Consider the following 72,089-nt stretch of genomic DNA (forward strand, 5'->3'; position numbering starts at 1 on the left):
GGAGGGTCGTCAGCTACATGGGAAACACTTGGGCCCAGTGTGTCCCAGGATAAATACACCACTTCCCCATTCATGGAAGAGACTCTCTCCATGCAGACACCTTTACAGATTGTGTTGTGTATCTTGGTGGTTTTTGGTTGTTTGCTTTAGCACCTTTCAACACACCGCATTATCACATTCATGCATGCTAAACACTCACTTACACTACTGATTACTGATTACACACACCATTGTATATTGTACTTAGTTAAAACTTCTTCTCAATAGGGGGTGCTGTTTGGACTTTGTAATAATTTCGTTCCCAAATTAAACTGCCTCGTACTCTATTCTTGCTCGTACAATATGCATATTATTATTACTATTGGATAGAAAACACTCTCTAGTTTCTAAAACCGTTTGAATTATATCTGTGAGTGAAACAGAACTGGAGTTGGAGGATTTTTCCTATGAGGATGTGAGAATGCTGAATTCTGCAAGCTGTTCCCAGGTCAGTTTATTAATTTGCCTGTCTTCTATTGGTTGAGATGCACTGCATACGTCTTCCCCTGGGTGTCAGCGAATAGTGAGAGTTGAAATGGGGTTGCTAGGCAGAACTGAGAGGTTATAAATAGCCTGGGAACGTAGGGTCCGGTCTTTGTTCACTTCGCTCTGACGCAGGAAGGACATCTGGCTGTGGCTCTAGAACGCTCCGGTTATAGGCCTTAGATATATCCGGTCATGTTTTTATTCGTTATAGGTGTTAAAGACATCATAATGTTGTTATATTAAACCGAGTTATATCAGTTTATATCGGTATATTGCGATTTTCGGATATTTAATCGTCCTGCGTTTTAGTGAGTCGGACACGTCTTTGCCACATGGCTAATGTTTACTGCTAAATCGAACGTTGAAGAGGACAATCTACAACCAAGCAACGATTCTTTTGGACTAAGGACACCTTGCCCAAGATTCTGATGGAAGCTCATCAAAAGGTAAGAACTATTTAAGATGTTAATTCGTTGTTCTGTTGAAAAAAGTAAAATGCATATTCCGCCATTCATTTCGGTGCGGTCTCGCTTTAACGCACGCTGTATGCCGTAGTAACGTTAATTTTAAAAATCTAACACAGCGATTGCATTAAGAACTAATGTATCTTTCATTTGCTGTCCAACCTGTATTTTTTAGTCAAGTTTATGATTAGTTATCGATTAGATTAGGTGCCTCTCCCAAGATTTCTCCCGACATATTGTTGGCAGCCTGGCTACTTTTCTCATTGTATAACCACGATTTGTGCCGCTAAATATGCACATTTTCGAACAAACTCTATATGTATTGTGTAATATGATGTTATAGGACTGTCATCTGATGAAGTTTTGAGAAGGTTAGTCAAAAATGTAATATCTTTTGCTGGTTTATTCGCTATCGCTAATGTGCATGAATCAATGCTGCTGTGTGGTTGCCTATTGTAGTAAGCTAATATAATGCTATATTGTGTTTTCGCTGTAAAACACTTAAAAAATCAGAAATATTGGCTGGATTCACAAGATCTTTGTCTTTCATTTGCTGTACGCTGTGTATTTTTCAGAAATGTTTTATGATGAGTATTTAGGTAATTCACGTTGCTCTCTGTAGTTATTCTAGTCGCTTTGGTGAGAGTTGTGATGGTGGCTGCAATGGTAAACTATGATTTATACCTGAAATATGCACATTTTTCTAACAAAACATATGCTATACAATAAATATGTTATCAGACTGTCATCTGATGAAGTTGTTTCTTGGTTAGTGGCTATTTATATCTTTATTTGGTCGAATTTGTGATAGCTACCTATGCAGGAAAAAAATGGTGGAGTAAAAAAAGTGGTGTCTTTTGCTAACGTGGTTAGCTAATAGATTTACATATTGTGTCTTCCCTGTAAAACATTTTAAAAATCAGAAATGATGGCTGGATTCACAAGATGTGTATCTTTCATCTGGTGTCTTGGACTTGTGATTTAATGATATTTAGATGCTAGTATTTACTTGTGACGCTATGCTAGGCTATGCTAGTCAGCTTTTTTACTGATGGGGGTGCTCCCGGATCCGGGATTGTGTGGAAGTAGAAGTTAATAAATATATTTTGTTATTCCTTATCTCCACGTTGTCTCCCTTTTGTTACGGGCTTTGAGCCGGTTCGTGACATTTGGCAAATGCCAAACGTCCTGCACAGTGTTGGGCTGTAAGCACAACCCCCACCTGTGGACGTCAGGCCCTCATACCACCCTCATGGAGTCTGTTTCTGACCATTTGAGCAGACACATGCACATTTGTGGCCTGCTGGAGGTCATTTTGCAGGGCTCTGGCAGTGCTCCTCCTTGCACAAAGGCGGAGGTAGCGGTCCTGCTGCTGGGTTGTTGTCCTCCTACGGCCTCCTCCATGTCTCCTGATGTACTGGCCTGTCTCCTGGTAGCGCCTCCATGCTCTGGACACTACGCTGACAGACACAGCAAACCTTCTTGCCACAGCTCGCATTGATGTGCCATCCTGGATGAGCTGCACTACCTGAGCCACTTGTGTGAGTTGTAGACTCCGTCTCATGCTACCACTAGAGTGAAAGCACCGCCAGCATTCAAAAGTGACCAAAACATCAGCCAGGAAGCATAGGAACTGAGAAGTGGTCTGTGGTCACCACCTGCAGAACCACTCCTTTATTGGGGGTGTCTTGCTAATTGCCTATAATTTCCACCTGTTGTCTATTCCATTTGCACAACAGCATGTGAAATTTATTGTCAATCAGTGTTGCTTCCTAAGTGGACAGTTTGATTTCACAGAAGTGTGATTGACTTGGAGTTACATTGTGTTGTTTAAGTGTTCCCTTTAATTTTTTGAGCAGTGTATTGTTTTCCCCATTTTTTCCCCCCCATTTTTCCCCTCCATTTTTTTGGGGGGGGTGTTAGAATACCATTTTGGTATTTTGTATATAGTTATTTGTTTCAAAATGTATACCTTCACCAATTTGGCCACTTAGGTACATTTGGGCTACTTGTGTGGGACACCTGGGTGACTTCATGATAAATGTCATGTAGCACACTCATTTTGGAAGTTATCATTCTGAAACTTTGCACAAGTACTGTTGCCCTCTTATGTTGTTCACTGAAATTGTCACCATATTCATATCTGAATGTTTGTTTTATCTTGTTCATTTTAAAGATGATGATACAACAATTAAAAAGAAAAAAACGTATGGTTTTTTCATTGTATTATCTAAACCAGATCTATTGTGTTACATTCTCCTACATTCAATTCACATTTACACAAACTTCAGAGTGTTTTCTTTCAAATGGTACCAAGAATATGCATATCCTTGCTCCTGGGCCTGAGCTAGAGGCAGTTAGATTTGGGTATGTCTTCGGGCGGAAATTGAAAGAAGGTAAGCTGTAAGAGGTTTAACCTCATGCTAATCACATTAGCCTACGTTAGCTCAACCGTCCCGTGGAAGGGACACCAATCCCGAAGAAGTTTTAAAGACTGGTGTCGCTTGCATTCCAATGTGTACACTTCAGATGATTTACACTCCTTGGTCCTCATATTTGAGGCATCTTTTGGTGACACGGGCTGCAGAGGGATTTCAGCATTAATATTTTGTAGATATACCTATTTCAGTGTGTGTTTGTGGGTGCGTTTATACATGTGTATGTGTATTGTCCATGTATTTGTAAGTATTCAATTAAAAAACCCAAAAAATGTATTGAAGATAATTATCATTATTTTTTGACTGCTTATTGCCATGTGGCTTTTTTCCATGCAACTTCCCAACATTTGCTGACTGACTGAAGAAATGGTCAAGCTGAGAAATTATTATTTCCCTCCATTCTGTCATGTTCCCCCTAGTCTATTCCCACAGCCTCTGCATCTCCGCCACAACTCTGGGGGTGGAGCGTCATGAGTCTTGCAAGTGAAACAATGTTCTCCCCCAACTTGTTGTGAGCTTCTAAAGACACACAGCTTCACACTGTAGTTTCCTTTCTTGTTAGTTAAACCACTGACTGGCCTTCTTCTCACTGTTTAACATTTCCACAAAGGAGGGTGTTGGGTGGGCTTCAAGATACTGTGGGAAAGTTCCTAGTCACACATCAGTGTTGTCACCTCAGTGTATCACTATCACTCAGAGATTGGGCCAAGACAATTCTGGTTAGGATAACTAATTTCATCACCTGTTATTGTAATTTCCCATTCATAAAAAGCAATTACTAAATGGTTTCTGTTAGTTCAACTTGTTGATGGTGCTACTGCCATCTTGTTATTAACTATTTAAGAATACCCATTTGTGTACAGTGCTGCTAACCACACTATTATGGTCGGGGACATTTTTGAAAACATGCACAAACCTTTTCACAGTTTGAAAGATGTAGTATGCATTCATACTGACATACTTTATAGAGAGTGCAGCAAGTGCAAATCAGTGGACACGTAGCCTCTTGCCACAGCTGCTGTGTCTAACCTATTAGTTTGAGGCGAGCCAGAGTAAGACATACATGCAGTTATGCTCTAGTCTAGCTAGAATCCTCGCAGAAGAAGATATATAAACATTACACTACATAAACCAAAGTTGTTTGTATTTGAGTCTCCCCCAAACCTCAACCCTTCCCAGTTGGCTTTACATCATTTTATTTTACCAGTAGAGCTATTTATTTTTTTAGGAACTCAGTCAGGTCTTACTGTTGAGAGTTATAAAAGTAGAATACACAAGGTCTATCTTTTATTGACACAGCATGCAGCGGGATCTCAGGCATTAATATTTTGTATTCATTAAGTAGACATACCCCTTGACTTTTTACACATTTTGTTACTTTACAGCCTTATTCTAAAATGGATTAAATAGTTTTCCCCCCTCTTCAATCTACACACAATACCCCATAACGACAAAGCAAAAACAGGTTTTTAGAAATTATTGCAAATGTTTTGAAAGTAAAAAACAGAAATAACTTATTGACCCTTTGCTATGGGACTCAAAATTGAGCTCAGGTGCATCCCGTTTCCATTGATCATCCTTGAGATGTTTCTACAACTTAATTGGAGTCCTCCTGTTGTAAATTCAATTGATTGGGCATGATTTGGAAAGGCATACACCTGTCTATATCAGGTCCCACAGTTGACAGTGCATATAACACTGCGGGAGCTTTGCCGAAGCTGGAATAACTTCCGGGCAACCTCTCTCCTGGACAATGGAGAATTGAAAACCTTCTTTACCTCTGCCACGAACTCCTCCAGACTGAAGCATAAAGCCGACTGTTGTTCCCATTCTGCCGGAGCCCAGGCATTATCCTTCCCGGACATCAGCATGATGAGGTACACTATCTTAGAGCGGTCCGAGGAGGGCTGCAGCACGATGATGAGTGAACACTGAGCGAGAAATGCCCGACAGGTGCCCTGGCAACAGACAAACAGAGAACACAGGTATAAATACACAGGTGATAATGGGGAAAATGGAAGGGGGTGGAGACAAGCACAAAGACAGTTGAGACAGATCAGGGTGTGACAGGTTTAGTGTTTATTGGATGAATGTACTGCCATATCTTAGCTTTACATTACATTCCTATCCAACTGGTTTAGGACTAGGAATCACATTGTAAATGTTTTGAAGCATTGCATTATTTAAAATTTTCTGGTCTTGTTCATTTCTCAATAAAACCCTTGTGTTAATTCATACAATCATCCTCAGTGGTGTTTGACTTATTGTCAGTATCATTGGAATGGCTTGCAACAAGAGGATGGAATGTGGTGTGATTTATTAGATAAACCCCATAGAGTCAATGTCCGGAAAACAGCAATTTGAATTGGGTTTCCATGGCCAGCAGCCGCACACAAGCATAAGATCACAATGCACAATGCCAAGCGTCGGCTGCAGTGGTGTGAAGCTCGCCACCATTGGACTCTGAATCAGTGTAAACGCGTTCTCTGGAGTTAACCACAAACACATGTATAACATTTGTTTTGAAATAACATTTGATTAGATTTACCCTGAGCTTTCCAATAGCTTAGATACATTTCAGACACTTTTGATTTATTTTTGTGTTATACAATGGTTTTCTATAGCAGTAAAGGCAAATGTAATGCTTCATCATATATTATTTGGAATTTTTTTCAAATACCTACAGGTGTCACGTTCCTGACCTGTTTTCTGTTGTTTTGTATGTGTTTAGTTGGTCAGGACGTGAGCTGGGTGGGAATTCTATGTTGTGTGTCTAGTTTGTCTGTTTCTATGTCCAGCCTAATATGGTTCTCAATCAGAGGCAGATGGTAATCGTTGTCCCTGATTGAGAATCATATATAGGAGGCTTGTTTTGTGTTGGGATTTTGTGGGTGTTTGTTTCCTGTCTCTGTGATTGTCTGCACCAGATAGGTCTGTGTCGGTTTTTGCACATTTGTTATTTTGTATTGCTGTTTGTAGTGTTTTACTTGTTCTTTATTAAACATGTTTAACACTAGCCGCGCTGCACTTTGGTCCTCTCCTTCACCCCTGGAAGAAAACCGTTACAGAAACACCCACCAAACCCGGACCAAGCAGCGTGGCAACGGGCAGCAGCAACAGCAGCAGCAGTACAAGGAGGAATGGACATGGGAGGAGATTCTGGACGGAGAAGGACCCTGGGCAGAGCCAGAGGAGTGTCGCCGTCCCAAAGCGGAGCTGGAGGCATCAAAAGCGGAGAGGCGGCATTATGAGGCGCTTGCAAGGCAGAGTGGCTGGAAACCCGAGAGGCTCACCCAAAAATTTCTTGGGGGGGGGGGGGGGGGAGTGTGCCCCCTTTAGCCCCCCGCTAAAGGGGAGTGTGGCGAAGCCGGGTTGGATACCTGAGCCAACTCCCCGGGCTTACCGTGGAGTGAGAGGGCGTCGTACTGGTCAGACACCGTGTTATGCGGTAAAGCGCACGGTGTCCCCAGTACGCGTGCTTAGCCCAGTGCGGGCTATTCCACCTTGCCGCACTGAGAGGGCTAGGTTGGGCATCGAGCCGGATGTCATGAAGCCGGCCCAACGTATCTGGCCTCCAGTACGTCTCCTCGGGCCGGCGTACATGGCACCAGCCTTACAGGTGGTGTCCCCGGTTCGCCTGCATAGCCCAGTGCGGGTTATTCCACCTCGCCGCACTGGCAGGGCTACGGGGACCATTCAACCTGGTAGGGTTGGAGAGGCTCGGTGCTCAAGAGCGCGTGTCCTCCTTCACGGTCCGGTATATCCGGCGCCACCTTCCCGCCCCAGACCAGTACCACCAGTGCCTACACCACGCACCAGGCTTCCAGTGCATCTCCAGAGCCCTGTTCCTCCTCCCCGCACTCGCCCTGAGGTGCGTGCCCTCAGCCCGGTACCTCCAGTTCCGGCACCACGCACCAGGCCTACTGTGCGCCTCAGCAGGTCAGAGTCGGCCGTCTGCTCAACGCCGCCTGCACTGCCTGTCTGCCCAGCGCCGTCTGAGCCATCCGTCTGCCCAGCGCCGTCTGAGCTGCCTGCCTGCCCAGCGCCGTCTGAGCCATCCGTCTGCCCAGCGCCGTCTGAGCCATCCGTCTGCCCAGCGCCGTCTGAGCCATCCGTCTGCCCAGCGCCGTCTGAGCCATCCGTCTGCCCAGCGCCGTCTCAGCCATCCGTCTGCCCAGCGCCGTCTGAGCCATCCGTCTGCCCAGCGCCGTCTGAGCCATCCGTCTGCCCAGCGCCATCTGAGTCATCCGTCTGCCACGAGCCATTAGAGCCGCCCGTCTGTCCCGAGCCATTAGAGCCGTCCGTCAGTCAGGAGCCGCTAGAGCCGCCAGCCAGTCAGGAGCCGCTAGAGCCGCCAGCCAGTCAGGAGCCGCCAGAGCCGCCAGCCAGTCAGGAGCCGCCAGAGCCGCCAGCCACTCAGGAGCTGCCAGAGACGCCAGCCACTCAGGAGCTGCCAGAGACGCCAGCCAGTCAGGAGCTGCCAGAGACGCCAGCCAGTCAGGAGCTGCCAGAGACGCCAGCCAGTCAGGAGCTGCCAGAGACGCCAGCCAGTCAGGAGCTGCCAGAGACGCCAGCCAGTCATGAGCTTCCCTCCAGTCATGAGCTGCCCTCCAGTCATGAGCTGCCCTCCAGTCAGGAGCTGCCCTCCAGTCAGGAGCTGCCCTCCAGTCAGGAGCTGCCCCTCTGTCAGGAGCTGCCCCTCTGTCCGGAGCTGCCCCTCTGTCCGGAGCTGCCCCTCTGTCCGGAGCTGCCCCTCTGTCCAGAGCTGCCCCTCTGTCCGGAGCTGCCCCTCTGTCCTGAGCTACCTCTCTGTCCTGAGCTACCTCTCTGTCCTGAGCTACCTCTCTGTCCTGAGCTACCTCCTAAATCATGTGGGGGCCTTGGGGAGGATTCTTAGGCCAAGGTCGTGGGCGAGGGTCGCCACTCAAAGGACGCTAAGGAGGGGGACAAAGACAGTGGTGGAGTGGTGTCCTCGTCCTGCGCCGGAGCCGCCACCGCGGACAGATGCCCACCCAGACCCTCCCCTTGAGTTTTAGGGGTGCGCCCGGAGTTCGCACCTTGAGGGGGGGGTTCTGTCACGTTCCTGACCTGTTTTCTGTTGTTTTGTATGTGTTTAGTTGGTCAGGACGTGAGCTGGCTGGGAATTCTATGTTGTGTGTCTAGTTTGTCTGTTTCTATGTCCAGCCTAATATGGTTCTCAATCAGAGGCAGATGGTAATCGTTGTCCCTGATTGAGAATCATATATAGGAGGCTTGTTTTGTGTTGGGATTTTGTGGGTGTTTGTTTCCTGTCTCTGTGATTGTCTGCACCAGATAGGTCTGTGTCGGTTTTTGCACATTTGTTATTTTGTATTGTTGTTTGTAGTGTTTTACTTGTTCTTTATTAAACATGTTTAACACTAGCCGCGCTGCACTTTGGTCCTCTCCTTCACCCCTGGAAGAAAACCGTTACAACAGGTTTCCTAAAATACAAATTAAAATAGCTAAATGGTCCATGTTATTACTATCTTAAAACAACTCCATATGTTATTTTAGTAGATCTAGCCCTAAATGTATCACTTCTAAGCTAACTGAACAAGTTTTGATCAATATGTTAATGTGGTGTATTCTGCTGGAAACACACTGAGTGTACAAAACATTATTGAGAACACCTGCTCTTTCCATGACATACAGTACATGGCTTAATCTGTAACTGATTAATTAAAATGATCAGACAGTGGAGAGATAGAAAAAGGTGATTATGAAGATTGCTCCTCATCAGTAACTATTGTAGGTCAAAAAGATGGCATCCTTCCAATTAACATCCTGTTGACTTGTAAGGTTTGTGTGTTGTGGTTTATGTAAGTTGTACTATCAATATGTTGTAGGTGTGGTTTGTACAGGGGGCTGTGGATAGAGGGGCCTCTATATATATATAAAGGGGCTTGTCTGATTCCTAAGTCACTTTACCAAACCCCAACACGACTTTTACTCTTCACATCTCCACCACCGCAAATCATGAAGACATCTCTGGTCCTCCTTGCCCTCAGTCTGCTGGCTTGTTCAGGTGAGATTTTATTTATTAACTCAAGTAGTAACTACTGTATATGCAGCACATACATTGGGTCAGGGTTCAAGGGGAACTGTGGGTAGGGGGCCTAAATCAACTCCAAGTTCACCTTTGGTTTCAGTAAAAATACAAGTGAAGTACCCAGCACTTGAGTGTCTTTAGTGTCATTTTTTTCTTCGCAGTTTGGGAAATCCATGGGCGAATACCAAGAGGTTTTAACCCTGATGACCAGGAAGTAGTAGAAGCACAGCCGGAAAAGCGCATGGTAACAGTATGCTATGGTCCAAATGTTATGAACTCGCAGAAAGTTGCAGACATTTCTGCAACTTCCTATTGGAATACTCAACCTGATACTGTGTAACAGAACTTAACCATAGACATAAATATAACTAAAGACATACAGTGACTGGAGAAACTATTGTCCCACCTGACATTCACTCTCACGTTACATATTCAAATGTCCTTAAACCATAACACTGAATACATCACACCATAATTTAATTTATTTGGGCTGGTGGTGCTTATATTTGTCTTAAGGCAGCCCATCAGAGGGGTTGGGTTAAATGCAGAAGACACATTTCGGTTGAACGCATTTGGTTGTGCAACAGCCTAGGTATTCCCTACTTGCGTGCTTGCAATGCAATAACCTTCAACAACCAACTTGCGGGATGCTAAGCACATTTTTACGACAAGTTCAGTTTTGTATGAATGCCAAATTTTGCGTGAAAATTAGAGCACAAATGTTTTGGGGTATATTTTGATGCATACGCAACGTTTATAAATGAGGCCCTAGACTTTCATAACTTCACTTGCTATCCAGCTGAAAGTATTTCCCCAGCAAATAAGATCAACTACTCAAAAAATTACACAAAGTTTATACAAACTATCAATTAAGTTATCGGGAAAGCAGGTTGAGGTTGCCCTTCCAAGGTGTTTGCTGTCTTCTTTAAGACCCTCCTACATGATGTGGTTCGAGGACACTTCCAGGAGCCGGGGCATAGCTCCAGCTGAGTGAGTCTGATGTGCAGTTTGAGGGAGTGGGGGAGAGGGAGGAGGGGGTCAGGCTGAGACCACACACTGACACGAAGTGTCTGCCTTCCTGCACCTCAAACAGACGAAACACATGCTTGTTCTCCTCTGGACACACAACACACATCACACCCAGAAACACACATACAAGTACTGTGTTCTCCTGGGGACTTTTGGTTCTGGACTGGCCATTGATGGATGAATAGCACCCTCCGGTGGGGATCAGAGGCTCTGAGTTCTCTGTGTAGAGCCCCACAGTGGAGGTGTCATAATACCCATAAAGCGGTCAAACTGAAATGGTTCCAATAGTTTTTCCACCATTCATTTTTTTCCGTAGGGGATTTTAGAAAGAATAAAAATAAGGGCTGTGTTTTATGTAAGCTTACCCTGGCGTGACGTTTTGATAAAAATGTATATCTCTCTCAGACAAGGTAACATTCATTAATATATTAAGCTCCATTTACACTCAGATGCAAAAATGCAAATTTGCATCAAAGTAGACATCATGTAAAACTACAAATCCCTACAAGCTCCTGCACATCATCTCTAGCTGACACCTTTGCTAACAGGTATTGTATCAATTTAAAATTGTGTTAATTTAAAACTTGCCCAAGACAGTTCACAGAATTGTCCAATTAAAGAACTGTTTCCAATTGCTTAATTACTACATTTCACTAACATTAGCTAGTCAATCCAGAGATCCATACCTTTGCCTCATTTTGGCAGTCTCATCCAGATCATCATGGCATGTATTGTTCTTTATGACAGCCACATTAACATCTAAATAGTATTTCATTTTTGGGGGGTAAATACAGGGGCTAAATACAGGAGAATATATTGATAAGTCACCTTGTCCTAGTGATATTTACACGGATATGAAAATGTCAAGCCAGGGTAAGCCTACATAAAACACACAGCCCTTTTTTTAGGTGTTTCTCCAATTCCCTGTAGGAAAAATGAATGGTGGAAAAACGATTGGAACAAATACCCTGTTTGACCACTAGATTTTATAGGTATTATAACTCTGTGGTTGTCACGTTCTGACCATAGTTCTTTTGTGTTTTCTTTGTTTTAGTGTTCAGTCATGAGCTGCCCTTCAGTCCGGAGCTGCCCTTCAGTCCGGAGCTGCCCTTCAGTCCGGAGCTGCCCTTCAGTCCGGAGCTGCCCTTCAGTCCGGAGCTGCCCTTCAGTCCGGAGCTACCTCTCAGCCATGAGCTACCCCTCAGTCATGAGCTACCCCTCAGTCATGAGCTACCCCTCAGTCCGGAGCTACCCCTCAGTCCGGAGCTACCCCTCAGTCCGGAGCTACCCCTCAGTCCGGAGCTGCCCCTCAGTCCGGAGCTGCCCCTCAGTCCGGAGCTACCCCTCAGTCCGGAGCTACCCCTCAGTCCGGAGCTACCCCTCAGTCCGGAGCTGCCCCTCAGTCCGGAGCTACCCCTCAGTCCTGAGCTGCCCCTCAGTCCGGAGCTGCTTCTCAGTCCAGTGGGGCCCTTTGTTAAGGTTCCCAGGCCAAGTACTGTCACGTTCTGACCATAGTTCTTTTGTGTTTTCTTTGTTTTAGTGTTGGTCAGGACGTGAGCTGAGTGGGCATTCTATGTTGTGTGTCTAGTTTTCCTGTTTCTGTGTTTGGCCTGATATGGTTCCCAATCAGAGGCAGGTGTTAGTCGTTTGTCTCTGATTGGGAGCCATATTTAGGTAGCCTGTTTTGTGTTGGGTTTTGTGGGTGGTTGTTTCCTGTCTTTGTGTCTATGCACCAGATAGGACTGTTTCGGTTTTCACGTTTGTTGTTTTGTATTTGTAGTGTTCAGTTTTGTGTGTTATTAAATCATGATGAACACTAACCACGCTGCGCTTTGGTCCTCTCCTTCGTCCACAGAAGAAAGCCGTTACGGTGGTACTCTATCAAACAGCTGTCTGTCCTGCAGAGCTTCAAAGGGCGCATGAGGGCGGGAGCAGCAGGGACTGTGGAACAGAAAGAGTAGAAACATTTAAAGAAATGTAGAACAGTTAATGTTGTTACAGTAACAGACATTTATATGGAAATTAAGCTGATTTTAACCTCAAAAACAGTGTGTGAGTGAGATGATGTATCCACAGGTACTAGGTATAAACATCAGTGAAACTAAATTTGACATTGAATATACAGCCGGGTTGGGATCAATTCCATTTTAATTCCAGTCAATTCAGGAAGTACACTGAAATTCCAATTCCAAAAACCCTGCTACACAGGCCAAATATATTTGCTCTGGGATTTGCTCTTTGCTTTCTATAGTTCTGTGGGGAAAGAGAGGGAAATAAGTTGTGTATGATACAAGTGTGTGTACAAATGCCAATATGCTGAATGCCTTGCTATGATATTGTTTGGTCAAGAACAACAGCAACCAGACAATCATAATAAAGAATGTTCTGGGGAGTATTCATTAGTCGGTTTCTGTTGCATAACCTTTGGTCTGTTGCAAAACGTCCAACTCATTCATTAAAGGAGTGATAACAGAGGTGGGATTAAGTGTTGAGGCGGATCAGATGAAATGGAAGATTCGCCAGCCGTTTGGTGTGACACAGACCAGGTGAAGAGTGTGGTGAAACAGAGAAGGCATTGTCTGTCCTACTGAGTTTTGATGCAGAGTCTTTGCCCAACAAGGTGAAGTTAGGATGTGTTAGTTATCCTGTGAGAGCTTTTGTTCCTAAAATACTACTGTGTTTTAGGTGCCAAGCTTATGCTCATGTTGCAGCAGTGTGTAGGAAGGAGATTCCAAGATGGAATGTGTAGTATCGGTGGAGAACGTTGTGTGTGTAAACTGTGGGGGTGCCCATGGGGCTGGAGATCGTAGGTGTCCGGTGAGAGAAAGGCAGGTTGAGGTTGCCAAGGTCAGAGGATTCCTGTGAGTAGCCAGAGACCAATAAAGAGGGCTGGGAATAATATGTGCTTCAGTAAGGTGGGTTTCTTAGCATTCATAGCCGTGGTTGACAACTGTACTGCAGAAATGGAACGCAAGTCACAGATTAAAAGAGGTTGTGGTGGCAGCTGCAGAGAAGTACTTGGGATTGCGAGCTTTTACTGCAGAAGATTTGCAGGGGGTGTTGAGTAGTAGTGTTCTGTCCTGCCAGACATTTGGCCTGGAGTAGGATTAGAAAGGGTTAAATAGTGGAATGGTGTTTTTTTGTGAGGGCTACTAGTCAGCAGGGTAATGTTCCTTTTTCCCAATTCTGTATTATCGGAAGTTAATGTAGTGTCATGACGTTGCCCTCTTTGGGTACAGCAAGCCCCATCCCCCTCTCTCTGTCTCCCACACTCAGGCTGCTGCGACCTCAGGTCGTAAATTCCTGGAGGAGATTATCTCCTCATGGCCACAGTATAGAGACAGAGTGAAGTTTTCATAGAGAGTACAAAGGAATTTCTTCCACCTCACAGAACTTGAGGTCCAAACAACATTTATGTTCTGGAGAATGTATAAAAGATCGGTGAAGAATCCAGCTAGGAACTGGTCCGTTTGGTACAATTTTGTGAAACTCATGGGAGACAATACGGCCACATTACCATAACGCTGTATATACAATAGCATCCGATATGAGGCTTACATCTAATTGTTGTACAGGATGAATGAGGAAAGATTAAACTATTTGTGAAATTATGGGATGCTATGTAATGATGTAATGTGAGACAATTGTATTTCTGTGTAAAGTTTCACTTAAGTCACTGGCACGCCCCCATGAACACAGTTAGGACCTGGCGTCATGAGACAGCTTTTTTCTGCTCTTCCAAATAAAACCCCACCTTGAGAATTTCTCAACAGACCATGTTTCTCTCAATTACGAGAGGACAAATGTTGCAGACCAGTTTACCTCGATAACGAGAGGGCCAAGGTTTGAGACGATTGCTGAATCTTTTAACCATCCCACAAGGTTAAACTGTTAGACTATCGATACCGACAGAATAAGAACAAGTCTTTAATATTAATTACTAGTCTGCAGCTAGGAATTCGGTATCATTGAACGCGAAGACCGACAACCGCCGAAACATCTACTCTATAACAACATGAATGAATGTCACCCTGAACTATCCATTCTAACCACGACAGAGAGAGAGAGAGGGCGGACAGACTCTCCAACAGAAACAAACTTTTCAACAGAGATCCCGACGACACACAATATATTGATTGCAATTGTTCCCGAATGAGTGAGCGTTCATGTACAAAGGATTAGCATTTCAATTGTTATAATTATCAACTGTGTGTTGTCTTATCTGTCGACCCCCACTTCCCTTTTGTACACCAAGCCGCGATGCCGGTTTAGCCCACTAGGGCACATTCCCCTATCATTTCTTGTAACCATATTTACTTTGTTTGTTTGTGTGTGCACTTCTGTGATTGTTTAGTTATTTAATAAATAAATGATTGAGACAATTGATGTATGGATGACTCATAGTAAAGGCTGGATTCGTGCAGATCAACAATTTACGACGTTCGGAATGAGACTAACGTGAGGTAAAATAAATAATTCATTAATTAAGAAGACTAATTGATCAGATATTAAAATATCTGAAAAGTTGTATTAGGAAAATTATAACTTTTTCCTTGGTGCCCCGACTTCCTAGTTAATTACAGTTACATGATTAATCAGTTTAATTGCGTAATAATAATTACAGAGAGTTATTTGATAAATAAGTCTTCAGTTTAATGATGCCAAAGACACCACAGTAGGTAGGCCGTGACTGGCCTCACTCTCCAGTACAGTAGGTGGGGATGTATGCACCTAAATTGTGGACATGATCCGCCAACCCAATCCCAAAGAAGAAGAAGAACTCATTCATTGCGAGATCCAAGTAAGTGAACAAATTACGTTTTATCTCCCGGGCAGCGTTCATCTTGTCCCGTCAAAGTGTAGGCAGACCTGACAACCAAAAATAAATTGAAGATCTGCAAGCTAGCTATCTTTGACTGTAGCCTGGCTAACGATGAAGTGATTGTGAAGACACTAGTTAGCCAGCCAACGTTTTTCTAGTCTGTCTGCTGTTAGACATTACTGCCTAGCTACCTCATTATACTGTTTCTACACTTCATCTTATTCTTGGTCGTGATCCATAGTTCCCATATAATCCGATTATTAAAATTGAACCAGTTCTGTAGCTAAAATAATTTGTTATCCTCTCCATAACTTTCCATAAAGCCCAGCCAATGTTTACACCAATGACTGCTTTGGAGGTTGTTTATTTGCTGATGACCTGGCGCTTGAACGTGACGTAAAGTCCAAGCACATTGAGGAGTCCTTCTTGGTAAGGGAAAATATGAACACCCAATGTAAAGTGTCGGTCCCGTGTTTCATGAGCTGAAATAAAATACTCACAAAATCGTATTTCTCTCAAAATATGTGGACAAATGTGTTTACATCCCTGTTAGTGACCATTTATCCTTTGCCAAGATAATACATCCAACTGGTGTGGCATATCAAGAAGCTGATTAAACAGAATGGTCATTACACAGGTGCACCTTGTGCTGGGGACAAAACAATTGCCACTCTAACATGTGCAGTTTTGTCACAACACAATGCCACAGTAGTCTCAAGTTTTGAGGGTGCATGCAATTTCTGACTGCAGGAATATCCACCTAAGCTGTTGCCAGAGCATTGAATGTTAATGTATCTACCATAAGCCACCTCCAAAGTTGTTTTAGAGAATTTGGCACCACGTCTTACTGGCCTCACAACCACAGACCACATGTAACCACGCCAGCCCAGGACCTCCACACCCGGCTTCTTCACCTGCGGGATAGTCTGAGACCAGCCACCGACAGCTGATGAAATTGTGGGGTTTGCACAACCAAATCATTTCTGCACAAACTGTCAGAAACCGTCTCAGGGAAGCTCATCTGCATGCTTGTCGTCCTCTCCAGGGTCTCGAACTGACTGCAGTTCGGCGTCGTAACTGACTTTAGTGGGCAAATGCTCACCTTCGATGGCCACTGGCACGCTGGAGAAGTGTGCTCTTCAGGGATGAATCCCGGTTCCAACTATACCGGGCAGATAGCGTTTTGCTGATGTCAACATTGTGAACAGAGTGCCCCATGGTGGCGGTGTGATTATGGTATTAGCAGGCATAAGCTACGGACAACAAATACGTTTGCATTTTCTCGACTGCAATTTCAAAGCACAGAGATACCGTGACGAGATCTTGAGGCCCATGGTCGTGCCATTCAAACGCTTCCATCACCTCATGTTTCAGCATGATAATGCATGGCGCCATGTCGCAAGGATCTGTCAACAATTCCTGGAAGCTGACATGTCACCCATTGAGCATGTTTGGGATGCTCTGGATCGCCGTTTACTACAGCGTGTTTCAGTTCCCGCCAGTATCCAGCAACTTTGCACAGCCATTGAAGAGGAGTGGGACAACATTCCACAGGCCGCAATCAACAGCCTGATCAACTCTATGCAAAGGAGATGTGTCGTGCTGCATGAGGCAAATGGTGATCACACCAGATATTGACTGGTTTTCTGATCCAAGTGCCTATCTTTTTTTTTTTACAGTGTTTGTGACCAACAGGTGCATATCTGTATTCCCAGTCTTGTGAAATCCATAGATTAGGGCCTAATGAATTTACTTAAATTGACTGATTTCCTTATATGAACAATAACTCAGTAAAATTGTTGAAATTGGTCTGATTATTTTCATTCTTCAGATAACATTATAATGTTATACTGATCATGTACAGTAGCAGTGAAGGCTGGTGGGATGAACTATAGGATGACAGGCTCATTGTAATGGCTGGAATAGAGTAAATGCAACAATATCATACACATCAAAGACATGGAAACCACATTTTTGACTCTGTTCCATTAATTATATTCCAGCCATTACAATGACCCGTCCTCCTATAGATCCTCCCGCCAGCCTCCACTGTACAGTAGGCATTCATCATATGTTGGGATCAGTCAGAGTAATGAGCTATGTGATTGTTTAGCTATTGCTGTCTGTTCTCTTCAAATAGGTCGCCAAGAATACAACAAAATATCAAACATAAAAGATGCCTAACATTACTTACACCAATGCTCAAATTGACGTCCCATGGAACTTTCCCAATTTCATGATCTTTCAAACATTCAAGATTACTTTATTTACAAGGCTGGATTGATGTGCTGCTGATTATCAACAACAACACAGAAAGAACGCGGTCTTTATAAAAGAATGGATGACATCAGCGTAGGCTAGTATACTCTTCACTGATGAATATGATTCATTCATATTATCAAGGCTACTATTTGTTGAAATAGGTTAATCCTATCTAATAGAGACCAATCTCTTTGTGTATGTAGGCTAATCCCACATATCTATGTTTGCGAATCTCAGGCTGAAGCCGTATTTTAGCAGCCCTTGAAGATGTCTCAGTAAAAAAGCACTGATAGGCACACAGCTGAGGGACTTAATAGTATTCCACATCAGGGACTGTGTCTGACTGTGTGAACCAGGTCCTGTATCTATCTCCCACCATTGACCTCCCAAACGATCACGCTGCATCATTATGAGAATTGGTCTGGGCGGTACAGAGCAGAGTAGAGCAACAGGGCAGAGCGAATGAGCCACATCCGCCACTGGAGGGATCAAATCTGTGCCATCTGATGCTCAAGGATTTATAGGTTTAGTCAAAATTGCTTTTTCCCACTGTGGAGATTAAGCACCGTGGGATGTTTGTTGGTCAGGCCAAAGCTGCTGCTTCTTCCCCGGCCCCGATGCTGTTCTGCTGAAGACAATGTCTCAGGACCCACGAGGTGTTAGCCCTGGTAGGGTGTGGAATTTGACTGGAGTTTGAGTGGTCTACAGGGGTATGTGCACCATGCAGGTGGATACTGTGTTGGTGCTGTTCTGCGTCTGCCTCATGGGGGTTGCTGGGAGATCAGCTCATCAAAGAGGTGACAAGCTGGAGACCTACAAACAAAGCAGGTAAATGCAAATTCCATCCCAGGATCTATACATAACACAGACTGGATGTATGGCATTGAATTTATCCTTTGATTGACATTTTATATCTAGACATGGGTTAAAATGTGAATCTGTATTTTTAATAGATGTCCACTTGGTGATGGTAATGTTCTGTTGTCCTCACCTGTTCTGCTCCCCCACCAGGTGATTTTAGACTTATTCAGAAAGGGGATTTAGAGAGGGGACCTATATTCCAGTATCTAATAATGTTCTATTGTTGGATGTTGTGGCTGTTGCTCCATGGGTGGCTGGACTGGATGTGGCGCTATTGGATGGAATGAATATCATTCTGATCAGTTTATGATACATATTTATGGAGCCCTAACTCAACCTAGCCTGGTCCTATCTGTTTTTGACATGTCAGCAACCACAGGAGGTGGCAAGACCGCACAAACAGACCTGGGACCAGGCTAGGGTCAACCAATACTTTGAAGTGCATACAGTTAACAACATATAGAACCAATTATCTGGAACTGATGGATTAAGTGGCAATGAGGCATACCGTATATTACATACAGTACAGTATGTTACAGCTGAATGGCAAATTTACTACAATTGTTGCTTTTAACCTCTACAGGATCATTGTCTCTATACCGGGACGGTTGAGCTAATGTGCGCTAATGTGATTAGAATGACAGTTGTAAATAACAGCAAACTTTCCAGGACATAGACATGTCTTATATGGGAAAGCTTAAATTCTTGTTAATTTAACTGCACTGTCCAATTTACAGTAGCAATTACAGTGGAAAAATACCATGCTATTGTTTGAGGAGATTGCATAACAACAAAAAACTTTTATCACGGCAACTGGTTTGATACATTCACCTCTGAAGGTAAATAATGTACTTACACTCAGTAATCTTGCTCTGATTTGTCATCCTGAGGGTCCAAGAGATAAAATGTAGCATAGTTTTGTTTGATAAAATCTATCTTTATATTCAAATGTAGGAACTGGGTTCTCCAGTTTGAACCTCTGCTGTCTCTGGCTCCACACCCACCCCGCCCAGCCATCTAGATGTGTGATAGTTAGTGTATAAGCTAATGATCCATCATGTATGACATTCCAGGGAAAGTGTAAACTTAAATGTTGTATTACCATATCATTTTTGTATGTTCTCTATAGTTATGTACTTGAACATGTATAAATTGACCAATTCGACACATTTGGGCAGACTTGGTACAAAATATTGATTGTCCAGTATTGCCATGCTTCACTGGATCAATCTGAAACTTTGCACACACACTGTTTCCATCTAGTGGCCAAAATCTAAATTGCGCCTAAACTGCAATAATACATTATGGCCTTTCTCTTGCATTTCAAAGATGAAAATACAAAAAGATGCATGTTTTTTTCTTTGTGTTATCTTTTACCAGATCTTATGTGTTATATTCTCCTTCATTCATTTAACATTTCCACAAACTTCAAAGTGTTTCCTCTCAAATGGTATTAATAATATGCATATCCTTGCTTCAGGCCCTGAGCTACAGGCAGTTAGATTTGGGTATGTCATTTTAAGCAAAAATTGAAAAAAAGAGTACGATCCTTAAGAGCGATGATGTTGTTGCAATGTTATAGCTTTAGGACAGTACATTTTCTAGCCCAGATATAATTAACCGCAAATACATGTTGTCTAGGCATATTGCCTACAGATTCATAATTTTTTTAAATATTATTTTAGATAAACTTTATTTTGACAGGGAGTCAATGCTGAGACCAAGGTCTCTTTTTCAGATGAGCCCTCTATAGCACCACATTACACATACAATAAATACATCAAACTACACATTCATATAGGCCTACACATTAAAATGCACGTTATTATAAACAACAATAATAACCTGCAAAATATGAAATATTCCTAAAATGTAAGAGCTCTCGAGTCCTACAGTACAATGCTAAAAACAGAACTGTGCACCTGTTAATCTCTAGTGAAGATGATAATGATTTTTCCCATCCAAACTGCAGGGTGCCTTTGGACTCACTATCAGCTTTGAGTGATTTATATCCACTTAGTGCATTCCAAAGGCCCTTTAATTTCCTAATCCCACAAACCATGTCTCCTTTAGACACAATTTCACTCTCATGTGATCATGGCTCTTTGAGCTATTTTTACAGTCGATAGTGAAAGTCTACACACCCATTGCACAGTCTTAAAATGTATTCTAATAAGGAATTAAAATTGGATGTTCCTCTACCAATCTACACAACCTACTCCAGATGTTCAAAGTGAAAGAAAAATTATAGAACATTTAAAAAATTTATTAAAAATAAAAAACAAAGAGGTCTTGAATGATTGCATACGTCTTCAAACCTGAGTTCATATTTGGTGGAAGCACCTTTGGCAGCCATTATTGCTGTGAATAATTTCGAATAAGATTCTACCAACTTTGCACAACTCTTAGGGCAACATACATGTATATCCATAATTTTTGTCAAAATTGCTTAGGCTCACTGAATTTGGTTGGGAGTCATTAACGGACACCAATATAAATAAACCTTGTCTCTGATTTTCAAGCAAATTTAAGTCTGGACTGAGACTTGAACACTCAACAACTCTTGGAAAGCTATTCTGGTGTCTTTGGCATAAACATTTGTTGCATTGTGTTGCTGAAAAATGCACCTCTATCCAATGGGTTAGGTTTTGAGAAGAATGAGGTGGGTTTTCATTTAACTAAAAAATGTAATAAAAATAAAATATTGTGTTAAGATATTCAATCACAATTATATTTTCAAGGAAAATTAAAAGTCTTTATTTCAAAGTTACACAGATATTGTTGTAGATAACCACTTTTTCTCTCATGTAGTTTGGAAATGTTATGGTCGTGAACAGATGCCACACATTTTGTAACATTGGAACACAGTATATTGCTGTGAGTGAAACCAAAATGTTAGCAACACATAACTTGAAACAGGCACCATAAACATATATGGCGACGGACTTGAACATGTGTTAATTTTCTCTCTTCAAAAAACAACAGAAGAACACAGTACATCAAAGCAGTATCAGACAGTCTTAGCTTAGCTTAACAGACACTGATGGTATACTAAACCCGACCTCTCACCCCAAAGCTGTTTCTCTAAAGTTCATATGAAAAGCATTCTCTGTCCTCTTGAATGGCATGAAATTAACAACAACAGTCAATTGTACAATCAGCTTCTGAGAAATGCAACGTTTTGTTATGACTGGACTGCTGTGAATCCAATCACGGAACTGGAGCAAACCGATATCCGGACAGAGCAATTAAAAAAATAACTGAGTTTAAATTGGCACCAGTGAACTGCGATGCACTTTCAACTGAGCTCTTCCTTGTTATGTGCACTTAACAGGAGTTGATTAATGACCCTGGTGTTGACTCTGTCAGGCCAGAAAAGGCAGGCAACTGTATAGCAACAGCAGAGCTATAGGAAGCCCCAAGGCAGTGTTCTGCAGACAGACACACACACACACACACACACACACACACACACACACACACACACACACACACACACACACACACACACACACACACACACACACACACACACACACACACACACACACACACACACACACACACACACACACATGCATACGCACACACACAGAGAGACTTTTCTAGACTCTGGCCCTTGGAGGGGATTGGAGATACATTTGTGCCAAGCGGATTATCAACCAGCTGCTGGGGAGGACAGAGAGGAATATCACCCATTACCCATCAGCCCACACCGGTTAGCGCCCAGCAGCGCACTCTCTTGCTCTCTGTCTGATTGTCACGGTAGATAATATCGCTGTCTGCTGTTCTCCTCTCACCATGCACGCCTGTGGGGCACTGTCACAGCATGCACTCGCCCGTAGGCCACCCATTAATCCAGTTGAGGGTTTTTAGGGGAAAATCTATTTTTTTAATTATTTTTTTATGTTTCTGCCGTGACCTGGATAACGCTATCAGAGCGACAAGCGTTCAGAAGTAGGATCCCTTTGAGCGTTGACGAGACGTTCTCTTGAAATAGTGTTTTTCTGAATGCCCTCATGCCCTTGTGTTTTGGGGATGTCACGTTCCTGACCGGTTTTCTGTTATTTTGTATGTGTTTGACGGTCAGGGCGTGAGTTTGGGTGGGTAGTCTATGTTATGTGTTTCTATGTTTGTTTAGGGTGACCTGATATGGCTCTCAATTAGAGGCAGGTGGTTTTCATTTCCTCTGATTGAGAGTCATATTAAGGTAGGTGTTTTCACACTGTTTGTTTGTGGGTGATTGTCGCTGTGTCTGTGTTTATTGCACCACACGGTACTGTCTCGTCTCGTTCGTTCGTTCTTTCCTGTTCATGCGTGCTTCGTTATATGTAGTTTGCATGTTCAGGTCAGTCTACGTTGTTTTGTTATTTTGTAATCCTTCCAAGTGTTTGTTTTCGTGTTTCGTCGTTTGCTTTAATAAATCATTATGTATTCACAACCCGCTGCGTGTTGGTCTGATCCATGCTCCTCCTCATCCGAGGAGGAGGAATATGACGACGATCGTTACAGGGGATGAAAATGGCAACGATTCAGCCTGATTTGGCTCCTTGAGTCAAGTTGAGAGTAAAAGACAAATTTCTGCTTAGCTTTATAAAAAACATGATAATGATAACAACAATATAATATATTGTTAATATATAATATAATGATAACAACAATTTCTACTGTGTCTTACACTGGTTGTTGCTTCTTTGAATTATTTATTTGTTGTTGTTGCTAAACTGCACAAAACTTGCTTTGTAGTTCAGCCTCACAACGGTCTCAGTTTGATTAAAGGTTATCATTACAAGGTTACTATATACTTACGTTGACGCTCTTATGCAGAGCAATTTACAGTAGTGAGTGCATGCATTTTAATTCATACTGGTCCCCTGTGGGATTCAAACCCTCAACTCTGGCGTTGAAAGTGCCATGTGCTACCAACTGTGCCACTCCTGTGTCATTTATTGAATATCTATCACCTATACTGGACTTCATCTTGCCATTTTGACCAGAAGCTGTTTGAAATCATTTTGTGATCTTTTCATTATGCCCAGGTGAATGTCACTATTCCTTTCCCAAAAACAATTAACAATGTTAGAGGGCCATTTTACTGAAGAATGTGTTTGTTTCATATGATTGTGTTTTTCTTTTCATGTTTTATCTTTTCTTTTGATGTATAGTGTAATAATGTGTACTGTATATAGCTATGTATTGTGTAATTGATGTGTATATAGATATGTATAGTTTACTAATTGTTGATTGATGTGTTCAAATATTTTTCATCAACAGATCCAGGAGAGAAACATCAAGAATGGATGATGGAGGAGCTCACAGCAAGACCGCAAGGTTAGAGTTCAATGTCATTGTACAAAACACTGATCAGCAAAAGTGGTTTGCCAACTTGAAGCATGACAGGAAAGGTTTTATCAATACATTTGATATTGTAAATACAGCAAACCTGATATTGTAAAATGCTATCATACTTGACAGTGTACAACATGCATTTGCCCATTGAAAAAAGAGATCCTCAACTTATAGCCTAACTCTAAAAAGACAACCTCTTTTCCTCACTACAGCCCAATCCTGAAACGAGGTCCAGACATGACAAAATCTCCCATGACAAAATCTGAGCAGCTCTTAAGAATAGATGACCATGACTTTACCATGAGACCAGCATTTGGAGGTAAGACTTTACAGGAGTCATATAATGTGTATATTTCTACCTAGTAAAATCATCAGGTTTAGTATGTGAAAAACATGCTCCACTTAAGCTTTGTACCTACCCTGCATCAACAGTAATTACTTTGATGGTAATGCACAAATGGTTTACTGACTCCCTTTAGTTGTGTTTGCTGTTTTGATGTTGCTTAGAGCACCAACGCAAACTCCTTTTTTCCTTTAAACAGGGTCAGACAATCTATCCAATGGTCTTATCAGCTCAGCCCTCTAGAAGCCCTAATGACACCAACAACATGGCAAGATGTATATTGTCATGCTAGTACAGATGTAGGATCTTAATTTGATCACTCTTTTGTTGCTGAGAATTTTCATGAACCCCTACAAAAAATGTCCATTCATTATAATCCACATAATATTTCACATTTCCTGTTGCTGCAGGACTATTTTCCTGCTGTAGCAAACTGTCTCAAATTAAGATCCTATATCTGTACTCTCTCTTTTAACACGGATGTTGACAGAGTGTTTGTGGTTTCATGGTCATCGTACAGGGGATTTGCTGTTGTGGGATTACAGGACATATCCCACTGGGGATATACATTGATTTACATAAATCTTCTGTAATTTCAACATAATAATTGGATCTATGCATTTGTTGAAATTCCACATGGAAACGTTCAAAATCTTTTCATCCTATATTCAATATACACTGAGTATACAAAACATGCTCTTTCCATGACATAGACTGACCAGTTGAATCCAGGTGAAAGCTATGATCCCTTATTGACGTCAATTGTTAAATCCACTTCAATCAGTGTAGATGAAAGGGAGGAGACAGTTAAAGAATAATTTTTAAGCCTTGAGACAGTTGAGACATGGATTGTGTATGTGTGCCATTCAGAGGGTGAATGGGCGAGACAAACAAATGTAAGTGCCTTCAAACAGGGTATGGTAGTAGTTGCCAGATGCACCGGTTTGTGTCAAGAACTGCAACGCTGCTGGGTTTTTCATGGGAGGTATACTCTATGTATATTGCGGGGTTGAACGTATGTAACATTTTATATTTGATTAGACATAGTTTATTTTACCTTGTTTCAATGTTGATAATAAAATAATATGTTTGAATCAATGTAATTGTTTCAACGTAATGCCATCAACCTAAATAAAGAGGTATATCGAAAGGTTGCTGGATCGCATCCCCGAGCTGACAAGGTAAAAATCAGTTTTTCTGCCCCCAGAAAAGGAAGTTAACCCACTGTTCCCTCGGCGCCGAAGACGTGGATGTCGATTAAGGTAGCCCCCCGTACCTCTCTGATTCAGAGGGGTTGGGTTAAATGCGGAAGACACATTTCAGTTGAATGCATTCAGTTGTACAACTGACTAGGTATCCCCCTTTTGAAATAAAATATGAAGCCAAAATTACTGCCTGAACAGTGACTCCTACTGGTATAAGAGGGGTAATGCCCTTCAGTGAGAACAAATCACATTCCAGATACCTACCTCTATGTACCTTGCTTAGCTTTGGAAGCGAGCTGTGAACATTTCTGCCAAGCTATCACGTCAACACACTAGACACATCAGCTTCCATACTCATTCGCGTAAATCACATTGAATAGTTGAAAGTAACTCTTCTAACTTTTCTTACTTCACAAGCTGTATGTGAAAGTAAATTTGGAGTGAGGTTGGGTTTATGTAGGCTACATTGAAATCCGATTTGCCCAACAGAGGACACCATCATTTCAACGTGTAGTCAGGTATATTATCATTCATCCATGGTTGATTGGATCCTAGTTACCATTAGCCCTATAAATAGGATGAATTCATAATATGAATAGAAAATGTGTACCTTAGGATATTGTCTTGTATGTGAAGGATGGTTGGCTGATTTCACATTTAATATATAAGTTATTAATATGTTGGATTCATGTCTCCATCTCAACCAAAAACCTAAGTTGAAGAAAAGGACTAAATCAAATCAAACTTTATTTGAAGTGCATATAAAGTTTCATTTGATTTAGTGCTATTCTTTAACTTAGATTTTTGGTTGATATGGAGATGTGAATCCAACAACATTAATAATTACTTTGTAGTCTAACTGGATATTGAATTGTCATTGTTCAGGCAGGAAGCGTTGGACTGTGGTTTGACATTTTATTTCAATATATCTTTATTTAGGTTGATGGCATAACATACCATTTTACTATCAACATTGAAACAAGGTTAAATAACATACAATATGTCTAATCAAATATGAGATTCAAAGTAATTTAAATATACAGTATATTAAATACAGGATAAAAAATATGTTTTTTTATGTTTCTACATGATGATTATGTTGAAATTAGATTGATGTAAGTCAGGTTAAGTCAATGTATTTAAGTACAAGTTCTACCCTAATTTCAATGTTTACAATGCTGATTGAAATTAGATGAAATCAGTACTGGTTGATTACTATTCCGCAATCCAATGTATTTTTCATGTTGATTCCACGTCACAATACGTTGACAAATTACATTGAAACAACGTTGATTCAACTAATGTGTGCCCAGTGGTCTCATGTTAAGGTTAAATTTACTTTTTGAGTTATTTACATGTTGGGAATCCATAATACCTTTAGGATGACCTCCTTAGTTCAAACATAGAGATACAATGATGTTCGAGGCCAAATGACAAAATGTGTTTCAGAGCACCCACGCAAGCCCATGGATCAAGCAACATGTGCGTTGCTTTAGAATGCATGTGATATTCATGAACCAGAACAAGGGCCAAATATGTCTTGTTTTATGAATACATAAACATAAACAGCTGTAAGTGCAATCTGAGTCTAAAAAGCATCACACTATGAATGACCCCTCTCCTATTGAGAAAGAAAATAGATCTAAAAAAGAGAGATTGGAAAGGCATCCAGATGTTTGCGGCTGCAACAACTGTGATCCATTGTGACCTAATTGTGTTCCTGTACTAAGGCGGATGATGGAGAGTGAAGGTTAAAACAGTTTTAAAAAATAGAATCCAGCCCATCATGGCACAAGCAAATCCATTGGCTGACAATGCAGCACTGAATTTATTGTAGTGTATTTTTTGCATTAGGCTTACACTGACTGAATGAAAGTACTGTATATTGTATTACACATAGTATAGTCACAATACGTGACGTTCTTTGTGCTAGAATCAATGATTATTGAAGCACTTGGCCAAAGCTTTTGATACGGTAGACCATTCCATTCTTGTGGGCCGGCTAAGGAGTATTGGTGTCTCTAAGGGGTCTTTGGCCTGGTTTGCTAACTACATCTCTCAAAGAGTGCAGTGTATAAAGTCAGAAAATCTGCTGTCTCAGCCACTGCCTGTCACCAAATAAAATAAAATGTTATTTGTCACATGCGCCGAATACAACAGGTGTAGAACTTACAGTGAAATGTTTACTTACAAGCCCTTAACCAACAATGCAGTTTCAAGTTCCTTGGCGTCCACATCACCAACAAACGAACATGGTCCAAGCAGTCCATAGATCCCTAAAAAGGTAAGAGATAAGAATAACAAATAATTAAAGAGCAGCAGTAAATAACAATAGCGGGGCTATATACAGGGGGTACCGGTACAGAGTCAATGTGTCAATGTGCGGGGGGCACCGGTGTCGAGGTAATTGAGGTAATTATGCACATGTAGGTAGAGTTATTAAAGTGGCTGTGTATAGATAATATCAGAGATTAGCAGCAGCGTGGGGGGGGGGGGGGCAATGCAAATACTCTGGGTAGCCATATGGCTTGGGGGTAGAAGCTGTATAGAAGCCTCTTGGACCTAGACTTTGAGCTCCGCTTGCCGTGCGGTAGCAGAGAAAACAGTCCATGACTAGGATGGCTGACACCACCTGGTATAGAGGTCCTGGATGGCAGGACGCTTGGCCCCAGTGATGTACTGGGCCGTACGCACTACCCTCTGTAGTGTCTTGCGGTCGGAGAACAAGCAGTTCCCATACCAGGCAGTGATGCAACCCGTCAGGATTGCAGCTGTAAAATCTTTTGAGGATATGAGGACCCATGCCAAATCTTTTTAGTCTCCTGAGGGGGAATAGGTTTTGTCGTGCCCTCTTCATGACTGTCTTGGTGTGCTTGGACCATGTTAGTTTATTGGTGATGTGGAAGCCAAGGAACTTGAAGCTCTCAACCTGCTCTACTACAGCCCAGTCGATGAGAATGGGGGCGTGCTCGGTCCTCCTTTTCCTGTAGTCCACAATCATCTGCTTTGCCTTGATCACATTGAGGGAGAGGTTGTTGTCCTTGCACCACACGGCCAGGTCTCTGACCTCCACCCTATAGGCTGTCTCGTTGTCGGTGATCAGGCCTACCACTGTTGTCTCATCAGCAAACTTAATGATGGTGTTGGAGTCGTGCCTGGCTGTGCAGTCATGAGTGAACAGGGAGTACAGGAGGGGAGTGAGCACGCACCCCTGAGGGGCCCCCTTGTTGAGGATCAGCGTGGCGGATGTGTTCTTTCCTACCCTTACCACCTGGGGGCGGTCAGTCAGGAAGTCAAGGATCCAGTTGCAGAGGGAGGTGTTTAATCCCAGGGTCCTTAGCTTAGTGATGAGCTTTGAGGGCACTATGGTGTTGAACGCTGACCTGTGGTCAATGAACAGCATTCTCATATAGGTGTTCCTTTTGTCCAGGTGGGAAAGGGCAGTGTGAAGTGCAATAGAGATTGCATCATCTGTGGATCTGTTGGTGCGGTATGCAAATTGGAGTGTGTCTAGGGTTTCTGGGATAATGGTGTTGATGTGATCCATGACCAGCCTTTCAAAGCATTTCATGGCTACAGACGTGAGTGCTACGGGTCAGTAGTCATTTAGGGAGGTTACCTTATTGTTCTTGGGCACAGGGACTATGGTGGTCTGCTTGAAACCTGTTGGTATTACAGACTCAGACAGGGAGAAGTTGTGCTTCCCTTTGTAGTTTAATAGTTTGCAAGCCCTGCCACAGCCAGCGAGCGTCGGAGCCGGTGTAGTATGATTTGACCTTAGTCCTGTATTGACGCTTTGCCTGTTTGATGGTTCAGCACCTCAGGAGTAAATGTCAGTTGGCTTTTCATAGCCGATCATTCAGAGTATCTCTACCGCCCCTGCGGTTTCTAGAGAGTTGAAAACAGCAGGTCTGGGACAGGTAGCACATCCGGTGAATAGGTCAGGGTTCCATAGCCGCAGGCAGAACAGTTGAAACTGGAGCAGCAGCACAGCTAGGTGGACTGGGGACAGCAAGGAGTCATCATGCCAGGTATTCCTGAGGCATGGTCCTAGGGCTCAGGTTCTCAGAAAGAAAGAAAGAAAGAAAGAAAGAAAGAAAGAAAGAAAGAAAGAAAGAAAGAAAGAAAGAGAATTAGAGAGAGCATACTTAAATTCACACAGGACACCGGATAAGACAGGAGAAATACTCCAGATATAACAGACTGACCCTAGCCCCCCGACACATAAACTACTGCAGCATAAATACTGGAGGCTGACGATACCCCGGACAAGGCCAAACAGGCAGAATATAACCCCACCCACTTTGCCAAAGCACAGCCCCCACAACAGTAGAGGGATATCTTCAACCACCAACTTACCATCCTGAGACAAGGCCGAGGATAGCCCACAAAGATCTCCGCCACGGCACAACCCAAGGGGGTGCGCCAACCCAGACAAAAAGATACGTAAGTGACTCAACCTACTCAAGTGACGCACCCCTCTTAGGGACGGCATGGAAGAGCACCAGTAAGCCAGTGACTCAGCCCCTGTAATAGGTTTAGAGGCAGAGAATCCCAGTCGAGAGAGGGGAACCGGACAGGCAGAGACAGCAAGGGTGGTTCGTTGCTCCAGTGCTTTCCTTTCAACTTCACACTCCTGGGCCAGACTACACTCAATCATAGGACCTACTGATGAGATGAGTCTTCAATAAAGACTTAAAGGTTGAGACCGAGTCTGCGTCTCTCACATGGGTAGGCAGACCATTCCATAAAAATGGAGCTCTATAGGAGAAAGCCCTGCCTCCAGCTGTTGGCTTAGAAATTCTAGGGACAGTTAGGAGGCCTGCGTCTTGTAACCGTAGCGTACGTGTAGGACCAAATCGGAAAGATGGGTAGGAGCAAGCCCATGTAATGCTTTGTAGGTTAGCAGTAAAACCTTGAAATCAGTCCTTACCTTAACAGGAAGCCAGTGTAGAGAGGCTAGCACTGGAGTAATATGATCAAATTTCTTGGTTCTAGTCAAGATTCTAGCAGCCGTGTTTAGCACTAACTGAAGTTTATTTAGTGCTTTATCCGGGTAGCCAGAAAGTAGAGCATTCCACCCCCACCATCACTGCATCACTGCACTCTATACTCCTCTGTAAACTGGTCATCTCTGTATCCCTGTCGCAAGACCCACTGGTTGATGTTCATTTATAAAGCCTCTTAGGCCTCACTTCCACCTATCTGAGATATCTACTGCAGCCCTCATCCTCCACGTACAACATCCGTTCTGCCAGTCACATTCTGTTAAAGGTCCCCAAAGCACACACATCCCTGGGTCGCTCGTCTTTTCATTTCGCTGCAGCTAGCGACTGGAACGAGCTGCAACAAACACTCAAACTGAACAGTTATCTCAATCTCTTCATTCACTCAATCATGGGCACTCTTAATGACAGTTGTTGCTGCTTTGCATGATGTATCGTTGTCTCTACCTTCTTGTCCTTTGTGCTGTTGTCTGTGCCCAATAATGTTTGTACCATGTTTTGAGCTGCTACCATGATGTGTTGCTACCATGCTGTGTTGTCGTGTGTTGCTGACTTGCTATGTTGTTGTCTTAGGTCTCTCTTTATGTAGTGTTGTGTTGTGTGTTTTGTCCTATATTTATACTTTTTTTTTTTTTTATCCCTGCAGGAGGCCTTTTGTCTTTTTTGCCATCATTAAATAATAATTAGTTCTTAACTGACTTGCCTAGTTAAATAAAGGTTAAATAAAATGCTTTTAATTTAATTAAAGTATCCATTATAGCAATGCGTGAAGGAAATGAAGGATAAATGGTACTGCACTTGTAATTACATGTTTTAAAACAGTTTTTGAACAGAGGTCCAGGATAGTCAATCAATTCTGAAAATCTAATCTCTCATTGAAATTTTTACCAATGCAATTTTATTTAATTACAGGACCCCCTATTCCAGTTGGGGTAGATGTTCAGGTTGAAAGTCTGGACACAATCTCTGAAGTGGATATGGTGAGTTGGATTTCAGTCTCTTTACACAGTGAAGGGTAATCCTTTCTAACCTGGTGGAACGAGACTGATCGCACAATAGCTCACATTCTGTTTGTGAAACAGAAACGTGAGCACAGCCGTTAGTCTGCTTGACCAGGCTAAATCTTTTCCCCAAACTTTAGAAAAAGTATTCCACCATCTAGAAAAATGCTTTCAACCAGAGAAGCCGTTTATTAATATTATGTAATGACAAAAGATGAAGTATACTCAACTCAGATACTGTACCTCACATGTAGAATCCTCCAAACACATACAGTACCTATGTTGCATCCAAATAGCATATTCATCAATAGGCGTGATTGTCCTACAGCACTACCACCGCTCCCACCACTCCCACCACCACCACCACCAACACCACCACCACCACTACCACCACCACCACTACCTCCACCAACACCACCGCCAACACAGCCACCACCACCACCACCACCACCACCACCCACCACCACCAACACCACCAACACCCCCACCATCACCACCAACATAGCCACCACCACCACCGCCACTCCCAACACCACCAACACCCCCACCATCACCACCACCAACATAACCACCACCACCACCACCACCACCAACACCCCCACCATCACCAATCCCACCAACACCAACACCACTACCACTACCACCACCATCAACACCACCACCAACACAGCCACCACCACCACCGCCACTCTCACCACCACCAACACCACCAACACCACCACCACTCCTACCCCCACTCCCACCACCCCCACCAACCTGCTGTGTTGTTTCAGGACTTCACCATGACCCTGTACCTGAGGCACTACTGGAAGGACGAGCGCCTGTCCTTCACCAGTACCAATAACCAGAGCATGACCTTTGACAGCAGGCTGGCCAAGAAGATCTGGGTTCCTGACATGTTCTTCGTCCACTCCAAGAGGTCCTTCATCCATGACACCACCACGGACAACGTCATGCTGAGGGTGTACCCTGACGGCAACGTGCTTTACAGTCTGAGGTAGCTCCACTGTGTTACAGCCCTGCTACACTATAGCCACCGGGCGTCCAGCATTGCCAGGAGCCATCAGCCATTGAGGAAATACTTCCTTTGAAATCAATGAAAGCTGCTGTACTGCCCGTGTTGCGCACGCATTGCATCACGTCCAAAGGCGGCATCCAAGCTTAAGAATAGCAGAGGTTCAATTCTCACATGTTCATTCTTTCTTGTGAAGTGAAATAATGAGAAATAACAACATGCTCTGATATTTACAACTTCGCAAAGAAAGTTAATCTGTGTCGTTTCCAGTAGGTGCAAATAACGCATTGTGTGCAGAACAAGCAAGGAGGTAGGGAAAGCCAAGCATGAGCTAGCGAGATCCTATTGGTATGTTGTAGCATGTGTTCTTAATGGAGCTCTCTCTGCACCACTAATTGTAGAACCACTGACATTTAATATTTACTTGACTATTGTTTCTGGCGTTATCCCTAAGATCTGGAAAGCGGTGCATGTCCTCACCTTACATAAAGGTGGAGATCCTTCTGACTTAGATAACTACGGTCCAATTTCCAAATTCTTGCCATTCCAAAGTTTTAGAATCTCTGAATAACTTTCCCCTAAGAACTTTTTTAACTATTCACTCTGTTCTTAATGTGCACAAATCCGTTTTTTGACCTGGACATAGCACGGTTTCAGCAGCTACACTTGCTTTAGATGATGTGTTAAAATTGGATCATAAAAATCATTGTGCTGCCTTATTTATAGACCTTCCAAGGCCTTCGATGCCAATGACCATCACATTCTTATTCAGAGGTTGACTGAATTAGGCCTGGATCAGGCTTGCAAGTGGTTTGAAAAGTATCTGTCAGACAGGACTAAATGTGTGATCTTTGATAGCGTTAAGTCTAGTTTCCTGGATATCACAAAAAGTGTACCGCAGTGGTCAGTACTGGGACCTGTTCTCTTTACCATTGATATAAATAATATTGGTCTATCTGTTAAAATGTGTAATATTCATCGGAATGCAGACGACACTGTTATATTTGCCATTGACCCAACTGCTGACCAGGCTATGTTAGAGATGCAATCTGACCTTGTTACTTTACAGAAAGCCCTGGTTGGTTTAAAACTTGGACTTAATGCAGGCAAAACTAAATACATGTTTTTCTGTAGTTCTTGCAATGTTTCAGATGGACTACATATGTATTCTATCAAGGCACAAGGCGAGACAGATGCAGACACAGGAGGCAGATGGTTGGAGTCTTACAATGTTTATTAATCCAAAAAGGGGTAGGCAAGAATGGTCGTGTACAGGCAAAAGGTCAAAATCAGTTCAGAGTCCAATAGGTACCGAAAGGCAGGCAGATTCAAGGTCAGGGCAGGCAGGGTGATCAGGCAGGCGGGAAAGTAGTCCAGAGTCAGGCAGTGGTCAAAACCGAGAAGACTAGCAAAAGAGAATAGAAAAGGAGTACGGTGAAAAACACGCTGGTTGACTTGACTAAACATACAAGACAAACTAGCACAGAGAGACAGGTAACACAGGGATAAATACACTGGGGAAAATAAGCGACACCTGGAGCGGGTGGAGATAATCACAGGGACAGGTGAAACAGATCAGGGCATGACATATTCATTGGATGGTTCTCCCATTGATCGGGTTCCTGCCAACAAATATCTGGGCATTTGGATTGACAAAGACTTCATGTTTAAAAAACATACTGTTGATCTATTTAAGATTTAAAGTGGGCTTATTTTTTTGAAATATATCTTGTTTTTCCCTAAGTAGCAGAAAGCAGATTGTGCAGTCAACTTTCCTGCCAGTTCTTGATTATGATGACATCATTTACCAGATTGCAGCAGCCACTACTCATAAACCATTGGATGCTGTCTACCATACTGTAGCGCCATACGTTTTATCACTGGTGACAGGTTTAATACTCACCACTGAATTCTGTATCAAAACGTTGGCTGATCCCCATTAAAGTCCCATAGATCAATTCATTACTCGCTTTTTGTTTACAAAGCCCTACTACACAAGCTTACAACTTACCTAACTTCGTTGCTAACGTATAAAAGAATGAGCAACCAAACCCACTCGCAGGATTTATCTCTTGAGGTCCCTCTGGTCTTGACCAATTTAGGTAAATGCTCTTTTAGTTTTAGTACCCTCCAGTGTTGGAATAACCTACAAAATTCCTTTCAAATTGATTCCCTGGTGCTGCTAGGGTAGTTTAGTTGCTTTGATTTATTGTAGTGGTTTATTTGTTAAAATGGTTGTGTTGAGGTTGTGCCTTATGGTTATTTGTATTAATCTTGTTTTAATTGTAATGTAAATTATTCTTCCTGTTGTGAGAAAATGTTTGTACTCAGAGCACCATTTGGGAATGAAACCCTGGTCTCAATTGGACTACCCTAAACAAATAAAGGTTTATAAAAATGTGTATATTTCCGTTATGGAACACCTCCTCTCTGAAGTGTGCGTGTGCACAAACTCAATTTGGCATTGCACTCATTCTAAACAATGCCTTTTTCTTTTTACTTTGGCAAAGCGTCAAGTGTATAAAACTTTGTGCACTGGATTCGTAACATATTCTGGTTTTGGAAACAGAAACATTTATTGAGATCAGATGTTTCATTGATGAGAAAATGTGCTAAATGTTGGGCCAGTTTTACCTACTTCCATCCTCTCCCACTGCCCACGACTGGTCTTCCTCTCACTACCATATTTGGTGGTGAGAAAACAGCTCTGTGTAGCAGGTAGAATGTCACATTGACGCAACGCAACGCGTACAGTGGAGCTACAGTGTTACCACAGACAGAAGGGGAAACCCAGACAGATTACAGGGGCTATAAAGCTGAAGCATCTATGCTTGTGTTGCCCAACAGTCCCCCACCCACTTCCCTTCCCTTCATTGAAAATTAATGGGGCTCAGTTGTTTCATCGCCCCACCCCACCCCCCCCAGCACTACACAGCTGAATCAAATAACCAACTCAAGCTTTGATCATTTGAATCAGTTGTGTAGTGCTAGGCTGGGAAAAAAACAAATCGTGCACCCATGGTGGCCCCAGGACTGAGTTTGGTAAATCCTGCATCAGGGCACACCATAGCAAAAGGTTTTGCAACGGAACACGGAAACAAGCGTTTCTTTTGGACAGGTTCCGATAGCACCCCGTTTCGGAACGTTTTTGTGCTAGCTGAACACCACCTTGGTTTGATAACTAACCCTTAAGGGTGTTGGATTTAGTGCTGAAATCCTTTTCAAGTTGACTTATCTGTCACGCCCTGACCTTAGAGATCCTTTTTATTCTCTATTTTGGTTAGGTCAGGGTGTGACTAGGGTGGTTAGTCTAGTTTTTTTCATTTCTATGTTGGCCTCTATCTTGTCTCTGATTGGGGATCATATTTAGGCAGCCTTTTCCCACTGGGTGTTTGTGGGATCTTGTCTACGTCTAATTGCCTGCAAGCACTACATTAGTTTCACGTTTCGTTTTGCGCTTTATTGTTTTCTGTGAGTTTCATCCAATAAACATGTGGAACTCTATGCACGCTGTGCCCTGGTCCATTAATTCAACCAACAATCGTGACAGAAGATCCCACCACCAACGGACCAAGCAGCTTGCCCAGGAGGAGCAGGGATCCTGGGCCTGGGAGGAAAGCCAGGAGTCGAGGACATCCTGGACTTGACAGGAAATAATGGCAGGAGACAAAAGCCTGCCATGGAAACAGGCGGAAGCAGCGAAGGAGGAACAACGACGACGCCAGGGTTCGCGGACAGGACGCAAGCCCAAAAGATAGCCCGGGGGAAAAAAGTGGGGGTGAGGGGGCACACTGAGTGATCAGCGGAGCCGAGGGGTGAACCAGAGCCAGTCTGGGAGTCAAGTGAGGAACTCGACGAAAGATTCCGGAGAGAGGCGTTGGCGTTGAGAGCGCTGCAGAGCTGGCGTGCTGAGGAGCGTGACACCAGTCCGGTGTCATTTGCACCAGTTTCACGCATCTGGCCTCTAGTGCGCCTTCCCAGTCCAGTACGTCCTGTGTCGTCTCAACGGACTCGGCCGGAGTTGTGTGTCACCGTTCCGGTACAATGTGTGCCGGTTTTACGACCCGTGTCTCCAGTGCGCCTCCACAGCCCAGTGCGTCCTGTGCCAGCTCCTCGCACTTGCCGTGCGAAGGTTATCATCTGTCCAAGACATGTTGTGCCAGCTCTACGCTCCAGACCTCCAGTGCGCCTCCACAGCCCAGTACATCCTGTGCCGGCTCCACGCACCAGGCCTCCAGCGATGGTCTGCAGTCCAGAGCCTCCAGCGAAGGTTCGCAGTCCGGAGCCTCCAGCAAGGGTTCCCAGTCCGGAGCCTCCAGCGAGGGTTCCCAGTCCGGAGCCTCCAGCGAGGGTTCCCAGTCCAGAGCCTCCAGCGAGGGTTCCCAGTCCAGAGCCTCCAGCGAGGGTTCCCAGTCCAGAGCCTCCAGCGAGGGTTCCCAGTCCAGAGCCTCCAGCGAGGGTTCCCAGTCCAGAGCCTCCAGTGACGGTTCACAGTTCAGAGCCTCCAGTGAGGATCCATGGCCCGGAGCCTCCAGTGATGATCCATGGCCCGGAGCCTCCAGTGACGATCCACGGTCCGGTTCCTCCGGCGACGATCCACGGTCCGGTTCCTCCGGCGACGATCCACGGTCCGGTTCCTCCGGCGACGATCCACGGTCCGGTTCCTCCGGCAACGATCCACGGTCCGGTTCCTCCGGCAACGATCCACGGTCCGGTTCCTCCGGCAACGATCCACGGTCCGGTTCCTCTGGCAACGATCCACGGTCCGGTTCCTCCGGCAACGATCCACGGTCCGGAGCTTCCGGCGACGAACCACGGTCCGGTTCTTCCGGCGACGATCCATGGTCCGGAGCTTCCGGCGACGATCCCCGCACCAGAGTCGCCACCAAAGAGGGCGTATCCACGAGCGGAGCGGGGTCTACGTCCCGCACCGGAGCCGCAACCGAGGCTAGATGCCCACCCGGACCCTCCCCTATAGAGTCAGGTTTTGCGGCCGGAGTCCGCACCTTTGGAGGGGGGGTACTGTCACGCCCTGACCTCAGAGATCCTTTTTATTCTCTATTTTGGTTAGGTCAGGGTGTGACTAGGGTGGGTAGTCTAGTTTTTTTATTTCTATCTTGGCCTGGTATGGTTCCCAATCAGAGGCAGCTGTCTATTGTTGTCTCTGATTGGGGATCATATTTAGGCAGCCTTTTCCCACTGGGTTTTTGTGGGATCTTGTCTATGTCTAGTTGCCTGCGAGCACTACATTAGTTTCACGTTTCATTTTGCACTTTATTGTTTTCTGTGAGTTTCATCCAATAAACATGTGGAACTCTATGCACGCTGCGCTTTGGTCCATTAATTCAACCAACGATCGTGACATTATTGAGGCATATGAAGGAGGCCTATTTGTTGGACAGCAAAACAAAGCTATTGAACATGCTACTTAGTAATTATACATGTCAGATCCTGTGTGTGCAACCCTCCTTGGTTGTTAAATTGGACAATGAGTTCATTGAATGGATGATATAAATATAGATCTGGTGGTGCATGACATAATTTATCTGACAAAGTTAGGACCTTTTAGTGACAGCCATTTCATGAGACAGGTGGACAACACTGTTGTAATCAGGACTGTATGACAAACATTTTCCCTTCCCTTGCCAGTGTTCTTCATTGAACAGATTTAATCAACACCAGTCCAATTGTAAACAAGACAGCCGCCAAATAGAGACCTCATGTAACCTTCAGTGACATCGGATATAACATTCTGTAGACTCCTAGCAATTAGACCTAGATCACCTACATGGAGTTGACATTGGAAAAGCAGTCTCAATCCCCAACAACTTTTTGTTAAATTATTTTAGGCCCGGTAGATTAAAAATTCTGTTTTCCTGTGTTTTGTACCATATTTGTACACCAGATGATGAAACTAACACTGTCAAAATATGAAAATGTAATCAGTGTTATTTCTACATAGGACATTCTAATCAGCAGGTTTTGCATGGGTGGAGTTTTGGCTTGCTTGGTGATAAATCATCAGGCGGAATAAATTAATAGACCAATAACAATGAGAGTTCCAAACTTCTCTCCCAATAACAGCTAGTTTTCAGGTTACATATCACTCCCATCAGGCCCCTCCACTCTGGTGGATTGATCCCCGCACCACAATCCTAACTGGGGTTAATGCACTGCTTTGGTGCCCTTTACCGCTCCGCTCAGACCTAGCAAAAGTATTGCTTAAGAAATAGTTTTTTGCTCAAAAGCTATTTTCTTTATTTTTTACCATTATTACGAAAAACTTTTAAAATATGGTACTTAATTGTTGCCCAGAAATTATTTGATATTGAGATAAAAACTTCTTCACCTGGCATTTTTTGTTTCATACCCTATTCAAGTAAGCTTATAATAGTCATACTGATCCATTTCAGCTACAGCTCAGCATAAAGGCAACAAAAACAATCAAAGCAATTCACAATTATAATCATCACTTTGTATCCATAGTAAATTCTGGTCAGGCATAAGTCAGGCTCTGATGTCACTTTTGTTCTCACAGAGTCACGGTCACGGCCATGTGCAACATGGACCTGAGTCGCTTCCCTCTAGACACACAGACCTGCTCGCTGGAAATAGAGAGCTGTGAGTGCACCTCTCAACTTTACTAATTACCTACACATCTCTGATGACATTTGATTATGTTTTTATCACATGATCAAAGATAAGCAATCATATTTATATGAGGTATTCATTGGGGTTTTTGAACATTCTCTCGTCAGATGCTTACACGGACGATGATCTCATGCTGTACTGGAAGAAAGGCAACGAGTCACTGAACACAGACGAGAGGATATCTTTATCCCAGTTCCTCATCCAGAAGTTTCACACCACTACAAAGCTGGCCTTCTATAGCAGTACAGGTAACCCTGAAGTCACAGATTGAGTAGATATTACAAAGACACATTATAGCCCATAGTTGTATTTACAAAGACGACCGTGGGCCACATTAAATTGCCTTGCTGGCCACATTTGGCCCGCTGGTCGTGAGTTTCAGACCCCTGCAGTATGGGAATGGAAACAGGTGAAAAGGACTGGATCTGTGTAGAATATCAGCTGTGTTTATTTTTCTTCTCAGGCTGGTACAACCGTCTGTACATCCACTTCACCCTGCGACGTCACGTCTTCTTCTTCCTGCTCCAGACCTACTTCCCAGCCACCCTCATGGTCATGCTGTCCTGGGTCTCCTTCTGGATTGACCGCCGGGCCGTCCCCGCTAGGGTCCCTTTGGGTAGGAAAGGCCTTTGCCAGAAGGACCAGGACGTTTTATTGGCTCTAGGCTAAATTGATATTTCCATGTTTTATTTGAGATATAGTACAGTCTTGCTGTCTTTCCAACAGTGATTGTGAAGTTTGTTTGGTCTCGACAGTGCCCCAAATAAAGATTGACATCAACTGTAAAAGATCAAGCCAAGACCTGGACTAAAAAGCTATTTCAATGGAGATCTGTGTCTGGGTAACTGTCCCTAATGTCTTTTGACTCTGTCCAGGTATCACCACAGTGCTCACCATGTCCACCATCATCACTGGAGTCAACGCCTCCATGCCCAGAGTGTCCTACATCAAAGCGGTGGACATCTACCTGTGGGTCAGTTTCGTGTTTGTCTTCCTCTCGGTCATAGAGTATGCAGCGGTCAACTACCTCTCTACCGTGCAGGAAAGGAAAGAGAGGAAACTAAGAGAGAGGGTACAGTTTGTTTCATTTCATTTGCATAAAATGTTTTTCTGCTTTTCTGTATACTTTTATTTTTAGAACTACATCTGGAGAACAACTTTGCATGCTGTATATTTCTCTATATGCCAAATGTTGTGGCATGTGGAACTGAAACTGCATAAGATGCCTCAGGAGGAAATCAAATCAAATGTTTTTTGTCACATACACATGGTTAGCAGATGTTAATGCGAGTGTAGTGAAATGCTTCTGCTTCTAGTTCCGACCATGCAGTAATATCTAACAAGTAATCTAACCTAACAATTTCACAACAACTACCTTATACACACAAGTGTAAAGGAATGAATAAGAATATGTACATACAAATATATGAATGAATGATGGCCGAACGGCATAGGCAAGATGCAGTAGATGGTATAGGTTACAGTATATACATATGAGATGAGTAATGTAGGGTATGCAAACATTATATAAAGTGGCATTGTTTAAAGTGGCTAGTGATACATTTATTACATCAATTTTTCCATTATTAAAGTGGCTAGAGTTGAGTCAGTATGTTGGCAGCAGCCACTCAATGTTAGTGATGGCTGTTTAACAGTCTGATGGCCTATTTTAACTCACACAGCCCCTGAAAACTTTTCCTGCCACGAACAACCTTGTTGAGAAGCCCTAAGCTCGAAAATTACTAAATACATTAGACATCAGTAGATTTAAAGCCACTTAAGTTTTTGCAGTTTCAAATTATTGTCCTTTAATTCAACCTTTTTCTTTTTTACTCCCCGCTATCTGCAGTTGCCGTGTACATGTGGCATCGGAAACCCTGACGACGCCATGTGCGACCCCCAGATCACTGGCTACACCACCATGGACGTCAACAATATAGGGAACTATGGCACCGCAGGGAACTATGGAATGCCAGAGAACGGAGGCAGGCAGGAGAGGATGTTTGCCCAGGTGGTTCTGGGGGATCCCCAGCTCACGGGCCAGGTAAAGAGGCCAGGCTATGTGAACATTTGGATAGATACCCACGCCATAGACAAGTACTCACGGATGGTCTTCCCTGGTTCCTACGTCCTGTTCAACATCATCTACTGGTCCATCTACTCCTAACGCCTGGCCAATGGGGAAGGACCATATTACCCTAACACAGCCACATGCTGCAGATAGAGCACAACATGTTCAATTTCATTATGCACCAAACGGCACAACACTGACTGAAACAGGGATCGACTACCTGAACTTGTCCAATAAGAAACACGAGTTTTCGTTTTTCAGGGCAAAACTTTTGCTACATTTTGCAACAGTATGCCCTCATGAATAGGAAACAGGACACCACTGTAACTCCATTAACAGGGATAGCGGCCACGCAGAGAGAAAACATATTATTGTTTCTGTTTTCAAGACAAAAGACTGAGATATGGATTATTTATTGTGAGGTGAACATTGCCTTCTTGACCCAGCCTCTTAAATGGACCTATTCATGTACAGTACAGTGCATTTGGAAAGTATTCAGACGCCTTGACTTTTTCCACATTTAGTTACATTACAGCCTTATTCTAAAATGGATGAAATGTTGTTTTTTTCTCTCAATCTACACACAATACCCCATAATGACAAAGCAAAAGCTGGTTTGTAGAAAATGTTGCAAATTTAATAATAAAAAAAATGAAATATCACATTCACATAAGTATTCAGACTCTTTACTCAGTACTTTGTTGAAGCACCTTTGACAGCGATTACAGCCTCTATTTGGGGAGTTTCTCCCATTCTTCTCTGCAGATCCTCTCAAGCTCTGTCAGGTTGGATGGGGAGCGTCACTGCACAGTTATTTTCAGGTTTCTCCAGAGATGTTCAATCGGGTTCAAGTTCGGGCTCTGGCTGGGTCACTCAAGGACATTCAAAGACTTATCCTGGAGCCACTCCTGTGTTGTCTTGACTGTGTGCTTGGGATCATTGTCCTGTTGCAAGGTGAACCTTCACCCCATTCTGAGGTCCTGAGCACACTGGAGCAGGTTTTTCCCTCGATCCTGACAAGTCTCCCAGTACCTGCGGCTGAAAAACACCCACCACCATGCTTCACAGTAGGGATGGTGCAGGGTTTCTTCCAGAAGTGATGCTGGCATTCAGGCCAAAGAGTTGAATCTTGGTTTCATCAGACCAGAGATTCTTGTTTCTCATGTTCTGATAGTACTTTAGTGCCTATTGGCAAATTCCAAGTGGGCTGTCATGTGCCTTTTACTGAGGAGTGGTGTCTGGCCACTCTACCATAAAGGCCTGATTGGTGGAGTGCTGCAGAGATGGTTGTCCTTCTGGAATGTTCTCCCATCTCCAAAGAGGAACTCTGGAGCTCTGTCAGGGTGACCATCGGGTTCTTGGTCACCTGCCTGATCAAGGCCCTTCTCCCCCGATTGTTTGGCTGGGTGGCCAGCTCTAGGAAGTCTTGGTGGTTCCTAACTTCTTCCATTTAAGAATGATGGAGGCCACTGTGTTCTTGGGGACCTTCAATGCTGCAGACATTTTTTGTTACCCTTCCCTAGATCTGTGCCTCGACACAATCCTGTCTTGGAGCTCTACGGACAATTCCTTCGACCTCATGGCTTGGTTTTTGCTCTGAAATGCCTTGTCAACTGTGGGACCTAATATAGGCAGGTGTGTGCCTTTCCAAATCATGCCCAATCAATTGAATTTACCACAGGTGGAGTCCAATGAAGTTCTAAACACATCTCAAGGATCATCAATGGAAACAGGACGCACCTGAGCTCAATTTCGAGTCTCATAGCAAAGGGTCTGAATACTTATGTAAATAAGGTATTTCTGTTTTTTTATTTTTTATAAAGTTGAAGAAAAAAGTTTACGTTTTAATAACCTGTTTTCGCTTTGTCATTATGGGGTATTGTGTGTAGATTGATGAGGAAACTGTTTAATTTAATCCATTTTAGAATAAGGCTGTAACATAACAAAATGTGGAAAAGGGGAAGGGGTCTGAATACTTTCCTAATATGTACTCTTTCCATGTGTATTCAAGAAAAAAGTTGTAAGGGTTTCTCATCATTTCCACTGAGCCACCGGGTCAAGTTAATTTGTAAATACTGTGGTTAGCTAGACGGTAAGGGCTTAGGATGGTGTACAATATTATCAATGACTCAGACGGACCAAAGGTAGACTGAGGTATTTATCCTCCTGGCTCTGAAACACTACATAAATTGGGTGCAGTATTTTTCTGTAAACATCCTTTGAGAATTTTCAGTTGCACTATGATTGCTCAAACATTATGCATCAGATTAATTAACATTGATAAACTGTTGCTTGGGGGTTGAAAAACCATTTGAGATAGCACGATGTTTTGGGAATGTCAAATTTTGAAATACAATGTTGTTTAGACATGATCGTTATCTCTGAGACAGTTGTTTGACATTGCGACATCTATGACTACGACTATTAGTTAACTTGGCATGACTACAACTATTTGTTAACTTGGCATGACTATGACTATTAGTTAACATGGCATGGCTATTAGTTAACTTGGCATGACTATGACTATTAGTTAACTTGGCATGACTATGACTATTAGTTAACTTGGCATGACTATGACTATTAGTTAACTTGGCATGACTATGACTATTAGTTAACTTGGCATGACTATGACTATTAGTTAACTTGGCATGGCTATTAGTTAACTTGGCATGACTTTGGCTATTAGTTAACTTGGCATGACTATGACTATTAGTTAACTTGGCATGACTATGACTATGAGTTAACTTGGCATGACTATGACTATGAGTTAACTTGGCATGACTATGACTATGAGTTAACTTGGCATGACTATGACTGAGTTAACTTGGCATGACTATGACTATGAGTTAACTTGGCATGACTATGAGTTAACTTGGCATGACTATGAGTTAACTTGGCATGACTATGACTATGAGTTAACTTGGCATGACTATGACTATTAGTTAACTTGGCATGACTATGACTATTAGTTAACTTGGCATGACTATGAGTTAACTTGGCATGACTATGAGTTAACTTGGCATGACTATGACTATGAGTTAACTTGGCATGACTATGAGTTAACTTGGCATGACTATGAGTTAACTTGGCATGACTATGACTATGAGTTAACTTGGCATGACTATGACTATTAGTTAACTTGGCATGACTATGACTATTAGTTAACTTGGCATGACTATGACTATTAGTTAACTTGGCATGGCTATGACTATTAGTTAACTTGGCATGGCTATGACTATTAGTTAACTTGGCATGGCTATTAGTTAACTTGGCATGACTATGACTATTAGTTAACTTGGCATGGCTATTAGTTAACTTGGCATGACTATGACTATTAGTCAACTTGGCATGGCTATTAGTTAACTTGGCATGACTATGACTATTAGTCAACTTGGCATGGCTATGACTAGAGCTAGTGCCCAGGAGAATGCTAACCTCTGTCAAACTCTAGATCTGGAATTTCCAGTGATATCTAGAATTTTATTTTCGTACTTGCAATTTTGTAATATCATATGAACACACTATTTGGATGTTATGTATTGTTGCTTCTACTAGTTTGTTGCTAAGCAACTTTGTCACTTTTTCATTGTGCACTTGACAATAGCACAACTACATGTTACAGTAATAAATAAGAAACCTATAACGATTCACTACTAGTGACTACTACAGTACAACATTTAGGTTATTTGAAGCCAAATCGCAATCTTTTTCACTAATTTGATACTATTGTCACGGTGAAACATACGAGATGTGAGGTGATCACAAAGACAGAGTACAGCTGCTTCATAATTTTGAAGCTCATATTGTCTATTATATGCTGAGACTTTGAGATTCACTGTAGTAGTTGTTTTAGGTTTTAGTATTTTTCCACTTTGATGCGTTTGAATAAATAACCTATTAGATAACCTCTCATATGACTACTGAATATTGTTGTCTCCAAACAGGATGGATATATTATTGTCTTACTAGGAGAGATCGTGTCCCAAAGCACCCCTTCTTTTTACAAGTAATATCAGTATGATCACTCACACGGTCACACCTTTGGAAAGCTATGTTATGACTGACCCTTGTTAAAAACGTTTAGCTAATGTCATGTTTTCTGAGAAAGAGAAAGTCATTGAATCTGAAATGGAAGAACACATGTTGAACCAGCCTCCTGCATAGTTAAGACATGTAATTGCAATGGTGTAGTGTCTCATTAGAAACTTCGCCTGAAGTTTATAGCGTAGGGTCAGTGCATCAGAGCCATGTAAAAGAAAGGGTGGATCCCAGGGACAACAAATGGCACATTTCCAAAGTCAGTGGAACCTGCCAAGACATAGATTTTATAGACAAGACTACATAGACAAGACCAAATAGACAAGATTACATGGACAAGACTACGTAGACAAGACTACATAGACAAGACTACATAGACAAGACTACATAGACAAGACTACATAGACAAGACTACATAGACAAGACCACAGACAAGACTACATAGACAAGACTACATAGACAAGACCACATAGACAAGACCACATAGACAAGACTACATAGACAAGACTATGTTACATAGACAAGACTACATAGACAAGACTATGTTACATAGACAAGACCCCATAGACAAGACCCCATAGACAAGACCCCATAGACAAGACCACATAGACAAGACTACATAGTCTTGTCTATGTTACATAGACAAGACTACATAGACAAGACTACGTAGAAAAGACTATGTTACGTAGACACGACTACATAGACAAGACTACGTAGACACGACTACGTTACATAGACAAGACCCCATAGACAAGACCCCATAGACAAGACCCCATAGACAAGACCACATAGACAAGACTACATAGTCTTGTCTATGTTACATAGACAAGACTACATAGACAAGACTACGTAGAAAAGACTATGTTACGTAGACACGACTACATAGACAAGACTACGTAGACACGACTACGTTACATAGACAAGACCAAATAGACAAGATTACATGGACAAGACTACGTTACATAGACAAGACTACGTAGACAATACTACATAGACAAGACTACATAGACAAAACTACATAGACAAGACCGCATACACAAGACTACATAGACAAGACTACATAGACAAGACTACATAGACAAAACCACATAGACAAGACCACATAGACAAGACCACATAGACAAGACCCCATAGACAAGACCCCATAGACAAGACCCCATAGACAAGACCCCATAGACAAGACTATGTTACATAGACAAGACTACGTAGACAAGACTACGTAGACAAGACTATGTAGACAAGACTACATAGACAAGACTATGTAGACAAGACTACATAGACAAGACTACATAGACAAGACTACATAGACAAGACTACGTAGACACGACTACATAGACAAGACTACATAGACAGGACTATGTTACATAGACACGACTACATAGACAAGACTACGTAGACACGACTACGTTACATAGACAAGACTACATAGACAAGACCACATAGACAAGACTACGTTACATAGACAAGACTACGTTACATAGACACGACTACATAGACAAGACTATGTAGACACGACTACATAGACAAGACTACATAGACAAGACTACATAGACAAGACTACGTTACATAGACAAGACTACGTAGAAAATACTACATAGACAAGACTACATAGACAAAACTACATAGACAAGACCACATAGACAAGACTATGTTACATAGACAAGACTACATAGACAAGACTATGTTACATAGACAAGACTATGTTACATAGACAAGACTACATAGACAAGACCACATAGACAAGACTACGTTACATAGACAAGACTACGTTACATAGACACGACTACATAGACAAGACTACGTAGACACGACTACATAGACAAGACTACATAGACAAGACTACATAGACAAGACTACGTAGACAATACTACATAGACAAGACTACATAGACAAAACTACATAGACAAAACTACATAGACAAGACCACATAGACAAGACTATGTTACATAGACAAGACTACATAGACAAGACTACATAGACAAAACTACATAGACAAAACTACATAGACAAGACCACATAGACAAGACTATGTTACATAGACAAGACTACATAGACAAGACTATGTTACATAGACAAGACTATGTTACATAGACAAGACCCCATAGACAAGACCCCATAGACAAGACCCCATAGACAAGACCCCATAGACAAGACCCCATAGACAAGACCCCATAGACAAGACTACATAGACAAGACTACATAGACAAGACTACATAGACAAGACTACGTAGACACGACTACATAGACACGACTACATAGACACGACTACATAGACAAGACTACATAGACAAGACTACATAGACAAGACTATGTTACGTAGACACGACTACATAGACAAGACTACGTTACATAGACAAGACTACATAGACAAGACCACATAGACACGACTACGTTACATAGACAAGACTAGGTAGACAAGACTACGTTACATAGACAAGACTACATAGACAAGACTACGTAGACAAGACTACGTAGACAAGACTACGTAGACACGACTACATAGACACGACTACATAGACACGACTACATAGACACGACTACATAGACACGACTACATAGACATGACTACATAGACAAGACTACATAGACACGACTACATAGACACGACTACATAGACAAGACTACATAGACAAGACTACATAGACAAGACTATGTTACGTAGATAAGACTACATAGACAAGACCACATAGACAAGACTACATAGACAAGACTATGTTACGTAGATAAGACTACATAGACAAGACCACATAGACAAGACTACGTAGACACGACTACATAGACAAGACTACATAGACAAGACTACATAGACAAGACTACATAGACACGACTACATAGACAAGACTACATAGAAACGACTACATAAACAAGACTACATAGACAAGACTATGTTACGTAGACACGACTACGTTACATAGACAAGACTACGTAGACAAGACTACGTTACATAGACAAGACTATGTAGACAAGACTATGTAGACAAGACTACGTAGACAAGACTACGTAGACAAGACTACGTAGACAAGACTACATAGACACGACTACATAGACACGACTACATAGACACGACTACATAGACAAGACTACATAGACACGACTACATAGACACGACTACATAGACACGACTACATAGACAAGACTACATAGACAAGACTACATAGACAAGACTACATAGACAAGACTATGTTACGTAGATAAGACTACATAGACAAGACCACATAGACAAGACTACGTAGACACGGCTACATAGACACGACTACATAGACACGACTACATAGACAAGACTACATAGACAAGACTACATAGACAAGACTATGTTACGTAGATAAGACTACATAGACAAGACCACATAGACAAGACTACGTAGACACGACTACATAGACAAGACTACGTAGACACGACTACGTTACATAGACAAGACTACATAGACAAGACCACATAGACAAGACTACGTTACATAGACAAGACTACATAGACAAGACTATGTAGACAAGACTACATAGACAAGACTACGTAGACAAGACTACATAGACAAGACTACGTAGACAAGACTACGTAGACAAGACTACATAGACACGACTACATAGACACGACTACATAGACAAGACTACATAGACAAGACTACATAAACACGACTACATAGACAAGACTACATAGACAAGACTACGTAGACACGACTACATAGACACGACTACATAGACAAGACTACATAGACAAGACTACATAGACAAGACTATGTTACGTAGATAAGACTACATAGACAAGACTACATAGACAAGACTACATAGACAAGACCACATAGACAAGACCACATAGACAAGACCACATAGACAAGACTATGTTACGTAGACAAGACTACATAGATAAGACTACATAGACAACACTACGTGGACAAGACTTCATAGACAAGACTACATAGACAAGACTATGTTACGTAGACAAGACTACATAGACAAGATCACGTAGACAAGTGCTTGTCGCCAGTAATATCATGACTACTCTGTTATCTATCACTTTACATCTCTACAATTATTATTATTTCATTTTTGCTACCTGAGAAAGGGCTTGGCACCTCCTCAAATTCAATCCCTGATGATGTTGGGCTTCACTCCATCATGTCCGATGATGCCTGTAGAAGAAGACAGAGGAGAAACCAACTGCATGTTCGAGTCTGGTAAGGAAGAGGTGTACACAGAGACTGTGGATCAGTCAGGTATGGTAGTGTGTTCTACAAGCTTGTTGCAGTACATGGAACCATCAATATCATCAACATCAACACAATGCCAAACTATAAAAGTACTAGCCTAATCAACGCAGATGTAGGGGTGAATGACATTTTACATTACATTTTAGTCATTTACCAGAAGCACTAATCCTTACAATGACTTACAATGAGTGTATTTATCTTAAGATAATCTATTTACACTATAAAATTAACTCAGTATCTAATGTCCATGAACCGCTCATTTAGTACTTACCATGGAATCTCCAGTCTGGCTTTATCTGCTGCCTCAAAACAGACAGGCTGTCGTACGCCAGCACGGCTGCATCCAGGGCATTAAACCTGTCCCAGGGGTAGGCTGCAGCATGAGACGCCTTCCCATGGTACTTCACTGTCACACTGAGAATAGATTAACCAAAAGTGTACCAAAGTTGACACATATTACAGTCAATTACAATGTTGTTGACCTGAATTGGATACAGACGGCGGAAACTGAGTCTTACTCTGTTATGGATACACAGGGCATGAATAAAACATCCCGTTGAACGGGGTGAGGCATGGAGACAACATCCTGTTGAGTGGAGTGAGCCATGAAGACAACACCCTGTTGAGCAAGGTGAGCCATGAAGACAACATCCTGTTGAGCAAGGTGAGCCATGAAGACAACACCCTGTTGAGCAAGGTGAGCCATGAAGACAACATCCTGTTGAGTGGAGTGAGCCATGAAGACAACATCCTGTTGAGCAAGGTGAGCCATGAAGACAACATCCTGTTGAGCAAGGTGAGCCATGAAGACAACATCCTGTTGAGTGGAGTGAGCCATGAAGACAACATCCTGTTGAGCAAGGTGAGCCATGAAGACAACATCCTGTTGAGCAAGGTGAGCCATGAAGACAACATCCTGTTGAGCAAGGTGAGCCATGAAGACAACATCCTGTTGAGCAAGGTGAGCCATGAAGACAACATCCTGTTGAGCAAGGTGAGCCATGAAGACAACATCCTGTTGAGTGGGGTGAGCCATGAAGACAACATCCTGTTGAGTGGGGTGAGCCATGAAGACAACATCCTGTTGAGTGGAGTGAGCCATGAAGACAACATCCTGTTGAGTGGAGTGAGCCATGAAGACAACACCCTGTTGAGCAAGGTGAGCCATGAAGACAACATCCTGTTGAGTGGAGTGAGCCATGAAGACAACACCCTGTTGAGCAAGGTGAGCCATGAAGACAACATCCTGTTGAGTGGGGTGAGCCATGAAGACAACATCCTGTTGAGTGGAGTGAGCCATGAAGACAACATCCTGTTGAGTGGAGTGAGCCATGAAGACAACATCCTGTTGATTGGAGTGAGCCATGAAGACAACATCCTGTTGAGCAAGGTGAGCCATGAAGACAACATCCTGTTGAGCAAGGTGAGCCATGAAGACAACATCCTGTTGAGCAAGGTGAGCCATGAAGACAACATCCTGTTGAGCAAGGTGAGCCATGAAGACAACATCCTGTTGAGCAAGGTGAGCCATGAAGACAACATCCTGTTGAGTGGAGTGAGCCATGAAGACAACATCCTGTTGAGCAAGGTGAGCCATGAAGACAACATCCTGTTGAGCAAGGTGAGCCATGAAGACAACATCCTGTTGAGTGGGGTGAGCCATGAAGACAACATCCTGTTGAGCAAGGTGAGCCATGAAGACAACATCCTGTTGAGCAAGGTGAGCCATGAAGACAACATCCTGTTGAGCAAGGTGAGCCATGAAGACAACATCCTGTTGAGCAAGGTGAGCCATGAAGACAACATCCTGTTGAGCAAGGTGAGCCATGAAGACAACATCCTGTTGAGCAAGGTGAGCCATGAAGACAACATCCTGTTGAGTGGAGTGAGCCATGAAGACAACATCCTGTTGAGTGGAGTGAGCCATGAAGACAACATCCTGTTGAGTGGAGTGAGCCATGAAGACAACACCCTGTTGAGCAAGGTGAGCCATGAAGACAACATCCTGTTGAGTGGAGTGAGCCATGAAGACAACATCCTGTTGAGTGGAGTGAGCCATGAAGACAACATCCTGTTGAGTGGAGTGAGCCATGAAGACAACATCCTGTTGAGCAAGTGAGCCATGAAGACAACATCCTGTTGAGCAAGGTGAGCCATGAAGACAACATCCTGTTGAGCAAGGTGAGCCATGAAGACAACATCCTGTTGAGCAAGGTGAGCCATGAAGACAACATCCTGTTGAGCAAGGTGAGCCATGAAGACAACATCCTGTTGAGCAAGGTGAGCCATGAAGACAACATCCTGTTGAGCAAGGTGAGCCATGAAGACAACATCCTGTTGAGCAAGGTGAGCCATGAAGACAACATCCTGTTGAGTGGAGTAAGCCATGAAGACAACATCCTGTTGAGTGGAGTGAGCCATGAAGACAACATCCTGTTGAGTGGAGTGAGCCATGAAGACAACACCCTGTTGAGTGGAGTGAGCCATGAAGACAACATCCTGTTGAGTGGAGTGAGCCATGAAGACAACATCCTGTTGAGTGGAGTGAGCCATGAAGACAACATCCTGTTGAGTGGAGTGAGCCATGAAGACAACATCCTGTTGAGTGGAGTGAGCCATGAAGACAACACCCATGTCTTCAAACGGCCCAGTCAGAATGAGGTCGACCTTCCCTCCTCCATCCTCTTCTGCTGGGGTCCCAAGTACTGTCACCTACATGGTATTGATAAATGGTTTTGTTTATCTATTTATTCAAATAACAAAGAGTGACATTATCCATGCATGATCATTTAGTAAGTGGACAAATAGAGACATAGAGACCTGGCTATATTATATGGGAAAGGGGAAAGGGGAAAGAGGATACCTAGTCAGTTGCACAGCTGAATGCATTAAACCAAAATGTGTCTTCCGCATTTAACCCAACCCCTCTGAATCAGATCTTATGTTGTGGCACAATATGCTTTAGAACTGCCCAGTCTGCACTCAATGCAGGCAGAATGTAGGCTACCTTTACGCAGAGAGGAGAGTCCACAGCTCTCTTCCATAGAGATAGATAGAGGACTCACCTTTGTATCTGTGCCATTATAGCGTCTGTGACAGAATGGGCAGCGCCATTTTATTTATTTTATTTAACCTTTATTTAACTAGGCAAGTCAGTTATTTTTTTATTTACAATGACGGCCTACCCCGGCCAAACCTTAACCCGGACGACGCTGGGCCAATTGTGTGCCGCCCTATAGGACTCCCAATCATGGCCGGTTGTGATACAGCCTGGAATCGAACCAGGTTCTGTAGTGACGCCTCTAGCACTGAGATGCAGAGCCTTAGACCACTGCGCCACTCGGGAGCCCAAAAGGCTCCCATTGAGGCTATCTCCATTTTAAAGTAGTACATTTTCTTCTTCTTCATTGGCTGATTTCTCCCAACTCATAGGAATCCCCACCCAGTTGACTACTTTAAAATGGTGTCAGAACAAGTGTAGCAGCCACACCGACTTTGTATATGAGGGTTTGTCAACATGCATGGCCAAAACCTGGCAATGCATCATACTTGCATAATTAAGAAGCCCACATTCTGTAACTGAAAATGCGGTAGGCAGTTTGACTTTTAACGTCCCATTGGTTATCAGAGAAAAACTCATGTGACTGTTTTTCTCCATATGCAAACTCTGGGCAGACCCATATGGCTAAGATTTGAAAGGCCTAAACACCTCCCTCTGCAACTGGATCCTGGACTTCCTGACGGGCCGCCCCCAGGTGGTGAGGGTAGGTAGCAACACATCTGCCATGCTGATCCTCAACACTGGAGCCCCCCAGGTGTGCGTGCTCAGTCCCCTCCTGTACTCCCTGTTCACCCACGACTGCATGGCCAGGCACGACTCCAACATCATCATTAAGTTTGCAGACGACACAACAGTGGTAGGCCTGATCACCGACAATGACGAGACAACCTACAGGGAGGAGGTCAGAGACCTGGCCGGGTGGTGCCAGAATAACAACCTATACCTCAACGTAACCAAGACTAAGGAGATGATTGTGGACTACAGGAAAAGGAGGACTGAGCACGCAGGTTGAGAGCTTCAAGTTCCTTGTTGTCCACATCACCAACAAACTAGAATGGTCCAAATACACCAAGACAGTTGTGAAGAGGGCACGACAAAGCCTATTCCCCCTTAGGAAACTAAAAAGATTTGGTGTGGGTCCTCAGATACTCAAAAGGTTCTACAGCTGCAACATCGAGAGCATCCTGACTGGTTGCATCACTGCCTGGTACGGCAATTGCTCGGCCTCCGACCGCAAGGCACTACAGAGGGTAGTGCGTACGGCCCAGTACATCACTGGGGCTAAGCTGCCTGCCATCCAGGACCTCTACACCAGGTGGTGTCAGAGGAAGGCCCTAAAAATTGTCAAAGACTCCGGCCACCCCAGTCATAGACTGTTCTCTCTGCTACCGCATGGCAAGCGGTACCGGAGTGCCAAGTCTAGGACAAAAAGGCTTCTCAACAGTTTTTACCCCCAAGCCATCAGATTCCTCAACAGGTAATCAAATGGCTACCCGGACTATTTGCATTGTGTGCCCCCCCAACACCTCTTTTACACTGCTGCTACTCTCTGTTTATCATATATGCATAGTCACTTTAACCATATCTACATGTACATACTACCTCAATCAGCCCGACTAACCGGTGCCTGTATGTAGCCTCGCTACTGTTATAGCCTCGCTACTGTATATATCCTCGCTACTGTTATTTTTCACTGTCTTTTTACTGTTGTTTTATTTCTTTACTTACCTATTGTTCACCTAATACATTTTTTGCACTGTTGGTTAGAGCCTTTAAGTAAGCATTTCACTGTAAAGTCTACACCTGTTGTATTCAGCGCACGTGACAAATAAACTTTGATTTGATTTGAATAGAATGAACAGCTTGTCTTGAATTTTGTCTATGCAGAGTTCAATACTGTGTTTCAACTGCATTCATTTTTCACGTGATTGAGAGCCTAGTGTCATCATCTATTTAGCTAGTAGTCCAGCAAGCTAGTATTTTTGTGCTGGCAAAAATACCAGTTTTCAAAGTGAGTTATTTGAGGAAGGCAATATTTGAATCATTGTGAAATGGACTTGATTAGGAGAAAGAATTGAAGCCTGAAAAGCATTTGTCTTAGTCTATATTTGGTCTTAAGCAAAGTTGAGACTGTTTTGAATGGATTTATTGCAATTTCACATATCTAGGCTAAACGGGATCAAGTGAAGTTCATCAACTTTATTTAATATAAAAAATAACGAAAGCAATTTCTTTTTCACTCTCACTACACTAGAGGGACCCAAAGTAATATTTTTGTGTCAATGCAACAAGCTCCACCATCGTTATTACATTCTCAATGCCCCACATGCACTTAAAATCCATTATTTTATAGATGAAGGTTTTGAAGCAATTATTACAGAATCCATTTAGTAAAAAAGACAGTACAGAATTTGTCTCTCCCCTTGAATTAATAATGACATTCAAACTGACAATATTAGTGTTAATAAAAGGAAGGCATAAATTATTGCCTCCTCCATTGTCAAATGTCGAGAGACTTTTTTCATGGCCACTCGATTACTACAACACTCAAGCAGCAAACAATGAGGTACCTTGGGATAGGGCGAGACAACTGCGAGCAACGTCTGAACCAGCGGAACGAGCTCAATTAGTGCCAAATTAATAAAGACACGGCCCTACAGCTGTCACGCTACTACACAGGACTCAAGTGCGTGTGTGTGTGTGTGTGTGTGCACGTGTGTGCTGTGTGTGTGTTAGAGAGAGTATGAATCGGTGCGCTGTGTATGCGTGCGCACACTCTGCGTGTGTGAGTGCGTGTATATAGAGAGGGTGACTTGTAGGAGTTGGGGGGGTTAATTGGGGTCTTTGTCCACCACAGGAGGAGATGTTGCTGGACAGCGCAGAGCAAGCTGTCACCAGAATTTCTCTCTGACAGTCTGTCACTCAGCTTACTTTACACATCACAGCTATCCCTCTCTATTGTGTGTAAATTAAGTAACATGGTGGAAATTACCCTTTTGCTTTCCTATCTTCTAAATCACTGATTTAGTTTGTGGACAGCTGTTTCATTTCACATGATTTCCTAGTTAGTACTTCATACCCTTTCATGTCTGCCCTGAGAGTATCAAAAGTGTTGTCATACAGTTGATGCAGTTCTGTCCTTGAGCTGTTCTTGTCAATTAATGTTCTGTATTATGTCACGTTTCATGTTCTTTGTGGACCTCAGGAAGAGTAGCTGCTGCTTTCGCAACAGCTAATGGGGATCCTAATAAAATTTAAAAAAATACCAAATACCAAACAGTTTCCATATATGAATGCCAGTCTGAATGATGGCCAAATAAAATCCTTGCAAAATCCCAAAGGTTCTCTCGCAGAAACATAGAGACATTTCCTATGTTCAATATTTCAAGTAACTTTTGACATGATGACTCAATCAGTGTAGTCCATCAGTAACGGGCATCAATCCCATTACTGATGTGTGTGCCTGCATGCATGCGTGTGCCTGCGGGAGCGTCTGTGTGTGTGCACAACCTCAGCCAGGACAGTGATGTCCTCAGTGACATACTCAGACAGCAGTGGTCAGCCCGTTTTAAAACATGAGGCTCCAGTCGGCTGAGGTGAACTGTCATTCTCTCATGATTCCTGGAGAGATGGGATCTCATTAGCACTATGAAACAAAGAGCACACCCCAGCATGCACCGCTCCTCAGGCCCTGCAGCCCACAACAAGAGCTCTGTTAATTGGAGGAGAGGCCTCAGGGCCTCTTGAGTGTATCTGTTTGCATGCAGCTTGTCAGCCCTTCCTTACAATTATGTCACACCACTGCACACACAATCACAGCATTCCCATAGTGGCGAAAACATTGACGCCTTGGATACGAACATCTTCTTCCCTGTAGATCTAGGAGGATTTTGGTTGGGATTCTCTCATGGTCCTGGTTTTATGTAGACCAAAGGACAAACCCTTTTACAAAATATTGTCCACTTACTTCTTTGTCTATAAGGGATATTTTCAATACATAATACACTATAAAAATGCTAGCTAGAACACACATTTTCCCTCCAAAAGCTCCTTGGCACCATTGTTATACAAAGCAATATCATAATGCATTTCTCTCCTCAATTAAAATTATGCAAGGGGGTCTTATTCTTCTGCCTTCTTCAGTTCTGTCAGGCAGTGGATTGAGATTCTCAGGCTTCACACAGGGAGCCCATACAACTGCCCAGCTACTCCCGATATACCACTGTTAGGGCAGACTGTTTCTTTGTGACACCACAGAAAAGGCTGCTGCCAGTCTCAATAATGTCAGCCTTTGTTCAGAGTCTCGCTGAACAGGAAAGTGTAAGCTCTCCCTCCTACAGCAGAGTAGCCTATCAGCAGGGTGGGTGGAGAAGTCCAGATAATCATACTAGAAATGGTTACCACAATGAGTTGAACCGCATGTTGTGCTTAAGTCTGTTGAGAGGGTAACGTGACATTGTAGTTTTACCATCATAGTTTGAGTGCAATGCAGGCACAACTACATCCTGATCATGAGGAGAGAAAAAAATCCAGAGGAGGAAAGGTTTACATTTCTCAAACAGATGCATCCAATGCTACAAAAATACCAGCAATAAGAATGGAACTGGTCTAGATTGCCCGTCTGTCCGCATGTCTGTCAGTCCGTCTGTCTGTCCCCAGAATCAAACCTCTAGTCCACAAAACAAAGTGTCAGTGTTGTTGGAGGTCACACAGTTCAATGGCGTCTTTACATACACCTACAGGATCTACAGTGCCTCTCAGTGAGAGCGTATTACCACTAGAATGTCTTCACCTGGCTTGAAAGTTCAAACACTGTCTGAACCCTGTATGTGTATTCACAAAGACGTCACAGTTACATGAGCTACGGTTGCAGTGTATTCCCCAATGGAAACGTCTTGGTTGGATATGTCCCCCTCTTGGTAAGGTGAGGAGAAAGGTGTTCAGATCTACTACTTTTCTCTCCTATCTGTTCTCTTCCCTCCATTGCTATTTTCATCATGATGATGCCGTTGCCACATAACTGTATCATTATTCACCAGTTGACATGGTACTTTGCCATGACCTTTGAATTACAGCAGGTGACGTATTACTATGTAAGGAGGAGAGATCATTTTACCTCAGCGGTACAGATAGATTCATCATCACAGGGCTTCTCAGGTGCAGTCGTTGTTGAGATGATGGCTCATAACAGCTTTTTGAAAAGCGGTATAAATAAAACATGGTCTGGTGATGAGGGAAGGACTGGAGTGCACCTGTCATGTATAAAGACACATATCGGTATCACAAATATCAGTATCACAAATACTGAGAAGCCTGGTGTATTCCTTCTCACAGTGGTGGATATAAAATTGCTATGAAATGGATCCACCTGTGGTTTAGTGTAGCAGGCATGAGCTGGAGGATAAAGGAGGGGACGTGGATCAGATGGTACTGCCACTGTCCTCCGGTGAACTCGATCACATTTATTGTCATGAGTTGTGTCCTAGGGACAGAACTGAGCGATTTCCCCTTGGATAGGCCAGCTGCACTGTCAAAATTGGCTAAATTGTAAAAATGCATGAAAACAAAGATTTGCTTTTTGGCCTTAACTTAATGTTAGGGTTAGGCATAAGGTTAGCAGTGTGGTTAAGGTTAGGTTTAAAATCTGATTTTATGATTTTGTGCCAGCTAGTGACTACTCTGCAGAGCTGCCTCCAGAACAATATTCATAACGAAAAAACGCTAACCTGCTAACGTTACGGTCACAAACAGTATCATCCAGTACCTCAGTGATGACTGGTCGCAGCCACTTTGAGGATACGAGCATAAACAGGCTCTCTGACCCACAGATGACATGAGGTTTCATTTCATCTTAAAGTAGTATGTTGAAAATGTTGTCTGATTTATAAAAAAAATAATTGCTTCCGACCATCTGGGGATTTCTAACTTCACAGTGACAAACACACAGTCACGCAGTCACTCAGTCACGCAGACACACATTCACGCATGCATGCACTCACTCCCTCACTCACCTCAACTAGAGTGATAATTGGTAACTCTCCCATGGGAACTGTGAGGAATCTTCCTTGCCCTTGGTGTTGATGAGCTAATGTGATTGGCCACAGCTTCCTTCGATTCAGTCCCCTTGAATAATGCACATAGTTAGTATTCTTTCCTCAAAGGGTTTCATCAGGACCTGTTGTGCATTTAAATCAAGTCCTGACAAATTTGAATATGGAAATTCCAGGATAATGGAATGATGCTGAGTATGCCAAACAAAAATCAATGATTGCAAAGTTAAACAATCCATACTACTCCATACACAAGGACTACTTTTAACAATGTCCACTGAAAAACATTACAAAAACACATTTTCTTGAAGAACAGTGCAGATGCAAAATTTGGTAACAGAATGATGGTTTGTGCTGTTAGTTCAATCATTCTGTTATCAAACTTGCATCTACACTGTTCTTCAAGTAAATGTATTTTTGTAACATTTTCTGTGGAAATTGATATAAGTAGTCCTTGTGCATGGAGTTGTATTCAATAATTGATTTTTGTTTGACATACATTTTAAAGAATTAAAGAATTAATAATCTGAGTCTCAGTATCACTCTGTTACGGTTGAATTGCCCATATCTGTTGTTACAAATACATCAGAGACCATGTCCACTGTCATTGAATGGAGGAGACCAAAGCACAGCGTGATGTGAATACATTCTTCTATTTATTAACAAAGAAACACTAAATAAACTATACAAACCAAGTGCAGACACAGGCAACTAACCATAGACAATAACCCACAAACTAAACTGGAAAATGGCAACCTAAATAGGATCCCCAATCAGAGACAACGATCAACAGCTGCCTCTGATTGGGAACCAATCTAGGCCACCATAGACCTACATATGCCTAGACTAACTACACACACCTAGACATACATAAACCCTATACAATACCAAAACCCCATAGATATATAAAACCCCTAGACAAGACAAAACCACACATGCCACCCTCGTCACACCCTGACCTAACCAAAATAATAAAGAAAACAAAGATAACTAAGGTCAGGGCGTGACATCCACACGGTTACTTGTGTTCACTGGATCTTTTGGCTGCCTTCCTTGTCTGTTAGTTTGATACGATGTTGTAATGCTTCTACACTATGAAAAAGTATGAGTATCCTACAAATATTTACTTTGATTCAATTACAATGTGTGCTGAAATGACACAGTCATAAAAGACTGTGTCATTTATATTTTATCATGAATATAAAATTAAGAGGAACAACTCAATATTAATAGCAGTTGACCCAATCATGACCCCTTTCCTGCAGTCAAATAACAAAATCGTCCTCTAGTGGCCTCATGGGTGGAATGTTATTAATATTTTTCATGATTTCATAATTAATAAACATTATTTCAACAACGAAACACGCTGCAAATCCAGTGTTTATATATCAAATGGTTTTGTTATATTTCAGTCTTCTTTGATGTACTGTATAGTACCAATCAAAAGTTTGGACACACCTACTCATTCCAGGGTTTTTCTTTATTTTCACTATTTTCTACAATGTAGAATAATAGTGAAGACATTAAAACTATGAAATAACACATATGGAATCATGTAGTAACCAAAAACGTGTTAAACAAATCTAAATATATTTTAGATTTAGATTCTTCAAAGTAGTCTTGATGACAGCTTTGCACACTTGGCATTCTCTCAACCAGCTTCATGAGTGCCTTGTTAAAAGTTAATTTGTGGAATTTCTTTCCTTCTTAATGCGTTTGAGCCAATCAGTTGTGTTGTGACAAGGTAGGGGTGGTTTCCAGAAGATAGCCCTATTTGGTAAAATACCAAGTCCATATTATGGCAAGAACAGCTCAAATAAGCAAATTGAAATGACAGTCCATTATTACTTTAAGACATGAAGGTCAGTCAATCCGGACAATTTCAAGAACTTTGAAAGTTTCTTCAAGTGCACTCTCAAAAACCATCAAAGGCTATGATGAAACTGGCTCTCGTGAGGACCGCCACAGGAAAGGGAGACCCAGAGTTACCTCTGCTGCAGTGGATAAGTTCATTAGAGTTAACTGCATCTCAGAAATTGCAGCACAAATTAATGCTTCACAAGTAACAGACACATCTCAACATCAACTCTTCAGAGGAGACTGCGTGAAAAAGGCCTTCATGGTCGAATTGCTGCAAAGAAACCACTACCAAAGGACACCAATAAGAAGAAGAGACTTGCTTGGGCCAAGAAACACGAGCAATGGACATTAGACCAGTGGACATCTGTCCTTTGGTCTGATGAGTCCAAATTTGAGATTTTTGGTTCCAACCGCCGTGTCTTTGTGAGACGCAGAGTAGGTGAACGGATGATCTCCACATGTGTGGTTCCCACCGTGAAACATGGAGGAGGAGGTGTGATGGCATGGGGGTGCTTTACTGGTGACACTGTCAGCGATTTATTTAAAATTGAAGGCACACTTAACCAGCATGGCTACCACAGCATTCTGCAGCGATACTCCATCCTATCTGGTTTGCGCTTAGTAGGACTATCGTTTGTTTTTCAACAGGACAATGACCCAAAACACACCTCCAGGGTGTGTAAGGGCTATTTGGGCAAGGAGAGTGATGGAGTGCTGCATCAGATGACCTGGCCTCCACAATCACCCAACCACAACCCAATTGAGATGGTTTGGGATGAGTTGGACCGCCGAGTGAAGGAAAAGCACCCAACAAGTGCTCAACATATGTGGGAACTCCTTCAAGACTGTTGGAAAAGCATTTCTCATGAAGCTGGTTGAGAGAATGCCAAGAGTGTGCAAAGCTGTCATCAAGGCAAAACGTGGCTACTTTGAATAATCAAAAATGTATTTAGATATTTGAACACTTTTCTGTATACTACATGATTCCATATGTGTTATTTCATAGTTTTGATGTCATTCTACATTGTAGAAAATAGTAAAAATAAAGAAATACCCTTGAATGAGTAGGTGTGTCCAAACTTTTGACTGGTACTGTATATATAATTTATAAGTCCAAAAATGGATGTAGCAACTACAGATTGCCCCTTTAAGTCTATCAAGAGTGAGCAAGTTTGGTTCATGTCCTTTGCAGATGCCACATTCCTGACAAAAGTTTGTATGCATAAAAAAGATCTGTAACCGAGTAAAGGGAGACATAAAGTAAGAATTAAAAGTGTAAATGTTCATTCATAGTCATAACATAGGGTTTGTACGTTTACAGATCTAATTTAATGGTTACGTTTCATGTTTCACACATGGGATTTTCTTACGATCCTAACAATTTCCGAATGGATTTTCTTACGATCCTAAGTACTTTTGGCAGCTATCTGGCTCCAACCAGGTGTCTTCTTTTTTGTAAGCCCATAACCATGTGTTTGAGGTGTATACACTGGTTTCAAAGTAGATTTGTTTAAGACTACCAAGAAAGACTCTGTGTGACCCTGATTTAGCCCACTGTAGTAAATTAAATTACTGCAGTTGGCTTAAAATAATTAATCAGCCATGCATCATTGTTCACATTACAAAATTAACATACATTTTGGAGGATTTCATGCACAATGCATCATACACATTGGGTTACATTTGGTCCTTCAGAAGTAAAATATTCACATAATATGTAGGGTGTGATTCAATTTTTTATATTCCCATATGAAACGACAGAACAAATGATGAAACGATTACATATTCACCTGTTCCTGGTATCAGTAATACAATGTGTTCTCACAGTATTGTTCATGAAGTATTGATAGAGGAGAATTTCTGCATATGAAGATTTTTTGGGAGGGAGAAAATCTAAATATCTGCATTTATTGCTTTACAAAGACTCCACAAATATGCTCAGATTTGATTACTATCGCAAAATCAGATAATAATTTCAGAGGAAATGACCACGACTATCTTCAGCTCAGCCCTGTATTCACAGACTGATGAAAATGGAAATAAGTTTTTCAAATTGAGCCTATTGTGCTTTGTGCATCCTGCAGTCAGTGATTGCTGAAAAAAAATAGCTTAATAATAACTTAATTAACAAATATTCAACTATAGTCCCAGTCAGTATTCACATAATAATAAGGAATTCCCCTCGACCACTCCCACAAATTGGGGAACATCAATATTTACATTTCACACATGCTCTTATTGTCACGATCGTCTTCTTGAGAAAGAGAGGACCAAGGCGCAGCGCGTGAAAAATACATCTTCTTTAATGAAGGAAAAAACAACCACTTACAAAATGAACAAAACAAACGATCGTGAAGCTAAACAGAACTAAGTGCACACATGCAACATAGACATAGACAACACCCCACAAAAGCCTACTGCCTATGGCTGCCTTAAATATGGCTCCCAATCAGAGACAATGAATGACAGCTGTCTCTGATTGAGAACCAATCTAGGCAGCCATAGACATAACTAGACAACTATACTCTCCTCTGCCCCATACACATACAACACCCCATAGACACTACAAAACACATACATTCCCCATGTCACACCCTGACCTAACTAAAAAACATAAAGAAAACAAAGAATACTAAGGCCAGGGCGTGACAGTACCCCCCCCCCCCCAAAGGTGCGGACTCCGACCGCACAACCTGAACTAGAAAGGGGAGGGTACGGGGTGGGCCCCATCATGGCGGCGGCTCGGGTGCGGGACGTGGCCCCCACTCCACCATTGTCAATACCTGCTTTGGTAGCCTCCGCCAAATGGCCACCCTCCAAATTAACCCCACCGGACTAAGGGGCAGCACCGGACTAAGGGGCGGATCCTGGCTGGCTGGCGGATCCTGGCTGGCTGGCGGATCCTGGCTGGCTGGCGGATCCTGGCTGGCTGGCGGATCCTGGCTGGATGACGGCTCTGGCTGGTCATGGCTGGATGACGGCTCTGGCTGGTCATGGCTGGATGACGGCTCTGGCTGGTCATGGCTGGATGACGGCTCTGGCTGGTCATGGCTGGATGACGGCTCTGGCTGGTCATGGCTGGATGACGGCTCTGGCTGGTCATGGCTGGATGACGGCTCTGGCTGGTCATGGCTCGCTGACGGCTCTGGCTGGTCATGGCTCGCTGACGGCTCTGGCTGGTCATGGCTCGCTGACGGCTCTGGCTGGTCATGGCTCGCTGACGGCTCTGGCTGGTCATGGCTCGCTGACGGCTCTGGCTGGTCATGGCTCGCTGACGGCTCTGGCTGGTCATGGCTCGCTGACGGCTCTGGCTGGTCATGGCTCGCTGACGGCTCTGGCCGGTCATGGCTCGCTGACGGCTCTGGCCGGTCATGGCTCGCTGACGGCTCTGGCTGGTCATGGCTGGATGACGGCTCTGGCTGGTCATGGCTGGATGACGGCTCTGGCTGGTCAGATGCGTTGGGCAGACGGGCAGTTCAGGCGCCGTTGGGCAGACGGGCAGTTCAGGCGCCGTTGGGCAGACGGGCAGTTCAGGCGCCGTTGGGCAGACGGGCAGTTCAGGCGCCGTTGGGCAGACGGGCCGTTCAGGCGCCGCTGGGCAGATGGCAGATTCTGGCCGGCTGAGACGCACTGTAGGCCTGGTGCGTGGTACCGGAACTGGAGGTACCGGGCTAAAAACACACACCTTCAGGCTAGTGCGGGGAACAACAACAGGGCACACTGGACTCTCAAAGCGTACTATAGGCCTGGTGCGTGGTACCGGCACTGGTGGTACCGGGCTGAGGGCACGCACATCAGGGCGAGTACGGGGAGAAGGAACAGTGCGTACAGGGCTCTGGAGACGCACAGGAGGCTTAATGCGTGGTGCCGGAACTGGAGCCACTGGACTGGATACACGCACCACAGGGAGAGTGCGTGGAGGAGGAACAGGGCTCTGGAGACGCACTGGAAGCCTGGTGCGTGGTGTAGGCACTGGTAGTACTGGGCTGGAGCGGGGAGGTGGCGCCGGAAATACCGGACCGTGCAGGCGTACTGGCTCCCTTGAGCACTGAGCCTGCCCAACCTTACCTGGTTGTATGCTCCCCGTCGCCCGACCAGTGCGGGGAGGTGGAATAACCCACACCGGGCTATGTAGGCGAACCGGGGACACCATGCGTAAGGCTGGTGCCATGTAAGCCGGCCCGAGGAGACGCACTGGTGGCCAGATGCGTTGGACCGGCTTCATGACATCCGGCTCAACGCTCAATACATGGAGCTGGAATGTACCGAACCGGGCTATGCACTCGTACAGGAGACACCATGCGCTCTACTGCGTAACACGGTGTCTGCCCGTACTCTCGCTCTCCACGGTAAGTACAGGGAGTGGGCGCAGGTCTCTTACCTGACTTCGCCTCTCTCCCTTTAAGCCCCCCCCCCCCCAAGAAATTTTTGGGGTTTACTCACAGGCTTCTCGGGTTTCCAGCCACGTCTCCTTGCTGCCTCCTCATACCACCGCTCCTGGGCTTTAGCTGCCTCCCTCTCTTCAACAGAGCGGCGATATTCCCCTGTCTGAGCCCAGGGTCCTTTTCCGTCCAATATTTCCTCCCATGTCCACGAGTCCTGGTTTCTTTGCCGCTGTTGTTGGTTCCTCTCACGCTGCTTGATCCATGGTTGGTGGGGTGTTCTGTCACGATCGTCTTCTTGAGAAAGAGAGGACCAAGGCGCAGCGCGTGAAAAATACATCTTCTTTAATGAAGGAAAAAACAACCACTTACAAAATGAACAAAACAAACGATCGTGAAGCTAAACAGAACTAAGTGCACACATGCAACATAGAACATAGACAACACCCCACAAAAGCCTACTGCCTATGGCTGCCTTAAATATGGCTCCCAATCAGAGACAATGAATGACAGCTGTCTCTGATTGAGAACCAATCTAGGCAGCCATAGACATAACTAGACAACTATACTCTCCTCTGCCCCATACACATACAACACCCCATAGACACTACAAAACACATACATTCCCCATGTCACACCCTGACCTAACTAAAAAACATAAAGAAAACAAAGAATACTAAGGCCAGGGCGTGACACTTATCCAGAGCGACTTACAGGAGCAGTTAGAATTAAGTGCCTTGCTCACGGGCTTATTGACAGATTTCACCTAGTCAGCTCGGGATTCAAACTAGCAACCTTTTGGTTACTGACCCAATCTCTTATCCACTAGGCTACCACCCAACATTATTTCCTATTGACCCACATTGTAAAAGAGGCATATATATATTTTGTTTTACAGAAATAATAAAACATGCCGAAAAGCTGCTGTTTTATTTTTATTTTATTTTTTTGCTGTGTTGTACATGTAACCAGGTAAAAAAATCCCGACCTACGGTTCGCAATGCTCGCTATTTGGCGTGGGAGAGTGGGAAATGTGGGGACCACGTGTCCAAATAGGCGACATACAAAAAGATGTGGACACCTGCTCTTCGAGAATCTCATTCCAAAATCATGGGCATTAATATGGAGTTGGTCCTTCCTTTGCTGGTATAACAGCCTCCACTCTTCTGGGAAAGCTTTCCACTACATGTTTTAACATTGATGCGGGGACTTGCTTCCATTCAGCCATAAGAGCATTAGTGAGGTCGGCACTGATGTTGGGCGATTAGGCCTGGCTCGCAGTCGGCGTTCCGATTCATCCCAAAGGTGTTGGGTGGAGTTGAGGTCAGGGCTCTGTGCAGGCCAGTCAAGTTCTTCCACACCGATCTCGACAAATAATTTCTGTATGGACCTCGCTTTGTGCACAGGGGCATTGTCATGCTGAAACAGGAATGGGCCTTCCCAAACTGTTGCCTCAATTGGAAGCACAGCATTGTGTAGAATGTCATTGTATGCTGTATCCTTAAGATTACCCTTCACTGGAACTAAGGGACCCAGACCAGTACTCCTCCTCCACCAAACTTTACAGTTGGCACTATGCATTCGGGAAGGTAGCGTTCTCCTGGCATCCAGCAAACTAGATTCATCCATCGGACTGCCAGATGGTGAAGCGTTATTCATCACTCCAGAGAACGCTTTTCCACTGCTCCAGAGTGCAATGGCGGCAAGCTTTACACTACTCCAGCAGACGCTTGGCATTGCGCATGGTGATCTTAGGCTCATGTGCGGCTGCTCAGCCATGGAAACCCATTTCATGAAGCTCCCGACAAACAGTTCTTGTGCTAACGTTGCTTCCAGAGGCAGTTGGAACTAGGTAGTGAGTGTTGCCCCCGAGGACAGACGATTTTTACACGCTAAGTGCGTCAGCACTCGGCAGTCCCATTCTGTGAGCTTGTGTGGCCTACCACTTCGCTGCTGAGCCGTTGTTGCTCCTAGACATTTCCACTTCACAATAACAACACTTACAGTTGACCGGGGCAGCTCTAGCAGGACAGAAATTTGATGAAATTACTTGATGGAAAGGTGGCATCCTATGACGGTGCCATGTTGAAAGTCACTGAGCTTTTCAGTAAGGCCATTCCACTGCCAATGTTTGTCTATGGAGACTGCATGGCGGTGTGCTCGATTTTATACACTTGTCAGCAAAGGGTGAGGCTGAAATAGCTGATTCCACTAATTTGAAGGGGTGTCCGCATACTTTTGTATATATAGTGTATATGTGAGGAAAAACATTTCATCACAGCTAAGACATTTAACTTGTTTAGTATACTCCGTTTGTAACGCCACTCATTACTTGTAGCTGTATAGTCAGTTTGTTTGTGTTGTTGGTCTTGACTAGCTAGCTAGCACTCAATTACTCACGTGGCTACTAGCACTGTCATGAAAAGTGGCATTTATTTAACTAGGCAAGACAGTTTAGAACAAATTCCTATTTACAATGACAGCCTAGGAACAGTGGGTTAACTGCCCTGTTCAGGGGCAGAACGACAGATTTTTTTCTTGCCAGCTCGTGGATTCGATCTAGCAACATTTTGGTTACTGGCCCAATGCTCTAACCACTAGGCTACCTTTTTCTAATTAGTGAGAACGCTCAGGAGCAGGCAATGTCAGAAAAGTAATCTTTAGACATGTTGGACTTTTCTTAAATGTAGTTTTGTAATTGACTAAAAATGAACAGACAACAAGAAAATTGCATTTGAAAAATGTCAGGTTTTTGCTGTGAGCCAGTGGGGTAATTTAGGTAACCATGGGTTGTTTTCCCCACATACGGGCAGGGCCGCAACGTTCTATCTAATACCCACTGGGACTATGCCATGGTATGGAATGTTAAGAAAAAGCAAATATGATGCATCTACATGACACTACAACATTATATGGCAACGGCTCCATTAACATACAGACGGGAATATAATGGGTGTGTTCGTAAATCCACTCTGGAATGTCAGTGTGCGCAGAGTGAGCTCTGGACGTTGGTAAATTCATAACTTTCAGATTGTCAGTTTGTAAATTCAGTACATTACGCTGCCGGGGCATTCAGAGCGCTCAAAAGACGCTCTGGCTGAGGAGTAGGTTTAATCCAAGCCAAGTGTTCTGACCTCATAAGTCAAGCAGCCAAGTTAACTGGCTAAAATTGGCTAGCTTGCTAGCTACTTCCAGACACAAATGAGAAAACACCTCAATCTGAACATTTTACTCTCCCTAGCCGAGCTTGTTAGTGTTCTTATGTTATCAAAATAGTTTGTGACTGTAACTGTGTTACTGGCAACACCTAAAAAATATTTGCTGATGTTTACTTACACCTGTCGTAACAAACCCAATGTCTAGAATGAGCAAATATGATGCATTTACATGACACTACAACATTATATGGCAGCCATGTTAACGCTTATTTACATTATATGGGGAAAATTTTAAAAACACTGTGTAACAGAATGTCTAAAATTAGAATGATATGCAAAATTCTAAAAGTTTGCCCAATTCTTTAAATACATAATTCTAATAAATCTTACTATTTCCCTTTCCTCTTCTATAATGGTTGTTCTGTTCAACATGAACTCAAACCCTGTCCACAATATTGGTCTCTAATACAGTATTTGGGAGCATGACCTCATTGACGGGATGACATCAATGTCAGTACTGAATCCGAACATTATATCCCTCTGCAGTCTGCACCCATACTCAGATGTTTGTAAGCTTTAGAACCTCATGTATCAGTGTTCTAAAACATGGAGAGATTGTGTTTCTATTAACCTAACGTAGCAGCTGTAAACGAAACGCCTGAAACTAGATCCCCGACATACTGGCCTTGAAGGTTCTCTTCTGCACTATTCAACCAATCCAGTAAATGTGGAGGAGGAGATAAGATGGGGTGTCGCCTTGTTAAAATCCAAAAGCGGAAATGGCGTCACAGGCTCTGTTCCATTTCCCCTGAAAACCGGAACATCCGGTTGTTGGGGTCTCGGCATAGGCTATGTTTCTATTAAATGATGTCCTAAAAGCATCAAACTACGACAACAAAACTCCTCCTTTGATGAACTGAGGGGTATTGCTCTTCTTTGAAACCAGATAGGGAACAGTGGATGAGAAATAATGACACTCATTAGAGCGGAAGACAAGCCACTCTAATATCCTATGATCACAGATGGAGATCTTGATGTCTACCTGCTGTGACATTAGACTGACTTTGTCCCAGCCAGCCTGAACCAAAGCTCGTACATCAATGACATATGCAAAGCTCGTACAAGGCTCCCATTCTGAAATCACAGCTCCCATCAAACAGTCGGAAGACAGGCTGATAATGACCAGGCGGCCACACTGAAATAATATATTAGGACATCAACATCGCATTTGGGCTTTTAATGAAAAGTATAATATGCTGACCTCCTTTTGGGAACAGGTGTCCTTGTTTGACAGTTCAATTAATCAATCAAAACCTAACAATGAACTCTGGGCTGAGGTAGCCTTGGCCCTTGACCTTGGGCATGGACACACATAGGAGTTAAAGAGATTCAATATAGTTAAGGTGTAAATCATTTAGATTTATTTAGATTTATGGGCTGGTACCATCCCTACTGTGAAGCATGGTGGTGGCAGCATAATGCTGTGGGCATGTTTTTCAGTGGCAGGGACTGGAAGACTGGTCAGGATGGAGGCAAAGATGAACGGAGCAAAGTACAGAGAGATCCTTGTTGAAAACCTGCTCCAGAGCGCTCAGGACCTCAGACTGGGGCGAAGGTTCACCTTCCAACAGGACAACGACCCTAAGCACACATAGTTAAGGTGTAAATCATTTAGATTTATTTCGATTTATGGGCTGGTACCATCCCTACTGTGAAGCATGGTAGTGGCAGCATAATGCTGTGGGCATGTTTTTCAGTGGCAGGGACTGGAAGACTAGTCAGGATTGAGGCAAAGATGAACGGAGCAAAGTACAGAGAGATCCTTGTTGAAAACCTGCTCCAGAGCGCTCAGGACCTCAGACTGGGGCGAAGGTCCACCTTCCAACAGGACAACGACCCTAAGCACACAGCCAATACAACACAGGAGTGGCTTCGGGACAAGACTAGCCCAGCCAGAGAGGCCCATCCAGAGCCCGGACTTGAACCCGATCGAACATCTCTGGAGAGACCTGAAAATAGCTGTGCAACGATGCTCCCCATCCAACCTGACAGAGCTTGAGAGTATCTGCAAAGAAGAATGAGGGCAACTCCCCAAATACAGGTGTGCTAAGCATGTAGCGTGATACCCAAGAAGAGTTGACGTTGTCTCTAACACAAAATATACAAATTTGTATTTTACAATTATAAGAAGAGTCAAATCTTATAGTTAGTCATTTTAGAAGTTGATTATACTATTTGAAAAAATATGTATACGTCATTTCAAGCCTTATTCATACCGTTTTGTTGAATAGGAAATTAATGAATCTTAACATATTTCATATTTTATCATATTTGTACTGTGTATTTGAGCTTCTGTCCTCAAACGTGACCACACCTCAGCAATTTATAACAATGTTTACCAGGAAGATGAGATTTTACCCTTTCCTGGAGTATACAGCATTACTAGTTAATTGTTTATGGTCCTCTTATGACAAAAAAATATTTTGGGGGATTACAGAATGTAGATTACATTTTCGATTACATTTAGTTACATTTAAGATGTTTTGATACTCTTTGAAGAGGTAGGGTTTCAGAAGTTTTTGGAAGATGGGCTGGGACTCTGCTGTCCAAGCTAACTTCAGGGGGAAGCTGGTTCCACCATTGGGGTGCCAGAACAGAGAAGAGCTTTGACTGGCCTAAGTGGGAGCTGCCCTCCCATTGGGGTGGGAGGGCCAACAGACCAGAGGTGGCAAAACGTAATACTTGGGGTTGTCATCTGCATGAAATGCCATGGTATTGCCCCAAGGGATATATACAAATACTACCTCAGCCAATGACTGCTGTAGCTCTGTACTGTAGCCTATATGCCTCTTGGGGAGGTTTGCGTATGTGACATGTTGGGTATCAGAGTGTCTGTTACAGTATGGCCAAAGAGCCATGGGGAAGTTGCTATGGTGATTTGCCCTCCAAAGCTAGTGCAAATGTATTTAGTCCTCCTCATAATCTCCCTAAATGTAATTTAAAATGGGGTTCGATAATTGCTTTGTCTAGATGTTGTTTGATTGGGGACATATAGTCTTAGAGTCAGAGGGATAGAAGCAGTGAGAGTGTCTGAATTACTAAAGCACTAGGACAGCTATACAGACACATTGGATAATGTGATGAGAAGGTAATCACCACAAAAGATTTGAACTTATTTTTTATCTTCTTTGTCTTTTGACCAGGCTCAAATATACGGCAAGAAAGGTCAAAGAATTCACTCTCATCACTCTCGTCTCAGGCTCAGCGTGAAAACAATTAGGTTACATGGAGTGAGCTGATCAGCGGTGCTGGGCTAGGAGCTGACCTAGGTGCTGAGATTGGTGCAGGGTTAGGTTTAAATTGAAGGGATCTCTCTAGCTTTAAAAAAGTCAACAGCACTCCAGCCTCCATCCCCCCTACCAGATTGATGTTCTGAGGCAGTTGAGGACATGGGACTCATGGGACACTGGTGAGAAAAACTGCGAAGCCTGTTGTCAAGGAGACCAACAACCCAAGCCTATCAGTAGAGAGGCTTTGTCCATTACTTATAAAAGCATTGTAGTGCCGTTGCACAAGTAGGGAAGAGCTGTGGTCTCAGGCAAAGATGTGTCCTGATGGCGACACCTCCGTTGTAAGTGTGTGATGTTACCATGACAGTCAGAAATTAACGGAAGAGTCAAAGGAACACAGTGCACATATAAAGAGTAGTCGTTGGAAGTTAGCCGTAATAAAATATGGGTCTAACAGTGAATGCAAAATGAAGGAGAATGCATGCATGCCACAGTAGTGTGCTCCACCACTGAAACTGATGAGAAATTAAATCATAATTCCACTCCTGATGCACTCCTTTATTTAAAAAATGTTTTTTATAAAAAAACATTCATAAAATAACAATGTGTATAGGAGACACAAGGTACTGTTCATCTGTTCCTTGTAAAGAAAGGAAATATACGGTAATAGCCCTTGTTTCCAATTCACTTATTTTAAAATGAAAACCAAGATACTGTCAGAGTCGTGTGTATAGGTGGCAGGGAAGTCAGGCGCAGGAGAGTCAAACGAAGTGTAAATGGAGTCTTTTAATATATGTCCACTTAACATGCTCCAAACACTAATATGTACATACATAAAATAAACATGGGTACGAGGACCCGTCGCACACCTATACAACCATAAACAATACTGACATAAAACAATCTCTGACAAAGACATGAGGGGAAACAGAGG

At 43.2% G+C, this 72,089-nt stretch overlaps 2 protein-coding genes across 2 annotated transcripts; one reads left to right on the forward strand and one right to left on the reverse strand.

The window, feature by feature from the left end:
* Positions 1-18,322: 18,322 nt before the first annotated feature.
* Positions 18,323-41,208, forward strand: LOC120059828 (gamma-aminobutyric acid receptor subunit rho-1-like). Its single transcript, XM_039008880.1, has 10 exons — positions 18,323-18,438; positions 23,746-23,802; positions 24,033-24,139; positions 31,287-31,354; positions 32,149-32,372; positions 38,929-39,011; positions 39,149-39,289; positions 39,505-39,657; positions 39,917-40,113; positions 40,891-41,208. The coding sequence occupies exons 1-10, from the start codon at positions 18,323-18,325 to the stop codon at positions 41,206-41,208; spliced, it is 1,464 nt and encodes a 487-aa protein (XP_038864808.1).
* Positions 41,209-45,343: 4,135 nt separating this feature from the next.
* LOC120059753 (peptidase M20 domain-containing protein 2-like) lies at positions 45,344-52,908 on the reverse strand (the record flags this gene model as incomplete). Its single annotated transcript, XM_039008807.1, is given in 5 exon segments — positions 45,344-45,420; positions 49,235-49,276; positions 49,626-49,771; positions 51,921-52,066; positions 52,828-52,908. Coding segments are annotated over 5 exon segments (492 nt in total), but the record flags the coding sequence as incomplete, so codon positions are not given.
* Between the last annotated feature and the right edge of the window lie 19,181 nt (positions 52,909-72,089).

This window comes from Salvelinus namaycush, chromosome 15 (assembly GCF_016432855.1).
Source record: "Salvelinus namaycush isolate Seneca chromosome 15, SaNama_1.0, whole genome shotgun sequence".
NCBI classification, from domain to species: Eukaryota; Metazoa; Chordata; class Actinopteri; order Salmoniformes; family Salmonidae; genus Salvelinus; species Salvelinus namaycush.

Bases quoted from the DNA above. Each gene is read 5' to 3' on its own strand.
- LOC120059828 (XM_039008880.1), top strand. From the start codon at position 18,323: ATGTGCACCATGCAGGTGGATACTGTGTTGGTGCTGTTCTGCGTCTGC. The intron at 32,373-38,928 runs GTAGCTCCACTG...TTGTTCTCACAG, and splicing joins AACGTGCTTTACAGTCTGAG to AGTCACGGTCACGGCCATGT. The intron at 39,012-39,148 runs GTGAGTGCACCT...TTCTCTCGTCAG, and splicing joins CTCGCTGGAAATAGAGAGCT to ATGCTTACACGGACGATGAT.